Raw genomic sequence first — 72,089 nt, 5'->3', positions numbered from 1 at the left:
AATGTATTTACACGGGAGCTGCAGTACGGCAAAAATCCCACAAGATGGAATTCAACCCAAAAGTGCAACACCGTTAAATAGGTGCCAATTCATATGTATGGGAGCATTTGTATCAGAAAAGTCATTGCTTTGTCAGCCATAAAGAGACAATGTTTAAATTTAAAAAAAAAGTATTTTTATTTACATTGACTCATAAGGTTTTGTTTTTACTACTGCCTGAAGAACAGTTGAAACAGCCAAGTTTTGTCAAAAATTAAAGGCACAGTGAGTGAAAAAAACGTGAAACCCATTTAATGACTTTGGCTCAAAGCGTTTTTTCAAATATCAGGTTGCAGTGCCTCAGAAATGCCCCTGCTTGCCTCGGATTAAAGGGACAATGTGTATACAAAAAGAAGTAATTTTACGTAAATTGACTCCGAGCATTTTTAATTGCAGCCCTCAGATCCGTTGAAAACAGTCAAGTTTAGTCAGAACTTAAAGGGACAGTCCGAAAAAACTTGAGAAACATTCAACTCAATTTTCTTAAAGTGTTTCTGTGAGCTGCAGTACCGCAAAAACGCCACCGGAGGGAACTCGTTAAATAGACACCCATTCATTTCCAAAGGCTCAATGTAATTACAATAGGACCTGCAGTACGGGAAAAATCCCACAAGATGGCACTCAACCCGAAAGTACAACACCGTTAGGTGCCAATTCATTTCTATCGGGGGATTTTGAAAAAAAGTCACAACGGTTACAAAGTTATCGTCATTATTAAATGATGTTATTTTAAAACATTTCAGGCTGAGAAACGCATAATAAAGCAGTATTTAGGATGCCAGTCACATTTTTTTAAAATTTGCATAACTAAAAAGTTGAACTTTTTACACCATTCCTGCACAGAATATATAAAATTCACAAGTTTTCCAACCCGGGAAAGCAAGTTCAATGATTCTAGCTTGAACGGTAAAAAAGTTATCATCATTATTAAATGATGTTATTTTTGGAGTTTCAAGCTGAAAAACGCATTATAAAGAGGTATTTAGGATGCCAGTCACACATTATTAAAAGTTTGCATAACGAAAAAAGTTAAAATTTTCCACCATTCCTGCACTAAATATATACCATTTTCAGGTTTTCCTACCCAGGAAAGCAAGTTTTATGATTCTGGCATGTATGGTTACAAAGTTGTTGTCATTATTAAATGATGTTATTTTCGAAGTTTCAAGCTGAGAAACGCATAATAAAGCGGTATTTAGGATGCCAGACACACTTTTTTAAAAGTTTGCATAACGAAAAGAGTGGAAATTTTCCACCATCCCTGCACTAAATACATACAATTCACAAGTTTTCCGGGAAAGCAAGATTTATAATTTTAGTATGTATGGTTACAAAGTTATTGTCATTATTAAATGATTGTTTCTTTGAGCGTTTCAGGCTGAGAAATGCATAATAAAACATCCACAAGTGGCGGGCAAACACCAGCCCGGGGTTCGGCCCACTAGTCCCCAAACACGAGCCGGGAAAACATCCACTCGTGTCGGGCACCAGTCCCCAAACTCAAGACCCGGTGCTCGGCCCACTTGTCCCCAAACACAAGCCAGGTCTACATCCACTAGTGGCGGGCACAAGTCCCCAAACACAAACCCCGGAGTTCGGCCGACAAGTTCCCAAACACAAGCCGGGAACATCCACTATTGGCGGGCACAAGAGTGTTATCCATAAAGGGACACCGTGTGAACAAACCTGAGTCCCATGAAATTATATTGACTCAAATTGTATTTAATTTGTGCCCACAGAACCCTTAAAAGCAGCCAAGTTTTGACAGAATTTAAAGGGACATTGTGTGAAAAAACTTGAGACACATTCAACTCCATTGTCTCAAAGCATTTTTCTAATGTGAGCTGCAGTACCACGATATCGCCACCGGAGGGCCCTCGTTAAATAGGCGCAAATTCATTTACAATGACTCAATGTATTTACAACGGGAGCTGCAGTACGGCAAAAATCCCACAAGATGGCACTCAACCCAAAAGTGCAAAACCGTTAAATAGGTGCCAATTCATATGTATGGGAGCATTTGTATCAGAAAAGTCAATGCTTTGTCAGCCATAAAGAGACAATGTTTAAATTTTAAAAAAAGGCTTTTTATTTACATTGAATCATAAGGTTTTGTTTTTACTATTGCCTGAAGAACAGTTGAAACAGCCAAGTTTTGTCAAAAATTAAAGGCACAGTGAGTGAAAAAACGTGAAACCCATTTAATGACTTTGGCTCAAAGCGTTTTTTCAAATTTCAGGTTGCAGTGCCTCAGAAATGCCCCTGCTTGCCTCGGATTAAAGGGACAATGTGTATACAAAAAGAAGTAATTTTACGTAAATTGACTCCGAGCATTTTTAATTGCAGCCCTCAGATCCGTTGAAAACAGTCAAGTTTAGTCAGAACTTAAAGGGACAGTCCGAAAAAACTTGAGAAACATTCAACTCAATTTTCTTAAAGTGTTTCTGTGAGCTGCAGTACCGCAAAAACGCCACCGGAGGGAACTCTTTAAATAGACACCCATTCATTTCCAAAGGCTCAATGTATGTAAATACTATTGTAAAATAGAACCTGCAGTACGGGAAAAATCCCACAAGATGGCACTCAACCCGAAAGTACAACACCGTTAAGGTGCCAATTAATTTCTATCGGGGGATTTTGAAAAAAAGTCACAACGGTTACAAAGTTATCGTCATTATTAAATAATGATATTTTAAAACATTTTAGGCTGAGAAACGCATAATAAAGCAGTATTTAGTTTGCCAGTCACATTTTTTTTAAATTTGCATTACTAAAAAGTTGAACTTTTTACACGATTCCTGCACAGAATATATAAAATTCACAAGTTTTCCAACCCGGGAAAGCTAGTTCAATGATTCTAGCTTGTACGGTTACAAAGTTATCATCATTGTTAAATGATGTTATTTTTGGAGTTTCAAGCTGAAAAACGCATTATAAAGAGGTATTTTGGATGCCAGTAACACTTTTTTAAAACTTTGCATAACTAAGAAAGTTATAATTTTTCCACCATTTCTGCTCTAAATATATACCATTTTCAGGTTTTCCTACCCAAGAAAGCAAGTTTTATGATTCTGGCATGTATGGTTACAAAGTTGTTGTCATTATTAAATGATGTTATTTTTGAAGTTTCAAGCTGAGAAACGCATAATAAAGCGGTATTTAGGATGCCAGACACACTTTTTTAAAAGTTTGCATAACTAAAAGAGTAGAAATTTTCCACCATTCCTGCACTAAATATATACAATTCACAAGTTTTCTAACCCGGCAAAGCAAGATTTATGATTCTAGTATGTATGGTTACAAAGTTATTGTCATTATTAAATGATTGTTTCTGTGTGTGTTTCAGGCTGAGAAATGCATAATAAAACATCCACTGGTGGCAGGCACTAATCCCCAAACACAAGCCGGGAAAACATCCACTGGTGGCGGGCACCAGTCCCCAACCTCAAGACCCGGTGCTCGGCCCACTCGTCCCCAAACACAAGCCAGGTCTACATCCACTAGTGGCGGGCACAAGTCCCCAAACACAAGCCCCGGAGTTCGGCCGACAAGTTCCCAAACACAAGCCGGGAACATCCACTATTGGCGGGCACAAGGGTGTTATCCATAAAGGGACACCGTGTGAACAAACCTGAGTCCCATGAAATTATATTGACTCAAATTGTATTTAATTTGTGCCCACAGAACCCTTAAAAGCAGCCAAGTTTTGTCAGAATTTAAAGGGACAGTGTGTGAAAAAACTTGAGACACATTCAACTCTATAGTATTCTAATATTTAAAAATGGGGTCTTTGGAGTTTTTACCAAAATCAGCTATATTAAAATATTTCAAATACTTATATTCGGTTGATTTGTAACTAAACCAGAATATTTTACATTTCTTGTAAATTTGAATACGGAAAACAAAAGAGTTTATTACACTATTCGAATATTTTGTTTGTTTGTTTGTTTGTACATGATTCAATTGTTTGTTTGTTTGTACATGATTCAAATTGAATCTTTTCTTCGGCGCCGTCACGAATGGCAGCCACTCCAGCAGCTCCCGTGTTATTTTCAATTGTTCTCGATTGTTCTCAGCTCAGGGATGCTGCTGGAAATGTGAATTTCCCTTCGGGGATGAACAAAATATCTATCTATCTATCTATCTATCTATCTATCTATCTATCTATCTATCTATCTATCTATCTATCTATCTATCTATCTATCTATCTATCTATCTATCTATCTATCTATCTATCTATCTATCTATCTATCTATCTATCTATCTATCTATCTATCTATCTATCTATCTATCTATCTATCTATCTATCTATCTATCTATCTATCTATCTATCTATCTATCTATTGTCTCAAAGCATTTTTCTAATGTGAGCTTCAGCACTGCAATATCGCCACCGGAGGGCCCTCGTTAAATAGGCGCCCATTCATTTCCAACGTCTCAAAGTTATGCAAAAAAGGCCATCCAATCACTTCTTGCTCGTTTGAAAGCTGGTGTGGCATCTTTGTCATGGATTGAGTCCCCCAGGGTACGTCATATTTAATACATAATAGTATGCAATTATGTAGAATACTGCATCCCCTAGGTACCTTTTGGGTGATGGGATTGCTTCGGTTCCAAGGCAGAGAAAGGAGTCTAGATTTTCATCCACCAAAAGGAGTGGTGTGGTGAGTGGCCTTCTGTTCAGGAACGTCTCGGGGTCCTCTGTGGGCTTAACAGAAAAACACAACATCAGTAGGACAGCAATCACATCCCTCCATTCCCCGACTAAACATGACAATTTAGTATGAACAGAATAGAGGACCAACAAAAGGAGCAGCTTTATTTGAGAAAGTTTAGTATGCACTTATGTAAAAGTTTGTGACTTACCAGAAGAACATGAATGAGCGCTTCCGAAGTGGATATCATCTTCTTGGGCACAGCAACATGAGACGGGAACAGAGCTAGCAGCATGGTCAAGAGGTTTATAGCTTGCTCCTCTAAAAAAAAAAAAAATCAAATCAAATATTTGTCTCTCAGTATACAGAAACAAACAAGGATACAGATTCGATTAGTATTATGTTGGCTGTTCTTACCAGTTGAAAGTGACATTGGAGGTTTCATTGCCCTATTGTAAACCCCATAGAGGCATAATCTAGATTTGAATTCGAGCCACCGCTCCCTCAGCTCTTGCACGTAGTTGGAGTTGTTGTTGTCTATTATTCGTCTTAGTTCATCAAGAACCTTTGGTGGGGAAGACACACAGAAGTGTTGTATGGAAATATCCAACACATAGTAGTTAAAGCATCACTTGAAAACAACAATTATATGTAGAGAGGTATTCTGAAAAACTATGTTCCCCTTCCCCTCCTCCATTTGTGAAAATAATTCTATTCACACTGATGATAAAACGCTGACAGGTGTGTTGCAAATAACTTGCGAAACAGATGGACTATCAGATCTAAAGAAGGAAAAATCACACCACAATGCATAAATGCTGTTTTCCCTGTCTACATGCAGAAATAAAACCAGATTGCTAATTTTCATTTTTCAGAGAATATGCATGAAAGGTTTTCCTGCCTGTAAATGGGGTCTGAAACAGCTATTTAATGTATCAAAGCAGTATGCATCCAATGTTCAAAAGAACAATTTCACTGTTCAACTGAATCAAAGTGTGAATTGTGATCATACTTACATGATCAATATCTCGAAAGCATGGATATGCCTTCAATATTTTTGCCGGTCTGTCTTGTTCCCTTATTGTGTCCGAATCAATGAAGGCCCTCTTCCCCTCAAACTCAAGGTCAAGAAGTTGTGCCACATCAGCTCTGTTCTGTTTGGTATTGCGATATAGCTCCTGCAGAGTTGTGTAGTGTTTAGCCTGGGCCATGCGGCTGTCCTGCCTACATTCTAAAAAGGTAAAAGAAAATATCACAACACAATTGAGGTCAAAATTATTTGCTTCTTGCTAATGTTATTCATGCTATTGTTTCTACTGGAACAAAGACAAAATGTCCACTACAGCTAATGAAGACATTCATTAATATTACTTGATTAGAAACAGGAAAAGGCAAACATTACAAGGTCAACATTTTCACCCCCCTGTAAAACAATGGTGGGCAGGGGACACCCTGAACTGGTTGCCAGCCACCCGCAGGGCACACGGGGACAGACATCTCACTCGCTCTTTCACACCTAGGGACAATTTGGACCGTCCAATTCACATGATATGCATGTTTTTGGAATGTGGGAGGAAAACGGAGTCCCCGGAGGAAACCCACGCAAGCAGGGGGAGAACATACAAACTCCGCACAGGAAGTCTGGAGCTGGATTTGAACCCACGCAGGAGGTTCCCATGACTTGAATTGTGCCGCACATGCGCTAACCACTGCCCCACCGTGCTTTATATATATATATATATATATATATATATATATATATATATATATATATATATATATATATATATATATATATATATATATATATATATATATATATATATATATGTATATATATATATATATATATATATATATATTATATATATATATATATATATATATATATATATATATATATATATATATATATATATATATATATATATATATATATATGTATATATATATATATATATTATATATATATATATATATATACATATATATATATATATATATATATATATATATATATATATATATATATATATATATATATATATATATATATATATATATATATATATATATATATATATATATATATATATATATATATATATATATATATATATATATATGTACAGTGCATCCGGAAAGTATTCACAGTGCTTCACTTTTTCCACATTTTGTTATGTTACAGCCTCATTCCAAATTGTATTAATTTAATCTCTTATCTCAAAATTCTACACAAAATACTCCATTATGACAATGTGAAAAATGTTTTTTTTGAATTTATTAAAAATAGAAAAACTAAGAAATCATATTTACATAAGTATTCACAGCCTTTGCTTAATACTTTGTTGATCCACCTTTGGCAGCAAATACAGTCTCAAGCTCAGTCAGGTTGGATGGGAGACGTTTGTGCACAGCCATTTTCAGATCTCTCCAGAGATGTTCGATCGGATTCAAGTCTGGACTCTGGCTGGGCCACTCCAGGACATTCACGGAGTGGTTCTGAAGCCAATCTTTTGAGATCTTGGCTGTGTGCTTTGGGTCGTTGTCCTGCTGAAAAATGAACCTTCGCCCCAGCCTGAGATCAAGAGCGCTCTGGAGCAGGTTTTCATCCAGGATATCTCTATATGCATTCATTTTTCCTTCTACCTTGACTAGTCTGCCAGTTCCTGCTGCTGAAAAACATCCCCACAGCATGATGCTGCCACCACCATGCTTCACTGTAGGGATGGTATTGGCCTGGTGATGAGCGGTGCCTGGTTTCCTCCAAACATGGCGCCTGGCATTCACACCAAAGAGTTCAATCTTTGTCTCATCAGACCAGACAATTTTATTTCCCATGGTCTGAGAGTCATTCAGGTGCTTTTTGGCAAATTCCAGACGGGCTTCCATGTTTCTTTTACTAAGGAGTGGCTTTCGTCTGGACACTCTACCATACAGGCCTGATTGGTGGATTGCTGCAGAGATGGTTGTCCTTCTGGAAGGCTCTCCTCTCTCCACAGAGGAACGCTGGAGCTCTGACAGAGTGACCATCAGGTTCTTGGTCACCTCCCTGACTAAGGCCCTTCTTCCCCGATCGCTCAGTTTAGAAAGGCCGGCCAGCTCTAGGAAGAGTCCTGATGGTTCCAAATGTCTTTCATTTACAAAAAATGGAGGCCACTGTGCTCATTGGGACCTTCAAAGCATCAGAATTTTTTTTGTATCCCTCCCCAGATTTGTGCCTCAGGACAATTCTGTCTCGCAGGTCTACAGACAGTTCTTTTGACTTCATGCTTGGTGTTTGTGCTCTGACATGCACACTCAACTGTGGGACCTTATATAGACAGGTGTGTGCCTTTCCAAATCATGTCCAATCAACTGAATTTACTGTAGGTGGACTCCAATTAAGCTGTAAAAAGATCTCAAGGATGATCAGTCGAAAAAAGATGCACCTGAGCTCAATTTTGAGCTTCATGGCAAAGGCTGTGAATACTTATGTAAATGTGATTTCTGAGATTTCTATTTTTAAAAAATTCAAAAGAAGTTTTAAAAAAAAGTTTTTCACAATGTCATAATGAAGTCTTTTTGTGTAGAATTTTTAGATAAGAGATTAAATTAATACAATTTGGAATGAGGCTGTAACATAACAAAATGTGGAAAAAGTGAAGCGTTGTGAATACTTTCCGGATGCACTGTATTTACAGTATATATACCGTATTTTCCGCACTATAAGGCGCACCGGGTTATAGGGCGCACCCCGAAAAAATAGTTTTTGGTTCTATTTTTGACATACATAAGACGCACCCGATTATAAGGCGCTACAATGGGAACGTGGACAAAACAGTCAGATAGTTCAGTCCAACTTATTACCCCCTTAATATTCCCAAAGCTTGCAAAGACGCAAATACGTGTCGAGAACACGTGCGGATGCTGTGTCCATACGATGTCACTCAAATGCATCGTTCCATCATTCAGAAGGTTAAAGTCTTGGGATTCAAGAAATGCCAACCATTCCCTAGTTTATATTTTCTTTTTCGTTCGCAACTTTACTGTGCATATGACCATAAACACTTGGAATTGAGTTTAATTTAAAAATAGACACTCTATTCCATCCATTATCTGCACCGCTTATCACAGAAAAATCGAGTTCAGTCTGAAACAAGATATATAGCCGGAGTAGCTCACCGAAGTCGTTGTGTTCATGATAATGTGCAGCCGTGGTCCTCTTATATCCGTGAGTGTAGTAAATCCAGAATAAAATATTTACAAATACAGTATAGTAAAAAATGCTTTCTGTATGCCGTCAGCCACGTGCTATACAAATTCATTTTTTTCGGCCAATTGCAGGCTTTGTTTTGCCTGTAAATGATAAAAAGGATCCGCCTCTTGACCTCCGAATAACTTTAGCCAATAGTGATCGATTCAACTGATGATTGACACATCTTTTTTTGGCCAATTGCAGGCTTTGTTTTGCCGTTTAAGCCAATGCTAGCCTGTAAATGATAAAAATGATCCGCCCCTTGACCTCCGAATAACTTTAGCCAATAGTGATCGATTCAAATGATGATTGACACATTGGTTAGCCAATGAAACGCCGGTAAATAAATCTCAGCATACACCGCGGACTACTTGGTGTTCGGGGGAAAATCTAGTTGGCGGCTGCAAGTTAGTTGCAAGACTTTGCGAACTAATATTGATCCATAAATAAGGCACACTGTATTATAAGGCGCATGGTCAGCTTTTGAAAAAAATAAAGGCTTAAATGTCTATTCTTAACACATCGTACCTTATAGTGCGGAAAATACGGTATATATATATATATAAATATATATATATATATATATATATATATATATATATATATATATATATATATATATATATATGTGCGGCACAGTTCAAGTCATGGGAACCTCCTGCGTGGGTTCAAATCCAGCTCCAGACTTCCTGTGCGGAGTTTGTATATTCTCCCACTGCTTGCGTGGGTTTCCTCCGGGCACTCCGGTTTCCTCCCACATTCCAAAAACATGCATTTCAGGTGAATTGGCCGGTCCAAAATTGTCCCTATATTTTTTTTTTTTTTTTTTTTAAGCATTTCTGAAGGGGCGTCGCTACGTCGTCGCTACTTCGTCGCTACTTCGTCGCTACTTCGTCGCTACTTCGTCGCTACTTCGTCGCTACTTCGTCGCTACTTCGTCGCTACTTAGTGGTTCCACGTTCGCAGGTTCAGAGCTTTGCAGGTCTAAAAAATAATAATGAAATAAAATAATAAAAAATATATATATCATTTTATTTTATTTTTTTTCAAGCATTTTAGAAGGGGCGTCGCTACTTCGCGGATTTTCAATTTTTGCGGGTGGTTTTGGTCCCCATTAACCGCAATAACTAAATAATAAGACTTTCATCATCACGGATTCAAAAGACACGCTTCTTACTTTTGGATTGATAAATAATATTTTTGTTGTAGATTCATCTTTATTTTGTTGCGAATATCAAATATATATTCATTCGAGATTTACTGTCTTGTGAAATTGCTGTACCAAATGCTGCCCTGGCAACAGAGTTTGATTTGATTTGATTTGGAGAAATTAGCTGATTACACTGCATACCACTTTGTACCATTTAATGAAAAGATATATGTTTTTAGAAAATATGACTTAACTGGTGTGCTCTTGAATTCGAGTGTTTAAAATGACACATTATGAACGGCAGAAATTGTGCTCATTAATGCATGAGTTTACATTTTGACAAACACTAAATATATTTGATATTTGGACTGAGGCTTGTGGGGGCTATCTGTATGAGCAAGGCCTAGCTGGCTCCGGACTTTGGACGCAGAATTAAATGTGATTCTATGCAATTTTAACATGTTTGTTCTATGTTGCCACTTTGTGCATGCGATTGGCAAGATATTTGTGTGTGTTTAGCCCCTGCCAAGCGGATACAATGTAAATATGTGAACAAACCATGTGGTGAAATGCAGAGCTGGGGATTAAGATGGAAACTGCATGAGTGCTGTTGTGCCTACAAGCCAATCAAACTTAAGGACCTCTTACACAAATCTCCTGATTATTTATTTTTTTAACACTATATTGGTGTTTTGATGGGTATGTCATGTTGGATGAAGGCGTCTACCAAACATGTAACCATAGCTATAATTTAACGTAGTTGAGGTATTCCCCACAGTGTTTTGAGAAAAGTTCATGCTTTGTTATTGTTAATGGTCGACTAAATTGATAAAATCAGATTTAAGTTTAGTGACATTTACAGACTAGACATTGTTTCCCACAATGCTTTATAGTTAAGGCTACACCTGCTACCTTAACTGGCTAATGTCTATTCTTAAAACATCGTACCAAGAGTAAAAGGTTTAATATTGAACACTAAATTGTCCATCCATCCACCCATCTTCTACCGCTTTGTCCCTTTCGGGGTCACGGGTGGGAGGGCTGGAGCCTATCCCATTTACCTCGGGCGTAAGGCAGGGTACACCCTGGTTGAGTCGCCACCTCATCACATGGCCAACACAGACAGACAAACAACCATTCACACTGCCACACTGAATTGTACCTGAGTAAATGAATACATATAATGATTCATAAAATCAATTCTTACATTATCTCAATGAGTTGGGTTCCATTCTTAAAACAAGTTGATGTGAGTCTTGAAACAAGTAAAAAATATCCTTAAGCTGAGTTGTTAATATAAGCTATCTCTCGACAATTTAAGATACATTTGCTTACAATTACTTGAATAATCTAAGTTAGTTGGCACAATATTAATTTTCTTGAAACAAGTGATAGTATCTTAACTATCTTCAGCCTGAATAAGTAAATAAGTCCCAAAAAAATTGTGATCAGATAAATACACTGAATTCAAGTAAATTACACTAGTCCATACTTTCAATTTTTGCGGTGAACATGAGACCATTGGCATAATTTGTAAATATGAAGTCATTAAAATATTGCCTTTACCAAAAATTTTTAGCATGAAAAAGTTAGCATTTAGCCGTTAGCATCACTTTTTAAAATGTACCTGTTAGCATAACTCATTAACATGAGGCCATTAGCATAAGTTGTAAATATGAAGTCGTTAAAATGTAGCCAAAATTACCAAAAAATTTTACTATGAAGAAGTTAGCATCGCCGACAGTGTTTACAGCTAGCTTGCGCTAATACTTGGGCTGGCTTAGCCAGCCCAACTTGTCACCAACAGTTTTTACTGCTAGCATTAGTAAGCATAGCATCAACCTCTCATCGCTAATACTTGGGCTGGCAACTGATCACCAACAGTGTTTACAGCTAGCTTGCGCTAATGTTGTGGCTGGCTATGCCAGCCCAACACTTTGCTAGCGGCGCACATAGTTAGCATCCTCTCGCTAGCATCCACTCTTTGGAATTCACCATTTACCCATGGTTAAAGGAAATTTGGGTCGGGCCACCCTGGACAGTCCCTGCTTACTATGACTACCGTCTGGAAAAGCCCTCGTTTCCATGACTACCCATAGAAATGAATGGGCCCATGTATTACGGATGAGGACTCGTATCGCTGTGAATAGACACACAACAAGAGTCCCGGTCGGGCCGAAAATTTTGGTATATGAATCGATGGGGTATTCTAAAAGCTTTGGTAGGAGTTCCCCGTTAAAAGTCGGCGGAAGAAGATAGATATAATAATAATATCTCAGAGGATTATAATAGTTGCAAGCACAACTACATTGCCCTGTGCTTACAGCACTTGGCAATGTAGTCGTGCCTTGCTGAAGCAATCAAAACTAATTACCTGATCTTAAACCAACATGCGGGCAAGGAACAACTCAAAACCTCAGCGTGAGAAAAAGGGAAACCTTGAGATGGGACCTCACAAGTGGTAATCCCCCTTTCAGGATGACCAGGGTGAATTAGATTTAGCATTACAGTACACAAACATAGTAAACACTATGTAACATGTTGAAAATTTGTCCGGAAAGTGCATGACAGCAACAACGCCCCAGCCTGTAAATTAGTCCAGAAAGTCTATGACGGCCACGACGCAGCTTCCCATCTCTGCCAGCTGCTCAATGCAGGCGTTGACATGCTTCAGGTCAAACGCTGGTCCACTGACTCATCTCAAATCGTCCTTCTCCTTCGTATCACCACCAGCCAGGCAGTCGGAAAAAGACAGGACAGTACAGAATATGAGGTGGGCATCAATCATAAGCTTTGGAAAAGAAGTGAGTCTTAAGCCTTGATTTAAAAACTTCCATTGAGGTTGCAGATCTTATCTCCGGAGGCAGGGCATTCAATAGCACCGAGGCCCGGATGGAGAACGCTCTCAAGCCTGCAGACTTCTTGGCTCTCGGAGTCACAAGTAAACCGGCATTTTCCGAGCGGAGACTCCGTGCAGGAACATAGGGGGAAATCAAATCAGATAAGAGGGTGCAAGTCCATGCAAACATTTGTATGTTAATAAGAGAACCTTAAAGTCACATCTTAAGTGGACTGGGAGCCAGTGCAAGTTGGCCAATACAGGAGTAATATGCACAAACTTTTTCGTCTTAGTCAAAAGTGTAGCTGCCGCATTCTGAACCTAGACATGGGGAGACCAGAAAGCAATACATTACAGCAGGGGTCGGGAACCTATGGCTCGCGAGCCATATATGGCTCTTTCTATGAGTATCTGTGGCTCAGAGACAAATTTGATTGCATGCAAAATTTCTCCATCTTGCTTAAAACTTGAGTTGTCTATCCTATTCTGATACACGCAAAGCCAAACCAAAGCTAAATAACATGATATTACTTTGTAGTATATATAGGGCACGTTTTTCACTACAATTTACAGTCAAGGTGTCACACAAAAAAAGGGGGAAAAAAAACTCGTTTTGGTTGTACAACGCTAAAGAATCCTGTATATATATAATCTGTGTTCAGTGTTCAGATACCTTATGATGAATCCACAGAACTGTAAATACGCCAAAACACCGGAAGAGAACTTAGTCATTTGATTGGGTGAGTGGGAGGGATGGGTGGAGCTATGCAAAAAGTGCGAGCACTCCCTCCCATCTCTCGCCCTACGCTGTCTGCGCCAAAAGTGAGCTCATCAGGCTCCCTATTTGCAGAATGTTGTGACGTTTTTACATAATAACTGCTTGCATCTGGTTTTGAACCCAATATATATGAAAAAAAGGGTCAAAAGGAGTTTAACCGATCTTGAGTAATTGCAAGAAAGAGACAAGTTTAAAGTGGTATGTTTGTTGATTTTGGGACAGGGGCTCTGGCATTATTCTCTTTTCATAATTTTTATCAAATCATCAAAAATAAATGTGCTGAAGACTACGCTTTTGTCTGGGGCGCGGGTTTAGCAATTTAGTAAATTTGTCTCATAATATATGGCGTGGCTCTTTCCCAAAATAAAATTAATATTTTTTGCTTTTATGGCTCTTTGAGTCAAAAAGGTTCCCGACCCCTGCATTACAGTAATCAAGCCGAGAAGTAATAAACGCATGAATTAAAACCTCTGCATCTGATTTGGACAGCATCGAACGAATCTTCGCAATATTACGGAGGTGGTAGAAAACTATTCTAGTAATATTTTTCACGTGTGACTGAAACGACGGACTAGGATCAAATATAACACCTAGATTTTTGACCCGAGTCGCTATGGGTGATATTACATTTGTCTAGGTTCAGGGCAGTGTTTGAAAAAAAAACTCACAACAGTGAGCTGGACCAATAATCGACATTTCAGTTTTTTTCTCGGTTAAGGCGCAAAAAAATAAGTGACATCCATCTTTGAATCTCAGTAAGGCAAGCCTCCAGATTTTGAAAATTTAACTGTCCAGTTGTCTCCAGTGGCACATACAGTTGAGTGCCATCTGCATAGAAATGGAAACTAATATTATACTTGCAGATAATGTCACCAAGTGGTGTTCCACAGGGGACATCAGAGTGTTTAGAGGTCAGATTGCCATAGTTAACACGTTGCATCCTGTCTGACAGGTCGGACCTAAAACACGAGAGTACAGTTCCTGAGATACCAATGCATTCCAGACGAACAAGCAATATGTTGTGGTCGACAGTATCAAAAGCAGCACTGAGATCCAGTAGCAGTAACATTGATGAGGCACCGGAATATATTGCTAAAAGGAGATCATTGGTTACTTTAGCCAGGGCTGTCTCAGAAGAGTGATTTGCCCTAAATGCTGACTGGCCAGTTCAAAAGAGGGTATTTTCTGACACAAAGTCATTTAGCTGCTGTGCAACGACCTTTTCAAGTAAAAATGGCAGATTTGACACTGGCCTATAATTACCTAGGCTTTCTGGATCAAGGTTAGGTTGCTTATGCAGACTTGAAAGCTGAAGGAACAATACCCAAGGATAGCGATATATTAATAATATTTAAAACTGATTGTCCTAAGATCCCAAACAGATCCTTCACCAATGAAACTGGAAACGGATCAAGCAGGCAAGTAGTTTGTTTGGCCCTACTAACCATCTATGTTAGACTATCAAAGGACAAATCATTGAAACTGGAGAATGTTTCAGAACAACCGCCGACACAGTCCTTTCTTAACACCTCCACATTTTTGAGGTAGGACAAGGTTGTAGAGCGTACATTTAAAATTTCATTCCTAATGAGTTGAATATTTCTATTAAAACATTCCATAAAGTCATCAGCAGAATAAGTAGAGCTATTTGGGTTAAGTTGTTGTCTGGAAGGTTTCGCAATTGTGACAAACAAAAATTTCGGATTACTCTTATGTATAACGATAATCTTAGAGAAAAACGATGCTTTAGCTGAGGCAAGAGCTACTTTATATTTCAGCAAGCTGTAACACCAGGCCAGTTGGAAGACCTCCAGCTTTGTAGTGCGCCAATTTCGTGCAAGTTTCCTGCAACCTTGTTTGAGTGACCTGGTTTCTTCAGTAAACCAAGGTGTATGCTTCTTAGGTCGAAATGTATGCCTTAGGGGCGCCACAGAAACAAGAACATTAACCAAAGCAGTATTAAAGTTGTTTGTGAGTGAGTCAACAGACCCAGTGTACGAAGGGAAGGCTGCAGGTACCGTAGGTAATAGTTCTTTTAAAGTTAATCCCATTGCAGGGCGGATATTGCGACTGCTAAAACCTAAATTTTCCTTATCACTGTAAACATTGAACAGCACCTCTCACTTAACAAGATCGTGATCAGAGATGGTATTAGGATAAGGTAACACTGTAACATTTGAGGCTACTACGCCCTGGGTCAGAACAAGATCTAGAGTGTTCCCATCTTTTTGAGTGGGCACATAAACTATTTGATTGAAACCAAATGTATCAATCAGTGACTTAAAAGCATTTGCAAGTGAATTTGATTTTATGTGAACATTAAAATCACCAATAATTACAACATTGTCCGCATAAGTTACTAACAGTTCCGAAAATTAATCCAAAAAATTTAAGTATGGTCAAGGTGGGCAATACACAAACACTACATAAATTGGTGTTGACATTAAAGACCTCATAACAAGTGCTTAAAACGTTTTAATAACAGTAGGGGTACCAGGAGTAAATTTCAACTTACTTTCCGATAAAATAGCAACGCCGCCACCTTTTTTGCATGGTCATGCCAAATGCGAACTCACAAAGTTAGAGGGAGGAGCCTCATTTAACACTACAAACTCATTTGGTTTTAACCAGGTCTCACAAAGGCCAACAAGTTTAAGATTGTTTTCATTAATAAGGTCATTGACAAGTAAAGCTTTGGAGGCTAGTGATCTAATATTCAGAAGGCCAAGCTTCAGCACTGTGGACTGAGCTGAGCCCTTTCCCGAGTTTTGAACCTTATGGTTACCTTGGTGGTAACCTCCACAGGATTATACTGCCAGTCCTGCGTCTTGTGCTTTGCATGGCGGCAGATGCGGCCCGAATTCCATACCACAGGAATATTGTTGACAGGTGGAGTAGCAGGATGACTAGTGGTAGAAAATAATGTTATTTCTTCTCCCTCCTCACCTAACAAGGGAAAATCAGAGGTAAGAAGCACAGAAGAAGATGCTATTGAACACAGTACAGTTCAGGGTGTGTGGTGCAGGCAATGGAACGCTCTAAACTACAAAAACTATGTGAATCTAGCATAGCGCTAGTTAGCCCTAGCAATACAGACTCCACACCCGTGATCACAGGTTCACTCAGGTTCATCACCTGTGACCTGGCCTGCACTAGTGTACCCTGTCATGGAAGGCTTAAACAGTAATATATTTTTAGAAAGAGTGAGAGCACCTTCCCAGTTAGGGTGAAGGCCGTTTCTCCTAAACAGGTCAGGTCGGCCCCAGAAAGCAGGCCAGTTATCCACATACCTAAATCCCTGCTGACTACAGAAACTTGCCAGCCACCGGTTTAGCGAGACTAGTCTGCTAAACCTCTCATCATTGCCTCTCGCAGGCAAGGGGCCAGAGACAATTACAGATGCAGAGTCATCTTTCTGGCGAGATTACAGGTCCTAGCAATATTTTCCTTTGTAATCTCAGATTGCCTCATTTTAGTATCATTAGAGCCGACGTGAATGACTATATCGGTGTAGCTAGCCCTGTCCTGGTGTCTAGATTTGCATGTCAGCTCCCTCAAATTAGCCTCAATGTCGGGTGCTCTGGCCCCAGATATACACATAATCGTGGCTGGGGTGCTAATCTTTATGTTACGGGTGATGGAGTCACCTATAACTAGGGTGCGGGCTCCAGTAGACCGGGGTGGAGTGGGACTAGCTAGGGGGCTGAACTTATTATGTGTCTGGATTGGCTAACCGTGATTAGCATGCCGTTTAGGGCTAATGCTAACCGGACTAGCAGGTTCGCTACAACCCACGCTAGCAGTGGTGTCCGCGGCACCTAACATTTTCCTTTTAAACTGCTCTAGCTCAGGGACACGTCCCTCTAGAAGGGCTATTTTGTGTCTGTCTGTCTGTCAATCTTTGTGTCTGTCTGTCAATCTATGTGCCTGTCCATCCGTCCGTCCGTCTGTCCATCTGTCTTTCTATCTGTCTGTCTTTCTATCTGTCTGTCTAGCAGCCAGCCAGCCAGCCAGCCAGCCAGGCTATCCATCTATCTACATACACATATGGAGCACTTATAAACTTAAATAAAATATTTTGCCTCAAAAGTGCTAAATGTTGGTCTTTTTGGTCAAATATTTTTTCAGTACAAATTGCTTGGACAAAAAAAAAGGGAACATTTTGGACGTAACTCAGAAATGGAAAGGGAAATCTTTGTGTCGTTTTAAGCCCGAGACAAAATGATTGCGGAGTGTCTTTGCTGTGATAGTGTGATTCTTAGCTCCTACAGTTTTTTTAAACTATTTTAGGGGGTTGGCCTCAATGTGAGCGTATATGGTAATTTGTCATTTTTATTTTAATGGACTATTTTTGGGTGCCAGTAATCAGTAATCTTACTTTTTAAATGAAGTAAATAGTTACTGTAACAATTACTTTTTTCGGTAACACACCCAACATTGGATATAAATCCTCATTTATTGTATTCTTTTCAGGAATGCTTTTCATCATGGGCGTAACCAGCCCATTTTTTAGGGTGCTCAAGCACCCATAAAAAATACAGCCTTTTAAAACTCTTTTCTTAACATTTTCCCTCTGCTCTTCCCTCTGAGATTTAATCCTCTTTATTTATTTAATCCTCTTTAATTATTATAAATAAATAAATCACTCGGGTGACAAGGAGGCATACATCAACATGATATCTACCGGAAATCATTTCGTCACGCGAAGCTATCGACGTGACTCGCCGCCTTCGATCGACGCCGGGTTTTTAGACCCAACTGCTGTGTTGGGAGTCATTAGGTGACCAAACCCCCCAATTCCAACCCTTAATGCCAAGCGCCAAGCAGGGAGGCAATGGGTACCAATGTTGTAAGTCTTAGGTATGACTTGGCCGAGGCTTGAACCAGCGTCCTCCCAGTCTCGGAGCAGGCGCCCTACCATCTAGGCTACCGAGCTGGTCGGTAGCCTAGATGGTGTAACTGGCTCAGTGTAACTGTTTAAATCTAAGCTTAAAACACACTTCTATTCGATAGCTTATGAATGACCGGTATTTAATTTTGACATTTTCTGTGTATCGTTTGTTGATGCCCTTGTAACATCCATTTAATGGTGGCGCACATACAGAAGATGCAACGGCTTGGAGCTCCTGTTTTTTTGTTTTGGTTTTGTTATTATTTCTGACTGTACGAACCTTGAGCACAGTAATGATGACATCTTTAAACTGCCATTCCTGACTATCTTCTTTTTCAATGCACGGTCAATCCGCGACAAACTGGATGAGATACAACTACAAATGGCGACACGGAAAACACAAAACCATTGTTCGTGCGTGATTTTCACTGAAACCTGGCTAGAAAAATAATTTCCAGATGTGGTTATCAAGCTTGCTAGCCGCCACCGCATACCGCTTCGAAGGACGGCGGACTCTCATAAGAATATCAGTGGCGGACTATTCATCACCATAAACAACTCCTCGTGCACAAATATTAAGGTAAAGGGAAAACTTTGTTGCTGAGACTCAGAATTTTTACTATTAAATTGCTGTCCTTTTTATCCCCCAGGGGGACGTCCTCTTGTGTTTACATATGCACTGTATAAATTCCACCAGGCGCTAATGCTAAGCTAACATTAGCAAAAGTGAGCAGCTGCATCAATAACAGACTGATAGCACATTGGGACAGTGTTTTTATTGGTGCTGGGGACTTTAATCACCGGATTTAAAATCAGTGCTTCACAAATTCCACCAAAATGTGAAGTGTGCTACCAGAGGAGTTATAACTTTAGACCAAGTGTATACTGATATAGCAGGTGCATACAGAGCCCAGGCCTACCCCCACCTGTGTCTGTATGACCACCTATCTCTTTTGCTTCACCCATGGTACATACCAAAATTCAAGAATGTTGGGATTACAACAAAGACAGTGAGAATATGGCCACAGTTATCCTATGCTACAGGACTGTTTCCACCACACAGACTGGGATGCTTTAAAGGAACAGGACACTAATGATCGTGTCACACTGGACAGTTACACCTCTGCGGTGCTGGACTACATATGTTTCTGCATGGAAATCGTCACATTCCGGAAACAGTTCTGTGAGTTCACCAAAACACCACCATGGATGACACACGGTGTAACAACTTATAAAAGTAAAGGACCATGCTTTCCACTCGGGTGACAAGGAGGCATACAACATTGCTAGGGCTGACCTTAGAGAAGCATCCAAACCGCTGTTGGAATCCTAACTATAAGAATGTACCAAACGTTTACCAAAATGATCGAATTAGTTATCTGACTCCATTAACCAAACACGACCTACATTCATTCAACAATTAGAGAAAATAATCGGGACTACACTTCCCTCCATTCAGGACATTGGCCAGAAGCGCTGCCTATCCCATGCTAAGAACATTACCGGGGACCCCTCTCACCCCCATCATGGACTGTTCACTCTGCTAGCCTCTGGGAAGAGGTTCTGCAGTGTGCGGTGCAGGACCACCAGGCTCCGCAATAGTCTAGTCCCCCTGGCCATTAGACTGTTAAATGGTCAATCTAACATATAGTTAACTTAAATCTAAACGGCTGCTAATCTGACTTTTTGCACTACTGGCAGTTTTTTATAGCTTGCCACTCATTGCACATTGCTCTCTGCACTATGGTAATTACAGCGTTATTGTTACAGTGTTAATGTTACTGTGTACCTGACTTGTTAACCTGACTGCCCTTTTTGCACATCTGGTTAGCTACTCTTCTTGCACTATCGGCACTATGGTAAAATACTATACGTAGCCAATTACAATACAACTTTATTTATATCTGTACATTCAAGGAAACTGTGGGGGTCAGATGCATCGACATTTCGTTCTGTATACACGTGTACAAGAATGACAATAAAGTAGATCTGAATCTGAATCTGAATCTGAATCTGAATGCGCGCTCATTTTTTGAGAGGGACAAAAGACCAGGCAGTAGGCTGTTCCACACGGGGGCGGGTATAATCACAACAGCAGATCTAAGTGTGCCCACAGGAGACGACTACCCCCCGATTTGTCCAGGATCATTTATACATTTCAACAAACAAATCAAAGACATCCCACTATTCCCCAATTTGCTATGTGTCATCTGCAACTAACTTTAGCTTTCTCTTATTGGCTATTTTCTCCCCGCATGATGGCGTCTCGGCTCCTCCTATGGGCGGGCTCCACAATCTCACACACCAGCGGCGCCCCGAAGTCTGACCTTCTACGTCTGACCTTCTGTGTCAGCACTCCCAGGCATTCTGTTATCAGGAGTGTCCTAGACAAAATAACTGCCATTTATGCATTGTCCGACACGGGGATCATCATGTACTGGCCACCAGGTGGCAGCAGGCCCAAAGTGTGCTTGAGTGTTTTAACCGTAAGAGATATGATACAAGGTATACAACAACATCCGCAAAGCACCATGATAGCTGTATATACTGCCACTGAAATTAATATAGAGCTAATCAGACTTTTCCATTTACCAAAGACATTCAACCCCCCTGACCACATTTCCGAATCTACTCCTGAATGTTCTTTTATCTTTTCATGCAAAGTTTGCAAACCTTCCAATGTCTTGGTGAGACTCCCATCCGGTGCCGTGTTGTTTGGGACAAAACTACAACATTGATCTTGAAATATCCCGCACACTCCTTGTTTTTCAGCCAATAACATATCTAAAGTAAACCTATTTAGTTTATGTTAGTTATTGGTCCATCTAAGTTCCGTGACTTATTCTCTAAAACTGCTGTGTACATCGACAATTGCCACATCACACAGAGCAACTCACTTAAAAATTTAGGTGTCATATATGACCCCGATCTGTCCCTTCAAACACATGTGAAGAAAATTACTAGAACCGCTTTCTTTCATCTTCGTAACATTGCTAAAATTCGTCCTATACTTTCTCAGTCGGATGCGGAAATCATAATTCACGCGTTTGTTACCTCCCGTCTCGATTACTGTAATGCACTACTTCCCGGTCTTCCGATGACCAGACTCGGGAGTCTTCAGCTGGTACAAAATGCTGCAGCGAGGCTTTTAACTAGGACAAAAAAGTAAGATCACGTCACCCCAATTTTGGCTAACCTGCATTGGCTCCCTGTTAGCCTAAGATGCGATTTCAAGGTTCTCCTATTACTATACAAAATCATACATGGACTTTCCCCCTCATATCTTTCAGATCTGATTTCCCCCTATGTCCCGGCCCAAAGCCTTCGTTCTGAGAGCGCCGGTCTCCTGGTGATCCCAAGAGCCAAGAAGTTTTCCGCCTGGTTCGAGAGCGTTCTCCATCCGGGCACCGGTGTTGTGGAATGCTCTTCCTCTTGAGATCCGATCTGCTGCCTCAGTGGACATGTTTAAGTCTAAGCTTCTCACTTCTACTCTATAGCATATGAATAACCTAAACTTCTTATATGTAATAACTTGTGAAGACCTTTGAGACTATTTGTGATTAAGGGCTATACAAATAAAAATGACTTGACTTGACTTGACTATTTTGAAACGTCATTAATGAAGTTTTTGATAATTGTTCATGTACCGCCTCTAAAGCTTCTCAAACCATGATGCGATTTGGTCTGCCAATTTGTATTCGTCCGGGACCCCTCTTGGTTCACCTATTGCATCAATGTAGGTGGGGTCCCCCTGTTGTAACCAATCTCTCAGGCCTCTTTTTTGTCTATCCAAACCGGACATCGGGATGACTTGATTGAATTGATCCCAATTTAACTGGTCTAAATCTGCAGGTGTCACACTCACCGGCATAATTAACGTCACCAGGGCACACCTGCCAGAGGCATTGGTCGGCAGCCTGTCGTTCAGAATTTTTCCACCACACCACAACCAGACGTCTGCACGGCAAAGCGGGGGTCGTGCTGGAAGAGACACATTCGTTTCCCACCAATCCCACGGTATTTGTCCGATTGTGTGTCCTGCTCCATTCAACTTCAGACACATGAAATTTTGCTTGGCTACCTTATTATCAAAAATGGGTTTTTGTTTCTCGAGGGTTGTAAGCGGGAATATTCGGTCCAGATACGCACAATTTCCCTTTAAGGTTGTATTGTACATAAATGGTATTATACACGACCGCCCTACGATATCTGCCGCGACGACTTTCAAAAGAGGACGTGGTCCTAAACAAACGAAGCACGTCTCATTCACCGCTTTGGCAGCCTGCTTTGCCATCAATAGCCAATTATTTGTTATTGCGGTTACTCCTGTGTGGACTGAAAACCAATCATCCACTGAAACAACCGCTGTTACCTAGACTCTTTTTATTCGTGCATAATTGCCTAAACGTGGTTTGTCTTTATCTGCCATAGTTTTGTTTTTTTTTCGCAAATGACAACAGGAAAATATGGATCTGGGCCAGATGAATAAAGCCACAATAAAAAAGTCCAACAAGATGTATTATCGATCTGTATATCTTCATCTAGTGACACAATAGTCTTATTCCCCATTGCCACCTTCAAAAGCAGTACTTCCTTTTTTTCGCATTGTTACTTTATTATAACATTTTGCCACTTTACTTGTTCCCAGAGGCTAAAAATCACCCTGTTGAGTTCTTATCAACGTCTCCCATCCTGAATCTATAACGTGTCCCGTCATGTACCACCAATGCCCGGGATATGAAACACCGCTTACTGGTACCCTGTTTCGAAACCCCTGTGACGTTTCTACCGGAACCCTTAATTCTGTTGTTGTATTCGGAGCCACTGTGACTAGTACAGAATGATTGTAAGCCCATCGCACCAACCAGGGCTTGTCGTTTATCTGTTTATTGTTTTTTACTTCCCTTTTATTGCACTGGGGAGGCCATTTGGTTATTTCATATGGTTCAAAATTGTGCAATCGTTGCCTTAAATTCTCCTAATCAATTGTGTGATTGAATAATTTCGCATATATACCAACCTCTGGGTCTTGGTCACGAATTTTATAGAACAATATCACCTGTGCGTCCCTTAACCTGTCCGAGCTGTCCTCCCGTTCCTTGTACATGACCGTCTGGTTGCATTGGTTCTGTAACATCACAATCTTTGTCTCCACTCCGTCTGTCTGAAAAACAGTCTCAGTGTCGAGAAAGTACTCGCAAGTAGACGTAAGGCGTGAGTTGTGAATCCAAAGCGGGTCACCTGAGCAGACACACTGGAAACAAGTGCGTGTAAATATGACCAATATGATGCATGTGACAAGTCTGGCATAGGGACATCAATTGGAGGCATCAAGATAGAGGTGAGCCCTGGCATTAGTCGGCCCGTCAAAAGTTCGAATGGGGCAAATCCTGTAATTTTTTTTAACTGTTTGTCGCACAACTAATAGCGCCAATGGCAAAGCTTTTACCCACGTCATATTAGTTTGAGCCATAAGTTTGGCCAATTTTTCTTTTAAAGAGCGATTCATGCGTTCAACTTTTCCCTGAGTTTGTGGATGGTACACACAGCCAAAACGATGTTGGAGGCCTAAAAGGGCTTGAACTTTAGCCATTGCCCTGTTGTTAACATGTCTAGCATTGTCTGACCCTGGGGTCGGGAACCTTTTTTGCTGAAAGAGCCGGAAAAAAAACAAATTTTAAAATCTAATCCTAGGAGAGCCATATGTATATTTTAATACCAAAAACAGCTGAATGGAAGAGGAAAATCAACGAGTTTATAGTACAGTATAATAAGACAGAATTTGTTTTGAACAACATTGTAAGTTAATAACAAAATTTAACAATTATTTATAATTATAACAATCAACTGGTCTGCAGGCTGAGGTTTTATTCATATCTGTCCATGTTTACTTGCCCGCTCTGCTTGTTCACTGCTGTCTGAGGCCCTCAGGTCAGCAATTTCTTATCTAAATCGACCAACAATATATATATTATAATAAGACTTTGTTATAACATGTTGTTCAAAATACAATTAAAGGTATTTATTAATAAGAAAAGTACTTCTGACTTACTATTAATGGGACTTTTGGTGTTGCATGGTTTTGCTGATGGCTTTGTAGTCCGGTTGATAGGTGGTGAGGTTCAGCTTTATGCAGGCGTTTAGGCTTCTACTGTATCTTTTAAACGTGATCGCAGGTTGGTTTTGATGTGTTTTAGGTGTGAGAACGACTGTTCGCATGCATCCGTAGATCCAAACATGGTCAATACAGCAAGTGCCTCCTGATGTAGAATACAGTGGAAGCTGAGAATGGGTCTGTTCTGCTGCTCACGAAGCAGCGCTACAAATCCTGTTTTTCCCCACCATGCACGGAGCACCATCGGTACACACAGAAATAAGTTTATCCATTGGTAGATTCTTTTCATTTGCAAACTCCATGAAAGACTTGAATAAATCCTCTCCTCTCGTTGTCCCTTTTAGTGGCAAAACGGCAAGACTTTCCTCACGCAGCGAGTCACCGTCAACATAGCGTGCAATAATACTGAACTGGGATAAATGACTGACATCTGTTGATTCATCCAAAGCGAGGGAAAAAAACTCCGATGCATTTATGTCATTCACTTGTTTTTATCTCCTCTTGATTCGACATCACAGCACAGTTCTTGCTGAAAGAGGCATATCTTTTATCCGTTTGATTATTTTATCTTTATCCTTAACGTCGTCAAAAAACTCGTTGGCCACATCAAGCATGAATGATTTGGCATAATCGCCATCTGTAAACGGCGTCCCGCTCCTCACAATTGCTAAAGAACCAGCAAAGCTAGCAGAGTTAAAATCACCTTGTTTGGCCCATACACGGAGCTGCTGCTGACTATCCTGGACTGTGGAAAGTCGTTCTTGACAGGCCTTCTTTCTGTTGTCTCCCACTGGATATTTCGCTGAAAATGTGCCATGGCGTGTGTCGAAGTGTCTCTTTATATTTGACCGTTTCATCGAGGAAATTTTATCATTGCATATAAGACACACTGCATAACCTGCTCTCTTAATAAAGGCAAATTGCTCTGTCCATTCCTGCTGAAACGTACGGTAATCTTCATCTTTTTTCCTTTTCGTCATCTTCTTGATTAGAAGGGTTCACTCTGCATACAAAAAAGCTAACCAAAAACGAGGAAATATTTGCTTTGCTTCAAAATGACTTATGCAGATTGTTGTAAATTATCCATTAAAATTAGACTTTCCGGGTAGCGGACCCTCCCGCTCACCGGAGAACAGATTGGCTCTTAGCTGCGTGCCTGAACAAAAAGTTGCAGGTGAAAATATATATAAATTAAAATGTGTGTATTTATTTATTTTTTGACACGTTTTTTTTCTGACTTTATTATTATTATTTATTTTGCTAAAGTAACATTATTAGTAAAATTTGTTTCGTTCAGAAATTTTCAGAGAGCCAGATGCCGTCATCAAAAGAGCCATATATGGCTCCCGAGCCATAGGTTCCCGACCCCTGGTCTGACCGAATCAACGCAGGGAAATGAGTCGGGATGTAATGATTCACCTCTGGCCATCGTGAATATGAGTCAACGATCATCAGCAGGAAGCGTTTGCCATTGATTCTGTCAATCATGTCTGTGAAATCCAATACGATTTCGGCCCCTGGCCATGCCAATGGGGTAAAAACACCTGGTCTAGGCATCAAAGTGGGCCATGCGTTGAATATTTGACACAACTCACATGCTTCGACAAAATGCCAGATCACCTCCTGCAACCTGGGATGCCACCACTGTTTTAATTTTTGAAGCATCGACTGAGGGCCCACATGTGCCAATGTGTGCGCCTCACTCAATACTGATGTCATCGACTCACCTTCAGGAAGCAAGGTGCCTTTTGGACTGAAGGATTTTATGCATTTGTACTATAAAGGATATTATAAAATTAACTACAAAATAAGTACATGTACTCAGTTTGATGCAGTAGAGAGTTTCACTGACTGTTTTTCTTCAAGGTACATTGGAAGGTTAGGCTGTCTGGAATGCATCAGACGTATTTTGATAACGGAATTCCTGTGAGTGCTGACGGGAGAAGGCCAGACGTACAAGGACAAACATCGCGACACCCTTCGGCGAGGAGGTGGTGAAGCTGGCTCCTGGCGCGCCCATGGGAGGAGTCGGCACGCCCATGGGAGGAGTCAGAACACGCCCATGGGAGGAGCCGGCCCGCCAGCTTGTGAATAGACGTGGAAAGACCGGAGAAGATAGGAGAAGATCGAGGGAGAATGAGAGAGACACTAATTTGGCTAATTTCGCTAATTTGATGGAGTTCACTTAGTTAAATTATTTAAGAAAATAAATCTGCCCCCGTGTGGAAATGCCGGTCTCTTGTCCGTCTTGTCACAAAAAGAAACGAGCATGCATTGTTAGGTGAATGAAGTTTACGTTTGGTTAATGGAGTCAGATAACTAATTCAAAAATTTGGTAAACGATACAGTTTTTATATATTTATTTCCTAACAGGACCAACCCACAGCCCGTCAGAGCGCTGGGTGGCCTTTGAGGCTAACCACATCGAATTTGTTGTGGTGCTTCTAAAATGCTACTTAAACTTATGGCGGGCCCCACCGGCTGGCCTGGTGGCTCCCCTTCCCAAATGATGGGTTCAGAGGCCGCCGGCGGTATGTAACCTGCCAAATATTTTGCCAAGATATCAGCCTTGTCGTTCCCTCGTGCTACAAAAGTGTCGGCTTTGGAGTGTCCCAGGACTTTGACAATGGCCAATTCACAAGGGCCTTTGATAGCTTGATACAACCGCTCCATCAATGTTTTATCAGCGATTTCAGTCCCCTTTGTAGTCATCCAACCGTTCCAAAGCCAACCTTGCAAATCAATCAAAGCCGCTGCGATGGCATGGGCTGAATCCGAATATATAGTCAGTTTTTCACCCGGGCACTCTTCTAATGCCAAAATCAAAGCCAACACCTCAGCTGCGGGCCTGTGAGTCACTCTCAATGCTTTCACTGGAATAAAAGTAGAATCTCGCCATTCTGCTACTGAGGCGGCGGCATGCAAGGCGCCATCTTTGGCCCGCCAACAGCACCCCTTACAAGGGTTCCGAGGACAAATCTTGCCTTAAACGCTGATCGTTTTGAATCTTCAAAGCACATTCCTGTGCCCCCGTGAACAGTTGGTCTGCCATATTGACTCCATCATGCCCGTACAGTGCATCCGGAAAGTATTCACAGCGCTTCACTATTTCCACATTTTGTTATGTTCAACATGGCGGCGCGACTATACGCAGCGGCTTCACGTGTCTCTCCAGTAAATCTTTTTACTTTAAGCACCCGAGGAGGATGTGGCAGGGCCTTCAACACATCACCAACTTCAGAGGCCACAACCTGGCAACTGTTGAGGCTGAGGCTTCACTAGCTGAGGACCTTAATCAGTTCTTCGCTCGCTTTGAAGCTGGAAGGCCACAAACAGCCACATCACACCCACCAACAACCAGCAGCAACTCCCTCACATTTCAGGAGCACGAAGTTAGGCGTGCGCTGAATACCATAAACCCCAGGAAGGCAACTGGCCCGGATGGAGTACCAGGGAGGGTACTCAGGGACTGTTCCGATCCGCTGGCTGGGGTCTTCACCACCATCTTCAACCGGTTCCTGTCACAGGCGACCGTCCCACCTTGCCTCAAAACCTCCACCATCATTCCCATCCCCAAAAAGTCAGCAGTGGAAAGCCTCAACGACTACAGACCTGTAGCTCTTACGCCTGTGGTCATGAAGTGCTTCGAGAGGTTAGTGTCCCGGCACATCAAAAACTCCCTGCCACTCACACTGGACCCCCACCAGTTTGCCTACAGGGCAAACCGCTCCACTGACGACGCCATAAACACAGCACTTCACACCGTGCTGAAACACCTGGACCACCGGGGGAGCTACGTCAGAATGCTCTTTCTGGACTTCAGCTCAGCCTTCAACACCATTATCCCGGAGATCCTGGTGGAGAAACTTGCACACCTAGGACTCTCTCCCTCCATCTGCCACTGGATAATGGACTTCCTCTCCAACCGCCCAGTCGGTGAAACTCGGTACCCACGTCTCTCCCACCCTAACACTGAACAGTGGCTCCCCCCAAGGTTGTGCACTGAGCCCCCTGCTTTTCACCCTCTACAGCTCCGACTGCTCACCGACCCACCCCACAAACACTATAATTAAGTTCGCTGACGATACCACCTTGATCAGCCTCATCTCTGAAGGGGACGAGGCGGCATACAGGGATGAGGTGGAGTCACTTTCAACGTGGTGTTCGGAAAACCACCTCATATTGAACACCACAAAAACAAAAGAACTGATTCTGGATTTCAGAAGGAATGGCAGGAATCCAGCACCACTCACCATAAAAGGAGACTGTGTAGAGAGAGTCCACTCTTTCAAATTTCTGGGTGTGCACATCTCCGACGACCTCTCCTGGTCTGCAAACACCAGAGCGGTGGTAGGGAAGGCCCAGCAGCGACTGCACTTCCTGCGATTGCTCAGGAAAAATAACCTAAAACAGCAGCTGCAGGTGTCCTTCTACAAAGTCACAGTGGAGAGCATCCTAACATACTGCATCACGGTGTGGTATGCTGGGTGCACAGCAGCAGACAGGAAAAAGCTCCAGAGGATCATCAAAACAGCCCAAAGAATCGCCGGCTGCTCTCTGCCCAGTCTGGAGGACATTGCCTGCTCTCGCTACCTCAGCAGAGTAGAAAACATCATCAAGGACTTTTCTCACCCCGGCCACCACCTCTTCGACCTGCTGCCTTCCGGCAAGCGCTACAGGTCACACAAAGCAAAAACAAACAGACTCAGAGACAGTTTCTTCCCCACAGCCATTACCACCCTAAACAGACACCGCACAAAAAAAATGAAAACTGTTGCAAAAAACTACCTCACACGAATGTAAAATGGTACTCACGTACATGCTGTCTGCACTATGTTTGTTCACTGCTCAAAACAGACACCGCACAAAAAACCTGAAAACTTGTGCCAACACTACCTCATACGAATATAATGGTACTCATGTCTATGTTCTTGCACATGTCGACTGCACTACGTTTACTGCTCACCTTGCACAATGTCTGACCATTTCCTTTTTTCTGCACTATGATGTCTATGTTTGCACCAATGCCATATGCTGACTATTTTTTGCACTATGATGACTTTGCACCAAATGCAATATTGCACAACCCTTACGATACCAACGGTATCACGACAACACTGTATGTAACATCCCAAAAATTGTCGTTTGCAATGGCCTCAGGAGAGGCAGCGTCTGAGGTTGTCCCGAGAAGTCTACCAACGTTGTGTGTCGTTTTGACAATGCTGTCCTTGGCAGTGGCAAGTTAATGGATGAATGAGTCGCCCCTGTGTCCAACCAACATCTGGAGGGAATGGTCTGCCACTGTCAATAAGCATTGGCTCTGCCTGGCCAGTACTTCCCGAGCTTCTCAGGCCCCCCTATTCACTGGTGTCATACCTGCCTGGGGGGGCACCACAGCCATGGCCTCTGTATCCACCCCGAAACCGCCCCTGATCTCTCCCAACCCCCACCGGAGTCTGGTACATTTGATCAACTTTATTTTTTGTTTTTTCTTGTTTTGCCTCACCATGCAGCTTTGCCTACCGTAATCTTATCAAAATTTTAGCCAGATTGTCAGTTTCACTTTGTTCTTTAACTTGTTTATCACTATGAGCCCGGCAATAATGCAACAAATGCCTTTTGAATCTTGCTTGTGGGCAAACCAGCAAATCAGCTTTCTTTAAAGCTTGTACTTCATTTGGCAGTCCACCTACTATCGCCGTTCTCAACATCATTTCCGCCTCTGGGTTGCACCCTGGGTACTGTACTGTCAATCCACGAATCTATGCATTGTGCATAATGTTGTTCTGGCACTGTATCTGAATCATACACAAAAATGGTAGGCGCCAAATCAGTTGGGTGAGGAAATGCTTGCCGCAGTTCCCTGAACAAGGGCTCCGCCACCTCCACCAAGGAGACCTTTCTCCCCCTCTCCTTCCGAGAACTACGGAGCCTCCCACGAGCGAGTCTAGCGCTACTAAGGATACCTTAGGCGCCTTGAGTGACTCAACAACAACAACAACACCAGCGGTACATACCGCGGACCATGTGCGGTCTCTACCAAGGGTGCCATGTGTCGTGGTTTCTGCTGAACCATCTGCTACGCGTACCGTAGCCTTTTGTTTCCCCCTCGGGGTCTTTGCCCTCCCCCTCATCTTTTTTACCCACATCATTAAGCACTTTCTACATATACTTTTGTTCCCGCATCAACTCATCTTCACTTTCTTCTTCCTTATCACTGTCTACTTCTCTGTCACTTACTTATCTATTTATCTTTTTATCTATTTGTGACTTCCCTTCCTCACGCACCCTCTCACACTGACTCTCAAACCACTTCTTTCTCAATTCTTGTTTTCCTGTTTTTCTCTCTGTATTTATCTCTTGGCTCCCTATTACTCTGCCTACTGTCCCCGAGACTCCTGGTGTAGTCATTGGGGTGGCTTCCTGAGTTTGGACCACGCCTCGCACTCTCGCTCGTTCCTGATTTATTGGTTGCTTGATCAACTGGAGAGTGGCAAGTCCATTCGCGACTCACTTTCTTCCACATCCAAAAGCAAACATCCTCCTAAAGTCACCACCGGTGCCATAACCTGGTTTTGCAGGTACGGTGGTCGCTCCCCACTGAATACATGTAACCTGTAATCAATCGTATAAAATCCTTTCTAGTCAAATGTAAAAAATCCTTTACCGCCAAACTTCACCATCTGAGGCGTATTGAGGCCAGGTTTGAAAACACCAACCCGAGACAGGTCTGGGAAGGTATCGGGGCCATTACAGACCACAAGAAGAAGTTATTATCCACATCATCCACATAATTCCACTTGGGCTGAGGATCTTAACTTCTTTCATCCCCGCTTGGACAGGAAAAACGCTGCCCCCCTTACCCTCTACTGAGGTGAGATGTGCCTCCCGCTATATTAACATCAGGAAAGCAGCCAGTCCAGATAAAATACTAGAACTGGTGCTGAAAGATTGTTCTGCGGGGCTGGCTAACATCTTCACCTCCATGTACAACAACTCGCTTTCTTGGTCACTTGTCCCTGCCTCTTTTAAATCAGCACCCACAATTCCCGTCCCAAACCAGTAAAATGTCACTTGCCTTAACGATCTCCAGAACTCTGATGGCAAACTTCAACAACTCAATCAGGAGTGTACTAATGTACGGATGCTTAGTGTGGTTTTTCAACTGTCAAGCAGGCTTTCCAGCGGTTGGTGAAAGCTTCCGGGAAAATTATGGGAAAAACTCTCCCTGAGATCAGCACCACCAAGACCACTCGTTGTCTGAGAAAAGTCCTAAACATCTTGCGGGACCGTAACTATCCTGCTCACCACCTCTTCCACCTTCTGCCCTCAGGGAGCAGACTGGCCAACAGTCTATATCAGGGTTGGCGAGCATGCTTCTCTAGAGCCGCATGCGGCTCTTTGCCTCATCATATTTTCTATATACAGTGGAACCTCGGTTCTCGACCATAATCCGTTCCAGAATCCTGTTCGAAAACCGATTTGGTCGATCACCGAAAATCGTGTTTCCCATTAAAAGTAATGTAAAATTGTTTTAATCAGTTCCAACACCCTGAATGTTTACCATGAACGTAAACATGAAGCTAACCCAGGCAAATTGTACGTTTGTGTTAACGTAATCTTACGTACGAAAGATTACGCTAACATGAACGTGTGAAAATAAAAAAATCAGGTTGTTTACACGTCATTTAGCACCCAGGTCTCCACAACAAGTGGCTAGCGCTTCATTGGAAAGGGAGCTCCGTTCCAACACCCTGAATGTTTTACGTAAACAAAGCTAACCCAGGCTAATTGTACGTTCGCGTTACCGTAATCTTCCGTACGAAAGATTACACTAACATGAACGTGTAAAAATAAACAAAGGGTAAAGAAAAGAAATAGATAGATAGATAGATAGATAGATAGATAGATAGATAGATAGATAGATAGATAGATAGATAGATAGATAGATAGATAGATAGATAGATAGATAGATAGATAGATAGATAGATAGATAGATAGATAGATAGATAGATAGATAGATAGATAGATAGATAGATAGATAGATACTTTATTCATCCCCAAAGGGAAATTTACATTTCCAGCAGCATCCCTGAGCTGAGAACAATACAATAATAAAGCAAAAAAAATACAATATACAAATACCCAGTGTGACGTGCAAATGCCCACTGTAGCGTGTTATATAGAATAACTAAATAGTGCTACACAGAATACACATTGCAATAAGATTCGGTAATATGCAATGTAGGTGGTGTGGTTTACTGTGGGCTTTTACTCTGCCGGGTAGAGTTAAAGAGCCTCATGGCATGAGGAAGAAAAGATCTCTTCAGTCTGTCCGTAGTGCAAGACAGTGACAGCAGTCTGTCGCTGAAACTGCTCTTCTGTCTGGAGATAATGCTGTGTAGTGGATGCGATGGATTGTCCATGATTGACCGCAGCTTTTCCAGTGCCCGTCTCTCAGCTACTGTTGTTAGGCTGTCCGGCTCTTTGCCCACAACAGAGCTCGCTTTCCTAGCCAGTTTTTTGAGACGAGAGGCATCCTTCTTCTTGACACTGCCTCCCCAACACGCTTAGAAGAGGGCGCTTGCCACTAATAATAATAATAATAATAATTTCCTTGTATTGTCATTCTGTGTAACAATGTACACAGAACGAAATGTCGATTGCACCTGACCCGTTGTAGCGAGCCGATGCAGCCGCAGCCAACAGAGGGCGCCGCCGACCACTTTTTAAGTCTTAGGAATGACTCGGCCGGGGCGCGAACCACCGACCTCCCAGTCTCAAAGCGGGCGCCTTACCATCTAGGCTACTGAGCTGGTATACTGTCTCATAGAATGTTTTCAGGAGCTTTTTGCAGATTTTGAAGGAGGCCAGCCTTCTGAGGAAGTAAAGTCGGCTTTGCCCTTTCCTACATAGAGCTTCTGTGTTGGCAGTCCAGTCCAGTTTGTTGTCCAGCTGCACACCCAGGTATTTGTAGGTCTGGACAAATTCTACACATTTTCCTTTGATGGTTACAGGAACCGGGTGAGTTCTGGTTCTCCTGAAGTCCACCACCATCTCTCTGGTCTTGGTGGTGTTCAGGTGCAGGTGGTTTGCGTCGCTCCATCGGACAAAGTCCTGAATTAATTTCCTGTACTCCTCCTCCTGCCCATTTCTGATACATCCCACGATCGCAGTGTCGTCGGTAAACTTTTGCACATGGCAGGACTCAGAGTTGTACTTAAAGTCCGATGTACTGTATATAGAGTGAATAGGAACGGAGAGAGCACGGTCCCCTGCGGAGATCCTGTGCTGCTAACCACAGCGTCCGATGTACAGCCCCCCTGTTTCACATACTGGGGTCTGCCTGTCAGGTAGTCAGTAATCCATTCTATAAAGTGTGAGCTAACTCCCATCTCTGTCAGTTTCCTACTCAGTAGCAGAGGCTGTATGGTATTTAAGGCACTGGAGAAGTCCAAAAATGTAATCCTCACAGCCCCCTTAGCCCTATCCAGGTGAGAGAGGGATCGGTGTAACATGTATACTATAGCATTCTCCACTCCCACCTTCTCCTGGTAAGCAAATTGCAGTGGGTCGATGGCGTGACGGACCTGTAGCCTCAGGTGGTGCAGCAGCAACCGCTCCATGGTTTTCATCACATGTGATGTCAGGGCGACCGGCCTGAAGTCGTTGAGTTCCTCAGGTCTTGATCTCTTTGGGACTGGGATGATGCAGGATGTTTTCCACAGCTGAGGGACCCTCCCCTGTTCAAGGCTCACGTTGAAGATGCGCTGCAGAGGGTCTCCCAGCTCAGACGCACAGGCTTTCAGCAGTCGGGGGGATACTCCATCTGGAGCAGCTGCCTTGCTGGTTCGCAGCCTTCTCAGCTCTCCACACACCTGGGCTGCAGTTATTTTTAGTGGGGGGATGTCTTCAATGCTAGTGTCCAGAGGGGGAGGGGGAAGGGCAGCTGCAGTACTTAGGGGTGAGGATGAGGCGGAGTGGTCAAACCTGTTGAACAAGTTGTTCAACTGGTTGACTCGCCCCACATCTATATCCACAGCCACACCCTGCTTGGTGCTGCAGCATGAATAGGATTTCTTACCTTTGTGGTGCTCAGCAGAAGCCATGCTGTATGTATAGCAAGATCGGAAACTCGCACACCTTCTTCATATTTTGTAAATATTTCTTTCTTAAATGCAATAGTTGTACCGCTACTCTTCTTTTTTCACCTGTAGAAACTTTGCTGCCTGCACCGACTTTTTCGGAGGCATAATTAGGGGCTAAAGCACTTGGTACACCTATATTAAAAGCGAAAGCAAAACGAAACACGTCCGCACGTGATAACAGTTCTTCACGAGGGGTGGGGGCAATCTACACGATCTACACCCGTACGCTGTTCAGCATCGCACCCTAGCGTACCGGCGTTCGAACCGATTTGTTCGAACTGAGAGGCATTCGAAAACCGAGGTTCCATTGTACTGTGGCTCTTTGCATCGTTTTATGTTTATTTTTTTTTCCCTCTTCAAACACACTTGAATCCATCAGAGTTAATAACAAATAATAAATAATATTTTTAAATTAATTTGGCAGATGTGTTGTTTTTATGCTCCTCGGGACACAACTGACTGCCAATCATCTGCATAGGTTACGTCTAATGCGGATCAGTGCGTGGTGTGGCTCTTTGTCTCTCACGGTTAAAAATTTCGGCTCTTTGTGTAAAACTTGTTCGCCACTCCTGGTCTATATCCACAGGCTGTAAGTCTATTGAACTCTGTCCCCGCCCCTCTTTGCCTCCCACTCACACACACACTAAGGACATCAATCACACCCACCAACTGACAATAGCTTAACTGGTTGCACTACTGCAGAACTCGATCACTATTCACGACTTGTTTCCATCATGATTCCCGACGGTAATGACTGTCAGACTTGAAAGTTGACTGATTTAACTATACTGCTATTAAGTTTTCATGGTACCATGTCTGCACTTTTACTTTTAAGGTGTACAGTGGCTTGCAAAACTATTTGGCCCCCTTGAACTTTGTGACCTTTTGCCACATTTCAGACTTCAAACAGAAAGATATAAAACTGTAATTTCTTGGGAAGCATCAACAATAAGTGGGACACAACCATGAAGTGGAACACACTTTATTGGTTATCTTAAACTTTTTTAACAAATAAATATCAAAAAAGTTATTATTCAGCCCCATTGAGTTAATACTTTGTAGCACCACCTTTTGCTGCGATTACAGCTGCAAGTCCGTGGGGTATGTATCTATCAGTTTCGCACATCGGGAAACTGATTTTTTTATCCCATTCCTCTTTGCAAAACAGCTCAAGCTCAGTGAGGTTGGATGTAAAGTGTTTGTGAACACCAGTTTTCAGTTATTTCCACAGATTCTCAATTGAATTGAGGTCTGGACTTTGACTTGGTCATTCTAACACATTGATATGTTTTTGGTGAACCATTCCATTGTGGCTTTTGCTTTATGTTTTGGATCATTGTCTTGTAGGAAGACAAATCTCCGTCCCAGTCTCAGGTCTTTTGCGGACTCCATCAGGTTTTCTTCCAGAATGGTCCTGTATTTGGCTCCATCCAGCTTTCAATTTTAACAATCTTCCCTGTCCCTGCTGAAGAAAACCAGGCCCAAACCACGATGCTGCAACCACCATGTTTGACTGTGGGGATGGTGTATTGAGGGTGATGAACTGTGCTGCTTTTACGTCAAACATAACGTCTTGCATTGTTGCCAAAAAGTTCGATTTTGGTCTCATCTGACCAAAGCACCTTCTTCCACATGTTTGGTGGGCCTCCCAGGTGGCTTGTGGCAAACTTTAAACAACACTTTTTATGGATATCTTTAAAAAATGGCTTCTCTCTTGCCACTCTTCCATAAAGGCCATATTTGGGCAGAATACAACTGATTGTTGTCCTATTGACAGATTCTCCCACCTCACTTGTAAACCTCTGCAGTTCATCGAAAGTGATCAAGGGCCTATTGCCTGCATCACTGATCAGTTTTCTCCTTGTATGAGCTGAAAGTTTAAGGGGACGGCCAGATCTTGGTAGATTTGCAGTCGTCTGATACTCCTTCCATTTCAATATTATTGCTTGCACAGTGATCCTTGTGATGTTTAAAGCTTGGGAAATCTTTTTGTATCCAAATCCAGCCTTAAACTTCTCCACAACAGTATCTTGGGCCTGCCTGGTGTGTTCCTAGTTCTTCATGATGCTCTCTGCGCTTTAAACAGACCTGTGAGACTATTACAGTGCAGGTGCATTTATACAGAGACTTGATTACACACAGGTGGTTTCCATTTATCATTGTTAGTCATTTAGATCAGCGTTGAATCATTTGGAGATCCTCACTGAACTTTTGGACAGAGTTTGCTGCACTTAAAGTAAAGGGGCCGAATAATTTTGCACACCTACTTTTTGTTTTTTTATTTGTTAAAAAAGTTTAAAATATCCGATAAAGTGTGTTCTACTTCATGATTGTGTCCCACTTATTGTTGATGCTTTACAAGAAATTACAGTTTTATATCTTGATGTTTGAAGTCTTAAATGTGGCAAAAGGTCACAAAGTCTAAGGGGGGCAAATAGTTTTGCAAGCCACTGTATATTGGGTTATCTTTGGGTGAAGTGTTTTTATCTATGTTCTTGTCAAGACCGGAGCAAACAGTGGTCCCAAATAGGTAACGTTTCACACAACACTATTTTTTTTATAACTTTTTTTTTCTGGTACAAATGTTGACATAGGTTTGATTCCACCATCATACATCAACACAAACACAAAACATATACACTTAACACACCCCTAAATAACACAAGGAACAACAGGAAAAAAAATAAAAATGAAATAAAAAAATAAATGTTAATACAATACAATCAATACAATAAAAAATGAGGGGGAGGTGTTTAGACATCAAGTAAAATTTGTGTGATAGGCTTCCATCTTTTCTCGAATGGATCGAGTTTCAGTTGAAGTCTTGCAGTGATTTTTTCCATTATGTACAGTTCCTCCAGGTGTCCCTCCAGATAAAACGGGACACCAGAAATCGGCCATGTCACTCAGGTCAGGGTGACACAACACACTCTTTTGTGGGCCCGACAGCTTTCACTGGTTTACCCGTGCTTCATCATACGGGTGCCCACCCCATCCTTAAGAACGCGTCCACAATCCCACTATCCTTTCACAACACCTCTCCACTCCTTTCTATCACCAACAAGAGCTCTAGCTTCCATTATATTTAGACCTCTTTCCTGCAGTGCACTCATAACACCATCCATCCACGTCAATCGCGGCCTTCCTCTTTGTCTCCTTTGTCGACTTCTGCACTGTAGATCCTCTTCAACATTCGCTCCTCATCCATCCTCTCCATGTGTCCAAACCAACCGAGTACTCTCTTATCAACACGCTTGCTCAGTTCCACGAATACTCCAGTTCTCTCTCTCACAATTTCATTTCTCAGTCTATCCAATCTTGTCACTCCTAACATAGTCCTCAAACACTTCATCTTAAAAACATTCAACTTCCTTCTTAAATCTGCATTCAGGCTCCAAGTCTCTGCACCATACAACACAGTCGGCACAATCACACTCTCGTACAGTCCCCTCTTAACATCCATTCTCATACTCTTGTTGTTCATCACTCTCCTCAGAGCACCCAAAACCTTAGGGGCCGGTCACACAGACATTTGCGGCTGAATCACGGCTAAAATTTTGCGTTTTTTTTTTGCCCGTTGTTGCCCGCCATGGAAAATGCGCAAAATTGGCAAACCCGCTGTTCATCGGTGGTATGCCCGCAAAACACGCCGGCGACTGTTCCGCTTCCTCATCGCGTCATTTCTGCGTCATTTTCTCGTGTGGACCACGAGTATAAAAGCTCCCGAGCCGGTGTCGTGCCCAAATCCGACTCCTACGCAACACACCCACCCCCCCACACCCTCGCGTGAACGCGCATTCTGCTGCAATCGCTTTTGACCTTTTCATCCGCGTTAACAAACGCATTTTGTAAAATACGATCGCACTTTATTGTTTAAATAAACGCGTTATATAGACTAGGATCTCCCAATTATTATAATTAGCTCGCTTTATTGTTTTAACAAGCGTTTTATATAGAATACGATCGCTTTTGATGGAAGCGCAGCAGAATGTGCGTTCACGCGAGGGGGGGGAGGATTTACCGTTCGATTACGTTCACAATAAAAACAAAGACTGAATGGATTATGTTGTATTGCATTCTCAACGAATGCAAGACGAAGTGGATTTGGTTATATGTTCGCCATTACATTCCCTAAAAGTGAGATAATACGAGGTAAAAGTGGTTGGAGAAGCGAGGAGATGCAAATCTCTGCAGGGATGCATTTCTCGGGCTGTAGAAATCATAAACGCTCTAAACACAATCCCGTGAAAACCTAGATTTCAAGCTATGGCATCATTTTTACTTTTTTATCTTGAAAAGAAATGTCAAGAAATAAATATGGGTTGAGACGAGATTCACCACGCTGACGGGGAGGGGGGAGGGATTCGTTGAGGGTAATTGTTCTATCTTTTTTACTCATTATCCATTATCGATCAGATCATAATACGTTACAAAGCTTAGGAGCCGGAACTCCTACTCTCAGCCAAAAGGGGTTTTGGGGTTTTTTAAGGGTTATTGTTCTATCTTCGTTATTCATTATCCATTATCCGTTATCGGTCAGTTCATTATACGCTACAAAGCCTAGGAGCCGGGACACTTACTCTCAGCCAAAAGGCTAAGCTAAGGTCCTAGCCCTAAAGCCTTGTTGCGATCATTGCGAATGCACCGTTCCCGGAGGTACTGCAATACCGGGCCGATGCGTGGAGTGGACAGAGCAAGCTCTTATTCCATCTCCGGAATGCAAAAATCAAAAGGCCAAAAGGCCAAGCTAAGGACCTTGCACCAAAACTGTAAATTGCTAAATAATCTTTGTGAAGGCTTGCAGGAAGATAACTGACCCAGGCAAGAAGTAATGACTTTAATGTGATTGGTTAAATGCTTAAATAAGAGCACACATGCTTGATGTGGAGGTCCCTGATGCACAGTACGTGCTTTACGGGGTGAGTCGGTCGAGGAGGCCTCGGAACGACTTTGCCAGGGACTGGCTCACTCTCGCCGCCATCAAGGACGCCATCTGGACCTCCAGAAACCTGCTGGTATGGAGGTGCAGGCAGATCCCCCCCGTGGCTGTGCTCCAAATGGCTGCAGATACCATACAATCTGCGAGCGCTGGGCCTAGGACACAGCCATAAAGAAGACTCGTCTGCACCCACCCGGAGGGGGGAGCCGGAGCTACACTGTGGGAGTCCCGGCAGCAACGGCCTGGGTTGTGGAACCCAGAAGGGAGAGGACCCACGAAGAAGGGAGAGGACCCACACAGAGGACTGGAAGAATGCTGCTTGGGAGGGTGGGATGGCAGAGCTATGCCCTTGCACAATAGTATTGCCTTTTACACGCTGGTTAACTACTGTTAAAAGAAAATAACTCTGAAATTGTTTAATTGATGTTGAAAATGTCAGGAAAAAATGTTAAAACGTCATATCGTCACGTCATATTGTCAGATATTAAAAAAAATTGTGAATATGCTTGATGGCTGTTGAGATTGTCGTGTTTGTTTTGCTGCTGTTGGTGTCGGTGGATTTGTTCAGACCGAGGACAATCGACTTTGGCCTGGACGGATCTATTGACACTAACAAAGATGTTATATAATGAAATTGTGAATATGCTTGATTGCTAATAAGATTTTCGAGAAGGTTTGTTCAAACCTCCCTTTGTGTTTGCTGTTAAAAAGGCCGAGCTAAGGACCTAGCGTCAAAGCCTTGCTGAGACCATTGAGAATGCACCGAAAGATTTATTCGAAATGAAGAGAAACTACGGTGACGGTGATCCATGTTCACCCCCTTGACGTCACGAGCACAACTGTGTGCTCGGCAAATCGCGCTGTATATACGCGGAGAAAGGCGTTTGACTGTCACACGCGTAACACGCTAATTTCACGTAATAACACCGCGATACAGGCGCAGAACATGCTATTACCATGCTCCACCCACGATTACCCGCTGAAATTTCCCGTCCTACCCATGTGTAACCACGCCCTGGTCCGCGGCCAGAGCACGTCGTTCCGCGTCATTTCCGCGTCATTACCTCGTGTTGACCACATGTGCGGCACGCGGTTTAACACGTGCTCAAACTTTTGAGCAGCTCAAAAGTTTTGAACGCGGCCAACCACGTGAAAATTTCCGACCGCGAGTAAAGCACTGCTCTGTCTCGTCTATATGGCGGTCTCAAAACGTCCCACAGCGCCCAACGATATCTGCTTCACGGCCAGAAGTTTACGGCCGTGGTCCAGCCTCGATAAACTCGTGAAAGGCTGTGTACCCGCGCTCTCAAGAATTGAACAGCGCAAAATTTTCTCGCGCTGCCACCCGCGCGCGAATTTCCGACTTCGTGTTATGCACTGCCGTATCTCGTCTGAATGGCGATCTCAATGCGTCCTATAGCGTCCGCCTCAAAGGCAGAAATTTCTGGCCGTGATTCAGCCGCAAATGTCTGTGTGACCGGCCCCTTACTTCCTTGATTCACTCTGTGCAATACCTCACAATCCATTCCACCAACTGCAGCCACATCACAACCCAAGTACCTAAAGCTTTCAACTTCTTCCAGCACCTGTCCATGCAACCTGATTTCTAACGTCATGCCCGCTCCGTCACGTGAACACTTCATTACCTTACTCTTCCCAACATTGACACATAACTTACCCCTATCACATACTCTTCCAAACTCCATTACCAACCTTCTCAATGTTTCCTCAAAATTAGCCACAAGCGCTGTGTCATCTGCAAACAACAACTGACTTACCTGCCACACTGTTCCACTGTTGTCCATCATGTCTACCCCTCTGCCAAAAACTCTTGCATTCACCTCTCTCACCACACCATCCATGTACACATTAAACAGTCATGGTGACATCACACACCCATGTCTCACACCAGTCAACACAGGGAACCACTCACTTGTCTCACTCCCTACTCTTACACATGCTCTGCTGTTCATATAAAAACTCTTCAATGCTTCCAACAACTTTCCACCCACATACATTACCATCACTTGCCACAACGCCTCTCTATGAACTCTGTCATACGCCTTTTCCAAGTCCATGAAAGCCAAATAAACATCCTTACCTTTAGCAAAATATTTCTCACACACCTGTCGTACTGCTACCTGATCCACACATCCTCTTCCTTTCCTGAAACCACTCTGCTCCTCCATCACCACCTCATTCGTGCTTTCTCTCACTCTCTTAATCAAGACTCTTCCATACAGCTTACCCGGCACAGACAACAAACTGATACCTCTCGAATTGCTACATTCATACTTATCACCTTTACCCTTATACTATGGCACCACATATGCGCTACACCAATCAACAGGAACCACACCACTTAAAAAGCATACATTTAACAAGCGTACTAACCAGTCAATCATAGCTGTGCCACCTTTTTTCAGGCATTCAGCAGTACAACCAACCAGCCCAGGTGCCTTCCCCCCTTTCATTTCTTTCACTGCCTCTTGCACCTCCCATGTTTCCACAGGCTTCACATTTAAATCACCCAACACGGGCATTCTCTACATACAATCGATCGCCTCGACTCTCACTTCTCTCCCATCCTCCACATTTAGCAACTCCTCAAAATACTCTGCCCATCTCGTCCTGACTGCACTACCGCTAACCAGCAATCTACCATCCTCATCTTTCACTTTCTCTTCCTTTCCAGACTCACTGTTTCTTACTCTTTTCACTTCTTTCCAGAACACTTTTCTCCTTTCCTCAAAGTTCACTCCTATCTTTCGACACCATTCATCATATGCTTTCCTTTTCGCTGCTTCCACTGCCGCTTTTACCAACCTTTTCTTCACTTTATATCTTTCATACGCATCTTCACTCTTATCTTGCAGCCACTCCTCAAAGGCACGTCTCTTCTGTCACAGCCTCTGGTACCTCTTCATTCCACCATTCACTTCCTTTCCTAATACCTCGACCAACTTTTCTCATTCCACACACTTCTTTTGCACTCCTCAACACTGCCTCTTTAAACCACTTCCATTCAATTTCCACACTATCCATTTCTCTTCCACTAACCCGTTCATACTCTTCCCTTATCCTCTCTTTAAACTCTCTTTCCTTTTCTGCCCTATTAAACTCTGACATTTTTACCTCTTCCCTCACACTCTTCTTATAACTAGCCCTCCACGATCCATCTATTCTCAGTATTCCTTTCACATAAAAATGATCAGACATACCACTCATTTCACCTCTGTAAACATGCACATCCAACAATCTACTTAACATCCCTTTCTTAACCACTACATAATCCATCAGTGCTCTGTTGACCATCTTGCCACTATCCACTCTGACAAAGGTATACTTATTCATGTCCCTCTTTTTAAACAATGTGTTTCCAATCACCAACTCATTTTCCTTACATAACTAAATCAATTTCTTCCCACTCTCATTTCTTCCTGGTACTCCATATCTACCAATCACATTTTCAACCGTTTCATCACACACTCTAGCATTCAGGTCACCGGTATTACCACTTTCCACCCTTCTTTCGCACTTGCCACACATTCGGACAAGTCCTTCCAGAACTCCTCTCTCTCCTCAGCGCTTCTTTCTGAACCAGGTCCATATGCACTTATAAACATCCATACTTCTACACCCCACTTCAACCTCACCTACATCAATCTGGAAGATACCTCTTTCCACTCCACCAGTTTTTCCTTTGCTTTCTCACTCACAAGCACAGCCACTCCTTCTCTAGCATGTCCACCCGTAACTCCAGACCTTCTACCATACATACCCCCTTCCTTTCATCTTTGTTTCACTCAAGGCTAACACATCAAGCTTCCTTTTAGTCATCATCCTTCCGATCTCCTCTTTCTTCCACTCAGTCGCTTTACTTCCACATCCTGTCACATTTAAAGACCCTATAACTAGGGTTTGCGAGACCTTTCTGTCTCCCGCCCCCCTTTCTTTGCCTTGCTGTCTCTTAGGGAGTAGAGATAGAGAGGAGAGGATCCCCAGTCCCCTCGCTCCCTCCACTTTAGTCGCCTGTTACGACACACAGTGGACCATGGTCCAACCCCAACTCCCAGCCAATAATTAATTTTATTTCTGTCTGGATACTTCTCCAAAAATTTTATATTACAGGGCAATTCCAGGAAATATGCATGAAGTCTCCGACCCCCCCCCCCCCACAGTTACGCCAACATAGATTTGAGGTACCGTATTTTCCGCACTATAAGGCGCACCTAAAAGCCTTTATTTTCTTTTCAAAAACTGACCATGCGCCTTATAATATAGTGCGCCTTATATATGGATCAATATTAAGTCGCAAGGTCTCGCAACAAAGGCAAGCAGCCGCCGACTAGATTTTTCCTCGTAGGCGATGTGGTCCGCGGTGTATGCTGGGATACATATGCCGGCGTTTCATTTCCCAGCCAATGTGTCAATCATCATTTGAATCGATCACTATTGGCTAAAGTTATTCGGAGGTAAAGGGGGCGGATCCTTTTTATCATTTACAGGCTCGCATAGGCTAAAGGGGCAAAACAAAGCCTGCAATTGGCCGAAAAAGATGAATGTGAATAGCATGTTCGGTTGTCTACGGCATAGAGAAAACATGTTTCACCATTCTGTATTTGCAAATATTTTACTCTCCTGGATTTACTACACTCACGGATATAAGAGGACCATGGTTGCACATTATTATTGAACGCAACGACTTCGGTGAGCTACTCCGGCTATATATTTTCCCAGTATCTTGTTTCAGAGTTATCTCGATGTTTCTGTGATGGGTCTTTTTTAAATTAAACTCGATTCCAAGTGTTTATTGTCATATGCACAGTAAAGTTGCGAGCGAAAAAGAAAATAGAAACTAAGGAATGGTTGGCATTTCTTGAATCCCAAGTAATTAACCTTCCGAATGTTATTTGGAACGATGCATTTGAGTGACATCGTACGGACACCGCATCCGCACGTGTCTACGACACATATTTGCTTCTTTGCAAACTTTCGGAATGTTAAGGGGCTAATAAGTTTGACTGAACTATCTGACTGTTTTGTCGATGTTCCCATTGTAGCACCTTATAATCCGGTGCACCTTATGTATGGAAGATATAGGACCAAAAACTTTTTGGGGGTGCGCCCTATAACCCAGTGCGCCCTATAGTGCGGAAAATACGGTATTTTTATATTTTGAAGTGATAGAGGGAGTATAGAAGAATTGCATTTTTACTTTCCATTCAAACTCCCTCCATGTCGGGCTGTTGGTTATTTTGTGTCCCTCTTTCAATGTTTTTTCCCATTCGTTGTCTTTTATTACTACATTAGTTTCTTGTTCCCATTTTTCCTTTACCACCATGTCATCATTACTGAAATCCATTCTCAGGGCTTTATATAGTTTTGATATAACCCCCTTTATTGATTGTCCTTTTGAATATAATATTAATAATTCCTCAACTTTAGTTGGCTCCTTACATATTTTCCCCCATTCATCATGTTTCTGGAGGTAATGCCTTAGTTGCAAATATTTGTAAAAATCGTTTCTAGTAGGTCAAATTCTTGTTGGAGTTGTTCGAATGATTTCATTGCCTGTCCTTCGAATACTTGGGTAATCAACATCAATCCTTTTTGGGCCCATTTTTGAATTACTACCTCCATAACCCCAGGTTTAAAGTCTGGGTTTTTCGCTATTTTTGTAGCCCTATTCACAGATCTTGATATTTTTAATTTTTTTTTGTATTGTTGACCGAGTTTTAATAGTTCCCTTAATCCATTCATTCTGGATTTTTGATTTCTTCTACCTCGTGACTGATATGTATGGTAACGATTCCACAGGCATATTTGTACAAGATCGCTGCTCCATGTCCACCCATATCGTATCTTTGTCTGTAGTAATCCACAAAATAAGTGCTTTAATTTGAGCTGCCCAATAGTAATATTTAATACTGGGTAGGTCTAGGCCCCCTTTTTCTTTAGAAGCTAACAGGTATTTTATTCTAGGTTTCTTGTTTTGCCAAAGGAATTTTGTTATCAATTTATTTAACATTTTAAATGTGGATGCCGGGATCGGAATAGGAAGAGATTGAAACAGAAATAATAGTCAAGTCAAGTCAAGTCATTTTTATTTGTATAGCCCTGAATCACGAAGAGTCTCAAAGGGCTTCACAGATTGTTACACTATATTACACAAACTATTTTCAACCGACAAGAGGAGTAGGTTATTCGTATGCAATGGAGTAGAAGTGAGTTTTAAGTTTAGATTTAAACATTTCCACTGAGGTTGCAGATCGAATCTCAGGGGGAAGAGCATTCCACAGCACCAGTGCCCGGATGGAGAACGCTCTCGAACCAGCAGAAGACTTCTTTGCTCTCGGGATCATCAGAAGACCAGCACTCTCAGATCGTAGGCTTCGGACCGGGACATAGTGGCAGATCAGATCTGAAAGATAAGAGGGAGCAAGTCCATGTATGATTTTGTACAATACTAAGAGAACTTTGAAGTCACATCTTTGGCTAACTGGGAGCCAATGCAGGTTAGCCAAAATCGGTGTTATGTGATCGTACTTTTTTGTCCTGGTTAAAAGCCTCGCTGCGGCATTTTGTACTAGCTGAAGAGACTTGATTCTGGACTTCGGGAGACCGGAGAGTAAGTAGTGCATTGCAGTAATCGAGACGGGAGGTAACAAATGCATGAATTATTGTTTCCGCATCAGACTGAGACAGTATTGAACGGATTTTAGCAATGTTGCGAAGATGGAAGAAGGCAGTTCTAGTAATTTGCTTTACATGCATCTCAAAGGATAGATCAGGGTCAAATATGACACCTACATTTTTAACTGAGTCACTCTGTGTGATGTGACATTTGTCAATGTTCACAGCAGTTTTTGAGAATAAGTCCCGGCATTTAGAAGGACCAATGACTAACATTTCGGTCTTTTCAGAGTTAAGACGCAAGAAATTGAGTGACATCCACTCTTTTATCTCAGTGAGACAGGCCTCCAAATTTCCACAGTTTAGTGTGGAAGATTCCTCCAACGGGAGATATAGTTGAGTGTCGTCTGCGTAGCAATGGAAGCTGATATTGTACTTGCGAATAATATCACCTAATGGAAGCATGTAAATGTTGAAAAGTAGGGGGCCGAGCACTGAACCCTGCGGAACACCGCAGGTAACATTAAAGGGCTCAGATGTCGTTTCACCATATTTAACACAGTGCGTCCTATCTGAGAGATAGGATTTGAACCACGAGAGGACGGCTCCTGAGAGACCAATCCATTTTTCCAACCGTTCTAGTAGGATATTGTGGCGCACTGTGTCAAAAGCAGCACTAAGATCCAGCAGCAGCAAAAGTGATGAAGCGCCAGAATCCATTGACATTAGGAGATCATTTGTTACCTTGATCAGAGCTGTCTCAGTAGAGTGGTTAGCCCTGAATCCTGATTGCATGGATTCAAAAAGGTTATTCTCCGATATGAAAGCATTCAGCTGCTGTGCCACTACTCTTTCGAGTACTTTAGAGAGGAAAGGTAGGTTTGACACAGGTCTGTAATTACTTAATATTTCTGGATCAAGGTTGGGTCGTTTCAGTGTGGGTTTAATAACGGCGGACTTAAAAGCTGCTGGAACTACACCTGAGGAGAGTGATGTATTTATAATATTTAGAACTGAAGGCCCAAGGACGCTAAAAAGACTTTTAATAAGTGAACCTGGGAGCGGGTCGAACTGGCAAGTTGTCGGTTTGGCCGCATTCACCACTTGTTTGAGATCATCAAGTGACAGTTCACTAAAACCGGCCATTTTCCCAGGGCAGCCACCCTGTCGTGCATCTGTAAATTTCAGTCCTGTAATACGTGTGGTACTAACAATATCTTTTGCAATTTCTTCCTGTATGCATTGAATCTTCTTAGTGAAGAAGACCAACAACTCCTGAGCAGAGTGTGTCGAACTGTCTGCGATAGGCTGTTGCCTTGTAAGCGATGCTACAGTGTCAAAAAGGGCTTTGGGGTTGTTCTTTTGAGACGCAATCACCTTCGAAAGGTAGGCCGATTTTGCAGAGGCAAGGGCCGCTTTATACTTTAACAAGCTGTCACACCAGGTTTGATGGAAAACCTCAAGCTTGGTAGCGCGCCATTTTCTCTCCCATTTCCTGCATTCTTTTTTAAGGGTTCTAGTTTCATCAGTAAACCAAGGTGTGCGTCTTTTAGGACGTGATTTTAGTTTTATGGGCGCTATTGAATCCAGCACACTAGTCAGGGTGGTATTGAACTCATTCATGAGTGAGTCAATCGAGCCATTGTATTTAGGAAAGGACGCAACTGCTCCAGGAAGGAGTTCAAAGAGCTCAGAAACTGTGCCAGTGCTTATATTGCGTCCGCTAAATCCCTCAGCTTTATTAACTCTACATTTAGTTAGCACCTCAAATGTCACTAAATAATGATCAGAGATAACAGTAGTACACGGTAGCACCATAATGTTTGAGGTTAAAACTCCTCGAGTCAGAATCAAGTCTAGCGTGTTCCCATTTTTATGGGTTGGCAAGTCAACCAGTTGAGTAAAACCAAATGCATCAATTAGAGAACTAAACGCAATAGTAAGTGAACTGTGTGGGGAGTTCATATGAATGTTAAAGTCTCCCATAATTATAATTTTGTCTGCATAGGTTACTAGTTCAGACAAAAGTTCAGCAAATTCGTCTAAGAAAGTTGTGTATGGCCCAGGTGCACGATAGATAGTTATTACATCAATTGACAATTGAGGGGACCGCATCACAAGAGCCTCAAACGTTTTGTAATTATTAGAGGTACGTGTATTAAATTTGAGCGATTTTTCAGAGATTAGCGCAACACCACCACCCCTTTTCAGCGTGCGTGCTATATGACTACTACTACTACTCTACTCTCGTAGTCTGGGGGAGAGGCATAATTTAGCCTATAGTCTTGGTAATATATTCATTCTAATTGTTTCAATCCTTCCGGTAAGGCTTAAGGGCAAAAATTCCCATCTTTCCAAATCTTTCCTTATTTATTTTATCAACATTTCATAATTTGCATCAAACAGCTGTGTGGAATGTGGTGTAATGGTCAACAACAAGTATTTAAACCCTTTATTTGTCCATTTGAAATCAAATCTTTCAATCACATCTGTTGGACATTTTCCTGATATCATCATTGCTACTGATTTGCTCTCATTGTTTAAATACCCAGCTACTTCTCTATATATTTTAAGGCTCTCCAACTGTGGTGGTATTGATAACGAAGGACTTTCTGTGCGGAGTTTGTATGTTCTCCCCGTGCTTGCGTGGGTTTCCTCCGGGCACTCCGGTTTCCTCCCACATTCCAAAAACATGCATTTCAGGTGAATTGGCCGGTCCAAATTGTCCCTAGGTGTGAATGAGCGAATGAGTTGTCTGTCCCTGTGTGCCCTGCGATTGGCTGGCAACCAGTTCAGGGTGTCCCCTGCCCACTGCCCGAAGATGGCTGGGATGGGCTCCAGCCCCCCCGCGACCCTAATGAGGATAAGCGGTACGGCTAATGAGATGAGATGAGAGATGGGTCTACTCCATTGAGAATGCCACAATTTTTTTTTATAAAATTACCAAGAGCATCAGCTTGTTTTGCTGGAGTGCTGGTTATGACTTGGGGGTCCCCTTCACTTTCTGGGTTGCTGATGGTGCTACTGCAGCTTGGGGAGACAATGACAGTGGAAGTGCTGGAGTCAAAATCCCCCTCATCTTCTTTCTCTGTGGCGCTAAACATAAGGCGTCTCTTTTTTCCACTTGCTGGTGTAGCCCCCTGGGTTTTGCGTGGAGTCCTGATGTTTTGCAACCTCTTGTTCAGTTGCTTAAAGAGTTTGAACTGAAACATGAAATATAAAGACCATGAGTAAACAGAAACATTAAGGACAACACATGGACTAACAAAGACAAACAATCCATTTACTTGTGTTGTTTAGGAGTGTGCAAGGGTAAAGATGTTAATACAGAACCATTTTGTTCCAAGATATCAATACGTTTATCAAACTTAGTTACTTGTCTATAGATAAGATAGACAGCATACTATCTAAATCCCAATTCCCATATTGTCTGAGACTGGAAACAAATTCCCATCAGTCAAATTAAGTGGCTGACTATATCCATTTCATCAATTCATATAATAAATAATGACAACAAAGGATTCCAATCACCAAGTCATTGTACTCTTTCACTCATATTGTGATGAAATGATTACATGTTGAAATGCTTGCTTACCCATCGACGTTGTAGATCCAGTTTATCGGACAACATTGGGTAATACAAAACAAGTCTCCTTGCCATTGACTGCAGGTCTTCTTTGGTAGGGTATTTTATGAAGTCTTCGACGGTCGAGGCCCTCAATGTAGAGATCATGTTAGTCACTGTATTTCTAATGAGCCTACAAGACAGCTCTCTAGAGAGCACACATTCTCCTCCTCGTCCAATTTTTTTCATTTCAAAATAGTGTTTTCTAACATGCTCTAATTCACTATCTGTATAAATAACATATTGGAGGCTCGGAAGTTGTATGGTTTTGGCTGGACTTTCCTCTTTGTTGGTATCGTCGTTTGTTGGGTGTTGGTTGCTGGATGAGGCCTGCTCCTGTGAATAAATCCATGAAAAGAAGACAAATTTACCCTTGCTGAGATGGTGTTTTAAGAAAATCTCAAGGGACAATGAGACAAGTTTGTCATACCTCAGGATGCACAACATTCCAAATGGATTTTCTCCTAAGAAAATGTTCAGACCCTGGAAAAAGGTCTGAAAGTGTGTGCAGAGCATCTGCATCAATTTGTGCCACTGTGTGACAAATAGAGACAGAGGAAAATGAATTGAAGAATAATGACAACTGATTAAGAATAATCCAGAGATTATGTAGTTCTAGCACTGTTACGTTCTTTTACCTAAAACTCTTGTTCCAACATGCTTAGAGGTTAAGACATGCAGGTCATAATAGAGACAGCAGCACAATATCCCTTAATTTTGTAGTACTGAATAAACGCATATTTCATAAGAAACTATTACAGAAATATTATGAGTAGAGCAAAACGAACTGAGAAAAAGTTGAGCGGGGCAAAGACATACAATACCCGTGGAACCTATCCAGTAAACTTGAGTGTGGATGAGTGTTCAACATGCTGCAAAGATTACTATAATAATGCTGATATGTTTTTATCCAAACATTTGAAGTCTACATAAAATAAGATAAATCACCCAGTGTTGGTTTAAGACTAGTGCTATACAGTTAAGCTGTGTGTGATGTGCAAGTAGCGTGCTGTTGATATTGCTACAGTAAGAATTGTGTGCATTCAATTGTCAACATCTTGTCCAATTAATTCATAGTCTAAATATCCAGACCCATATCTACCTCTGGCCATCCAGGGTAATTGAATGATGTACCTTGCTGTGGCTAAAGCCAGACCACAACTCAATCTCCTCTAAGATTGAGAATTGGTTAGGAATTTTTGTGGTACACCCCTTGCCTGGCAAATGCCAGACCAAGCCCTTGTCATGCACAACTTTGAACAGGAATGATCAACAGGAGAAAAGCCTGTTTGTAGCTGGGGTAAGGCTAAAGTGCAAAACGGAATCCCTACCCAGGCTATGAGCCACCAATAGTTGTACCATGGATCATGTGACAACCAAACCTAATGTAATTTGTTAAATAGTAAAATATGACATCATTCTTACCTGCTAGAATGTCCTTTGCCACCTGGTCCAATTTTTCTTGGGCATTCATGCTTCTGTTAAAATTTAAACAATTAATTTGATGCATTATACCTTGTTTACAATTACCCAAATAGGTTCATTACTACTCTTACTTTAGCAAAATAGTTTAAGTTATCAACCTAATTAATAAATCAATCGACCCAATGTTAAGCTAAAGCAGGATATGCATGTGTGGATATATGAATTTATATTTATGCTGAACAAAGAGAGAAACTGTGTAACATGTAATCCTGGTCGCTTAGATTGGTACAGGGCTCTTGTCGTAATGTTGAATAGTTTTAGCGTTATATATTATAGTTAACGGTTTAAATCAACGACCTCAACGAGCTCAAGGCTCAGGCTAACGCCTTACAAAACGTTCGTTGATTTAAAACGTTAACTACGCATAAATACCGTTGAGAATAATATTTTATTCTTAATCACATTGTTTCTTGTTAAATGTTAAGACAATACAAACCTTTTAATTGTAAAAGTATTTCACTTCTCTTGAAGTCAAATTACCAAATGGAGTTCGTCGAACGTTGGGGTTGTATGAGCGAGTCCAAGTAGGTCCGAATAAATGGGCGGAACCATATAAAGGAACGCACTATACAATTATTAAACAAAATCTATGAACTATCTCAAGGAAAAAATATAGTGTTCTCATTTATACATATTAAATTTGTGTTTCGAAGTAAAGACTATCCAATTTTAGTAAGGACACCGTACGGGCCAGTCACTTGCATTGTAAATGGCATCCCTCTTGTTTTGATATGGAATTATCGAGCGCGAAAAAAGGCGGAAACTAGCACCTAACGTATGCAACACCATTATCACGACCACACTCGATTTTATTACAGTAATGCTGTAGCAGACATGGGTGGATGGCGCTGCCTTATTTGTTTTGCATTTATTGCATTGACTTTGAAGGCACTCCTAAGTCACATTAATATAGCCCTTGGACGTAATAGGAACTTTCGTGCAATTTGTGGAATTGATGAATGCAGAGAACAGTACCGAGTATTCAATTCGTTTTACTATCACATCAAACGGAGGCATGCTTCATATATGGCCAATGGACGCCCACCCATGCAGTGCGTGCCGTTTCGCACAGGCTGGGTTGGAGGTGAGAGGTTCGATACAGCAATATTTTCAAACTGTATTACACCCACCGGCAACCAAATTGAAGAGTCGACCTCAAGTACTGTGACTTGCGATGATGCAAATTGCAATCAGGCCGCCTTCTCGCAAAAAGATGCTTTCCATTGTGAGTGCGCCAGAATGCCAAACCAAGAGCGAGACCACGATACTCAGCCAACTATCAAGGAACATGTAAGCTCTCAAATTGAAAGCGACGAAGTACAACAATTTGGCTTTTTTTTGATGCAGTTCAATTAGTGTGACATGTTCTGACATGTTAAGCTAAATCCAGGCTCCCACAGCTAGTTCTGTTTATTGCTAAACAATAAGTTGAACTTAGCTGCTAAAATATGACCATAGGCTATTTTGTTCATGTCATTTGTACTTTTGACATGATTTGCATGTTTGTTGGAACATGACAATATCCTACATAACTTATGTTCTCGTCAGATATAGGCCTATTCTGATGCACCCGAAAACAATATTTAAAAAGTCCACTGCACGGAAATCATATAGTGTTAAGTTATGGAGAGATGTGGGTAAATGTTCATTTTGGAATGAAGAATATATCATTAACGTCAAGACTAATAGTTTGATGTTTTGAAGGGCAAAATACAGTGGGACCTCGCTACTTCTCGCTTCGACGTTCGCGGATTCAGAGCTTTGCGGGCCTAAAAAATAATTATGATAAAATAAAATATTATTTTATTTTTTTCTCAAGCATTTTTGAAGGGGCGTCGCAACTTCGCAGATTTTCACTTTTCACGGGTGGTTTTGGTCCCCATTAACCGGGATAACCGAGGTCCCACTGTAGTTATCATAAGGCTGAATATATTTATTTTAACAGGACTTGTCCAGACGTGCAGCTGCCTTCACTGTGGATATTCGTGAAAGATGTTGTCTGTCTCGGGTAGGCTATATGCATTTAGTAGACACTTTCTAGAGTGAGGAGAAAGCATATTGTCACAATAATATCAAAAATATTTGTGACCATACAAAAATACTTACTACTTGAAATTGAATTGTTCTTCAGGGGCTAATAAAGTATTCTGATTCTGATACTACTGCCGTCATATTTTGCACTTTTCTTGAGAATTTACTGATTAAAGGACAAGGTTGTGTTTTTAGACATTAAGCCTGGTTTGCAGATTAAAATGGTTCTTATTAAAATATTGACAAATGCTTCTGTTTCGTGACCCCTCTACCCAATCACATTACTTGTGCTGTAGTTGATTGATTTTATCAAATGAGATCTCTCTCACTCTCTCTCTCTACAGAGGAATATAAACAGCAATGTGTCAGAAGTAAAACAATTTCAATTTCATCTTGTAGAAACCTTGAAAGAAAGAGTAAAGTACATTTTTGACACTCATGGCCATTCAGACAACATAGAACATCTACGGCATGAGGCTCTGGCAACATTTGATGACTTTCCAGATCCATTCTCCATGTTGACCACAACATTCATGCAAGACCAAACCATTAAGGAACATTTTACCCCAGTTGAAGCGGAGGTTGTAATATCCCTAAGACTGTGTAAAGTTAAGAGAGGTTCTTCACGGGTTCTTAAACTTAAAAACAAGGTTTTTTTCTATGTTCCCCTCATCAAGAGCCTAGAGCAGCTGTTGTCCAACCCAAGAATACACGGTATGGCCAGTACTCCTCCAGAGAATTGTAACAAAGATGGATTTCTCTGTAACATAGTGGATGGTAGCCTTTTCAAAAGTCATCCGTTATTTTCATCGAAGCCCACTGCTTTACAGTTGATATTGTACTCTGATGAGATAGACTTATGTAATCCTCTTGGACCGCATACTTCTGTGAACAAGTTACTCATGTTTTATTATACACATATCTTTGGCTCGAAACGTTTTTCAAATTTGAGGTTGCAGTGCCTCAGAAATGCCCCTGCTTGCCTCGGACATAAAGGGACGTTGTATAATTAATAATAAGTCATTTTAGGTCCGTTGTCTTAGGGCGTTTTTAATTTCCGCCCACAGAAACGTTGAAGGAGCCAAATTTGTCTGAACTTAAAGGAACAGTGAGTGAAAAAACGTAAAATCCATTGAATAACTTTGGCTCGAAACGTTTTTCCGAATTTGAGGTTGCAGTGCCTCAGAAACGCCCTTGCTTGCCTCGGACATAAAGGGACAGTGTGTAAATAATAATAAGTCATTTTAGGTCCATTGACCCAGAGCGTTTTTAATGTCCGCCCACGGAAACGTTGAAATAGCCAAATTTGTCTGAACTTAAAGATTCAGATTCAGATCTACTTTATTGTCATTCTAGTACACGTGTATACAGAACGAAATGTCGATATATCTGACCGGCACAGTTTCCTTGAATGTACAGATATAAATAAAATGTTGTATTGAGTACTATCCATCCATCCATCCATCCATTGTCTTCCGCTTATCCGAGGTCGGGTCGCGGGGGCAGCAGCGTTAAAAGGGAAGCCCAGACGTTCCTATCCCCAGCCACTTCCTCCAGCTCATCCGACGGGACCCCGAGGCGTTCCCAAGCCAGCCGAGAGACATAGTCTCTCCAATGTGTCCTGGGCCGCCCCCGGGGCCTCCTGCCGGTGGGACATGCCCGGAACACCTCCCGAGGGAGGCGTCCAGGAGGCATCCTTATTAGATGCCCGAGCCACCTCAACTGGCTCCTCTCAACGCGGAGGAGCAGTGGCTCTACTCCGAGTCCCTCCCAGATGACTGAGCTTCTCACCCTATCTCTAAGGGAGAACCCAGCCACCCTGCGGAGGAAACTCATTTCGGCCGCTTGTATCCGGGATCGAGTTCTTTCGGTCATGACCCAAAGTTCATGACCATAAGTGAGGGTAGGAACGTAGATCGACTGGTAGATCGAGAGCTTTGCCTTTCGGCTCAGCTCCCTCTTCACCACGACAGACCGGTACAGGGTCCGAATGACGGCAGACGCTGCACCGACCCGTCTGTCGATCTCCCGTTCCATCCTACCCTCACTCGTGAACAAGACCCCAAGATACTTGAACTCCTCCACTTGGGGCAAGACCTCCTCCCCGACACGGAGGGAGCATACCACCCTTTTCCGACTGAGAACCATGGTCTCGGACTTGGAGGTGCTGATCCCCATCCCGGCTGCTTCACACTCGGTTGCGAATCGCTCCAGCGAGAGCTGAAAATCACGGGCTGAGGAAGCCAACAGCACCACGTCATCTGCAAAAAGCAGTGACGCAATGCTGAGGCCCCCAAACCGGACTCCATCCCCGCCAAGGCTGCGCCTAGAAATTCTGTCCATAAAAGTTATGAACAGAATCGGTGACAAAGGGCAGCCCTGGCGGAGCCCAACCCTCACCGGGAAAGAATCCGACTTATTGCCGGCAATGCGGACCAGACTCTGGCACCGGGCATACAGGGACCGCACAGCCCGGATAAGACTGTGCGGTACCCCATACTCCCGAAGCACCCCCCACAGGGCCTCCCGAGGAACACGGTCGAATGCCTTCTCCAAGTCCACAAAACACATGTAGACCGGACAGGCAAACTCCCATGCACCCTCAAAGACCCTGAAGAGTGTATAGAGGTGGTCCAGTGTTCCACGGCCAGGACGAAAACCACACTGTTCCTCCTGAATCCGAGATTCGACTTCCTGGCGGACCCTCCTCTCCAGTACCCCTGAATAGACCTTACCAGGGAGGCTGAGAAGTGTGATTCCCCTGTAGTTGGAACACACTCTCCGGTCCCCCTTCTTAAAGACGGGAACCACAACCCCAGTCTGCCAGTCCAGAGGCACTGTCCCCGATGTCCACGCGATGTTGCAGAGGCGCGTCAACCATGACACGCCCACAACATCCAGAGCCTTAATGAAGTCTGGGCGGATCTCATCGACCCCCGGGGCCCTGCCACCGGGGAGTTTTTTGACAACCTCTGTGACTTCAACCCCAGTGATACGAGAGCCCAACCCAGAGTCCTCAGGCTCTGCTTCCCCAGAGGAAGACGTGCCGGTGGAATTGAGGAGGTCTTCGAAGTACTCCGCCCACCGATTCACAACGTCCCGGGTCGAGGTCAGCAGCGCCCCATCGGCACTATACACGGTGTCGATGGCACACCGCTTCCTCCCCCTAAGACGTTTGATGGTGGACCAGAATTTCCTCGAAGCCGTTCGGAAGTCGGCTTCCATGGCCTCGCCAAACTCCTCCCATGCCCGAGTTTTTGCCTCGGCAACCGCCAAAGCCGCATTCCGCTTGGCCAGCCGATACCTGCCAGCTGCTTCCAGAGTCCCACAGGCCAGGAAGGCCCGATAAGACTCCTTCTTCACCTTGACGGCATCCCTCACCGCCGGTGACCACCAACGGGTCTGAGGGTTGCCACCGCGGCAGGCACCGACTACCTTGCGGCCACAGCTCCGATCAGCCGCCTCGACAATGGAGGCGCGGAACATGGTCCACTCGGACTCAATGTCCCCCGCCTCCCTCGGGACATGGGCGAAGTTCTGCCGGAGGTGTGAATTGAAACTTCTTCTGACAGGAGATTCTGCCAGCCGTTCCCAACAGACCCTCACAACACGCTTGGGTCTGCCGGGTCGGGCCGGCATCTTCCCCCACCATCGAAGCCAACTCACCACCAGGTGGTGATCAGTTGACAGCTCCGCCCCTCTCTTCACCCGAGTGTCCAGAACATGCGGCCGCAGGTCCGATGAAACGATGACAAAGTCGATCATCGAACTACGGCCTAGGGTGTCCTGGTGCCAAGTGCACATATGGACACCCTTATGTCTGAAAATGGTGTTCATTATGGACAGACCATGACGAGCACAGAAGTCCAATAACGAAACACCACTCGGGTTCAGGTCAGGGGGGCCGTTCTTCCCAATCACGCCCTTCCAGGTCTCACTGTCATTGCCCACGTGAGCGTTGAAGTCTCCCAGCAGTACGAGGGAGTCCCCAGGGGGCGCGCTCTCAAGCACACCCTCTAAGGACCCCAAGAAGGGTGGGTACTCCGAACTGCTATTTGGTGCATAAGCACAAACAACAGTCAGGACCCGTCCCCCCACCCGAAGGCGGAGGGAGGCTACCCTCTCGTCTACCGGGGTGAACCCCAACGTACAGGCGCCGAGCCGTGGAGCAATTAATATGCCCACACCGGCTCTGCGCCTCTCACCACGGGCAACTCCAGAGTGGAAGAGAGTCCAACCCCTCTTGAGAGGACTGGTACCAGAGCCCAAGCCGTGCGTAGAGGTGAGTCCGACTATATCTAGTCGGAATTTCTCAACCTCACGCACCAACTCGGACTCCTTCCCTGCCAGAGAGGTAACGTTACATGTCCCAAAAGCCAGTTTCTGTAGCCGGGGATCGTCGCGCCAAGGACCCCTCCCTTGGCTGCTACCCAGCTCTCTGCGCACCCGACCCCTTTGGCCCCTCCTACAGGTGGTGAGCCCATGGGAAGAGGGTCCCACGTCGTCCCTTCGGGCTGTGCCCGGCCGGCCCCCGTGGGTAAGGGTCCGGCCACCAGGCGCTCGCCAGCGGACCCCACCTCCAGGCCTGGCTTCAGAAGGGGGCCCCGGTAACCCGCGCCCGGGCGAGGGAAATCGAGGACCAAAGTTTTCTTTCATCATTAGGGGTCTTCTGATCTGCGTTTTGTCTGGCCACTCACCTAGGACCTGTTTGCCATGGGTGACCCTACCAGGGGCTTAAAGCCCCCGACAACATAGCTCCTAGGATCATTGGGACACACAAACTCCTCCACCACAATAAGGTAGCAGATCAAGGAGGAGTATTGAGTACTAATAATATACTAAATAATTATGGCTATATATAGTATTTTTTAGTAGTGCAAACAGTGCAAGAGGAGCAGCTAACCAGATGTGCAAAATGGGCAGTCAGGTAAACAAGTCAGGTAAACAGTAACAATAACCCTGTAGTACGAATAGTGCAGAGGAGAACAGATGTGCAAGGAGTGGCTAGCTATAAAGAACTGCCAGTAGTTCAATAAAGTCAATTAAAACCAACAGATGTACAGATTAGCTGCAGTTTAGATTTACTATGTGTTTGATTTACCATTTAACAGTCTAATGGCCAGGGGGACAAGACAATTGTGGAACCTGGTGGTCCTGCACCACACACTGCAGTATCTCTTCCCAGAGGCTAGCAGAGTGAACAGTCCATGATGGGGGTGAGAGGGGTCCCTGCTAATGTTCTTGGCTTGGGATAGGCAGCGCCTCTGGCCAATGTCCTGAGTGGAGGGGAGAGAAGTCCCGATGATTTTCTCTGCTGTCCTTGTCACCCTCCTCACACTACCCCAGTCGGAAGCGCTGCAGCTTCCACACCACACAGAGATACAGCTGGTCAGGATACGCTCTATGGTGCCCCTGTAGAATGTGATGAGGGAGGGTGGGGGCAGGTGGGCTCTCCTCATCCTCCGCAGGAGGTACAGGCGCTGCTGTGCCCTCTTCACCAGTGATGCAGTGTTCACAGACCAGGTGAGTTTGTTTGTGATGTGCACCCCTAGAAACTTGATGCTACTGACAACCTCCACAGCCTTGTTGTTGATGAGAAGTGGGGCATGGTTGGGCTGTTTTTTCCTGAAGTCGATAATGATCTCTTTAGTTTTGTCAACATTCAGGACCAGGCTGTTGTCCCTGCACCAGCCCACCAACTGCTCCACCTCCTCTCTGTAGGCCAAGTCGTTCTCGTCCCTGATGAGGCCCACTACTGTTGTGTTGTCCGCAAACTTCACGATATGGTTTGTGGCTGACCTAGGGAAGCAGTCGTGTGTCATCAGGGTGAACAGCAAGGGGCTCAGGACACAGCCTTGGGGGGAGCCCGTGCTGAGGGTGATGACATCGGAGATGTTCTGACCAATCCGCACTGACTGGGGTCTGTCATTGAGGAAGTCCAGCAGCCAGTTCCGCAGGGGGGTGTTGAAACCCAGGAGTCTCATTTTGTCTACCAGGTGTTGTGGGATGATGGTGTTGAATGCTGAACTGAAGTCCAGGAACAGCATCTGCACATGGGTGTTCTTCTCCTCTAGGTGTGTCAGGCTCAGGTGAAAAGCATAGGAGATGGCATCCCTGGTGGAGCGATTTGTCCTGTAGGCAAACTGAAAGGGGTCGAGTGAGGAGGGGAGACTGGAGGTTATGTGCTCTTTAACCAGTCTCTCAAAACACTTCATTATGATGGGAGTCAGTGCAACGGGCCGGTAATCGTTCAAAAATAAGATCTGGGGGTTCTTAGGCACTGGGATGATGGTGGCAATCTTGAGGCATGATGGTACCATGGCTTGGTCTAGCGAGGTGTTGAAAATGTCTGTTAGTACACAAGCCAGCTGATCGGCGCACTCCCTAAACTTTGGCTCAAAGAGTTTTTCAAATTTGAGGTTGCAGTGCCTCAGAAATGCCCCTGCTTGCCTCGGACATAATGGGACAGTGTGGAAATAATATTAAGTCATTTTAGGTCCATTGACTCAGAGTGTTTTAATATCTGCCCACAGATTCGTTGAAAGAACCAAATTTGTCTGGACTTAAAGGAACAGTGAGTGAAAAAACGTGAAACCCATTGAATAACTTTGGTTGAAGCGTTTTTCAAATTTGAGGTTGCAGTGCCTCAGAAATGCCCCTGCTTGCCTTGGACATAAAGGGACAGTGTGTGAATAATTATGAGTGATTTTACATCCATTGACAGAGGGCGTTTTTAATTTCCGCCCGGACAAACGCTGAAACAGCCAAATTTGTCTGAACTTAAAGGAACAGTGAGTGAAAAAATGTGAAACCCATTGAATAAGTTTGGCTCGAAGCGTTTTTCCGAATTTGAGGTTGCAGTGCTTCAGAAATGCCCCTGCTTGCCTTGGACATAAAGGGACAGTGTTGAATAATAATAACTCTCTTTACGTCCATTAACTTAGGGCGTTTTTAATTTCCGCCCACAGGAACGCTGAAACAGCCAAATTTGTCTAAACTTAAAGGAACAGTAAGTGAAAAAAACGTAAAAACCATTGAATGACTTTGGATCGAAGCCTTTTTCAAATATGAGGTTGCAGTGCCTCAGAAATACCCCTGCTTGCCTTGGACATAAAGGGACAGTGTGTAAATAATAATAAGTCATTTTAGGTCCATTGACCCAGAGCGTTTTTAATATCCTTCCACAGAAACTTTGAAAGAGCCAAATTTGTCCGAACTTAAATTAACAGTGAGTGAAAAAACGTGAAACCCATTGAATAACTTTGGCTTGAAGCGTTTTTCCGAATTTGATGTTGCAGTGCCTCAGAAATGCCCCTGCTTGCCTTCGACATAGAGGGACAGTGTGTGAATAATATTAAATCATTTTTGGTTCGTTGACTTAGGGCGTTTTTAATCTCCACCCACAAAAACGCTGAAACAGCCAAATGTGTCTAAACTTAAAGGAACAGTGAGTAAAAAAAACGTGAAAACCATTGAATGACTTTGGATCGAAGCCTTTTCAAATTTGAGGTAGCAGTGCCTCAGAAATGCCCCTGCTTGCCTCTGAGATAAAGGGACAGTGTGTAATCAACAATTAGTCATTTTAGGTCCATTGACCCAGAGCGTTTTTAATATCCACCCACAGAAACTTTGAAAGAGCCAAATTTGTGTGACTTTTAGGGAACAGTGAGTGGAAAAACGTGAAACCGATTGAATACCTTTGGTTTTAAGCGTTTTTCAAATTTGAGGTTGCGGTGCCTCAGAAATGCCCCTGCTTGCCTCGGACATAAAGGGACAGTGTTTTAATAATAATAAATCATTTTTGGTTCGTTGACTTAGGGCGTTTTTAATTTCCGCCCACAGAAACGTTGAAGGAGCCAAATTTGTCTAAACTTAAAGGAACAGTGAGTGAAAAAACGTGAAACCCATTGAATAACTTTGGCTCGAAGCGTTTTTCCGAATTTGAGGTTGCAGTGCCTCAGAAATGCCACTGCTTGCCTTGGACATAGAGAGACAGTGTGTGAATAATTATAAGTGATTTTACATCCATTGACTTAGGGCGTTTTTAGTTTCCGCCCACAGAAACGCTGAAACAGCCAAATTTGTCCAAACTTAAGGAACAGTGAGTGAAAAAAACGTGAAAACCATTGAATGACTTTGGATCGAAGCCTTTTTCAAATATGAGGTTGCAGTGTCTCAGATATACCCCTGCTTACCTTGGACATAAGGGGACAGGTTGTAAATAATGATAAGTTATTTTATGTCCGTTGACTTATAGCGTTTTAAATTTCTGCCTTCAGAAACGTTGAAAGAGCCAAATTGGTCTGAACTTACAGGAACAGTGAGTGAAAAAAACATGAAACCCATTGAATAAGTTTGGGTCGAAGCATTTTTCCGAATTTGAGGTTGCAGTGCCTCAGAAATTCGCCTGCTTGCCTCTGAGATAAAGGAACAGTGTGTAATTAATAATAAGTCATTTTAGGTCCATTGACCCAGAGCGTTTTTAATATCCGCCCACAGAAACGTTGAAAGAGCGAAATATGTCTGAAGTTAAAGGAACAGTGAGTGAAAAAACGTGAAACCCATTGAATAACTTTGGCTCGAAGCGTTTTTCCGAATTTGACGTTGCAGTGCCTCAGAAATGCCCCTGCTTGCCTTGGACATAAAGGGACAGTTTGTGGATAATTATAAGTAATTTTACGTCCATTGACTTAGGGCATTTTTAATATCCACCCACAGAAACGTTGAAAGAGCCAAATTTGTCCGAATTTAAAGGAACATTGAGTGAAAAAAAACGTGAAAACAATTGAATGACTTTGGTTGAAAGCCTTTTTCAAATTTGAGGTTGCAGTGCCTCAGAAATGCCCCTGCTTGCCTCGGACATAAAGGGACAGTGTGTAAATAGATATACCGTATTTTCCGCACTATAAGGCGCACCGGGCTATATGGCGCACCCTGAAAAAATAGTTTTTGGTCCTATTTTTGACATACATAAGACGCACCGGATTATAAGGCGCTACAATGGGAACGTGGACAAAACAGTCAGATAGTTCAGTCCAACTAATTAGCCCCATAACATTCCGAAAGCTTGCAAAGACGCAAATACGTGTCGAGAACACGTGCGGATGCGGTGTCCGTAAGATGTCACTCAAATGCATCGTTCCATCATTCGGAAGGTTAAAGTCTTGGGATTCAAGAAATGCTAACCATTCCTTAGTATCTATTTTTTTTTCGCTCGCAACTTTACTGTGCATATGACAATAAACACTTGGAATTGAGTTTAATTTAAAAATAGACACTCCATTCCATCCATTATCTGCACCGCTGTTAGGATTGTATAATTATATTTATCCTAGAGTTGACATTTAGTATGTTATATGTGTTCTCAGCCATTTTGAAGAGTTCTCAGCCTGTAAACTACTCTCCAAGGCCATGAGTTGTGTTTTGATGTACAGACTGTGTTTTGTTCTCACATACCAACGGATGTACCCTGACCTGGAATGACCTCTTCATGCCATAACTCAAGATTGTTTTTCACCAAAGAGCGTGAGAAGAAGGAAAGGAAGTCTTACCCAGGACAAAAGGAAGCCTTCCATCATCGGCCGGAAAGCAGGCTTTCAAAAGAAGACTGATTAACTCTACGTAGCAAAAGTTAGAATACAGTCTCCTTTGTTAGATAGAATCCCCGCCCCTCAGTAAAGAGGCATGTATTACAGGGCAAAAACTAAATATTAGGAGGGTTCGGGGACGTCTTGAGATCAGAGCCCAGCTAGCGAGCAAGCGAGGAGGAGATTCGTAACAGCTCGATCTCCGGGGCTCTCAAAATGATGATTAATAAAGTAACTAATTCTAAATAACCGATTCTCTATGTCTTCTTTTATTTCAGAGCGTTTTATTAAAAATGTTGGGGACATGAACCTAACATTTAATTGGTCCTTCGAGCCGGATTCCAAGATACCAGATGATTCCAGGACGCGAGAGGAAAATCCAGGAAAGACTGTGGCCACAGCATAAAGACCCTTTTTCCGGGACTGGACCTTCCCTCGCGGGCTGGGATCTGACGGTTGACGGAAAGCCAAGGACTTAGAGAATCGTGAGTAAAATTTATTCATAACATTGTGTGCATACCGGTAAAAGTAAATGTCTCGAGCGGGGGGTAGATTCTTAAGGTTTAAGGATCCTCCGTCGAAAAGATTAAGAATCCTTTGTAGAAAAGGAAAATCTTAACAGATACAAAGATTAAGAATCCTCAGTTGAAAAGCAAGATCTACGGGGGTACATTCTTAACAGAAAAACCCTGACAATTCTAGACTCTATCAGGAAAATAGTTTTCAGACAGTTAAAATTCCGCGGGAGGCGTGGACTCCCCTAACCCAGCGCTTTAAAGTTAGTTAAATTTCACAAGGATGTGCGGAGTCCTCTGTCAACTGAAAATAAGTGGAAAGAAAAAAAAATAAGAACAAGCGATGTAAGAGCGTGATCACGATAAAAAACAAGACGTCTGTGTGATTGAGAGAGAGCGAATGAAAATAAAGTTGCCACTAGGCAATTGTATTTAATAAAAAAATAAAAAAAATAAAAAACACCGACAAAAACAACAGTGAGCTTCTGTGGAGACTTGTAGGCAAGAAAGCTCCACTTGAAAAGGTAGGAGCGAGCCTTACCACATGAGTAATTAATCGTTGTCTTGTTGAAAATAACCCGGTGTTAGAATACCCTATGTATTAACACCCACCAAGACTAAATTGCAGACTTAAAATGGGGAAAGGACAGAGTAAGGAGAGACAAAAATACTCGATGAGCTCCAATGTAAAGACTGAAGAGTAATTTATAGGGAAGACCCGACCGCAATCGAGCCTCTGTGTTACTGGATAAAAGTGAGAAATTTGGGAAAAATATAAATGAGCTATTTAGATGCGTTAAATCAAAATAATGCCAGAATAATACCGAAAAAGATAAAATATTCCTGTTTTCAGTTCAAAAAATTGGTAAAAAAGGACTGGGAAGAATAGGAAAAATCTAATTGAGTGAATTGAAATACACTAATTTGAGATAAGGGCATTTTTATACCAAAAAATATTGAAAAAATTGTTTATAAATACTTTTTTTTCTCTTTCAATTAAAATGGAAAAAATGGATTGAGTGAAATTCAAATGAGTAAGATAACTCATAAATAAATAGATGCCATTTTCACATTAAATAGGTGAAGCTAAAATAGTAGATTTAATTGGTTTAAAGAAAAAAAAAAAAAAAAAAAAAGAGAGAGAAACATAAAGGGGAAAGTTAATTAAATATTAAGAGAGATAATTTGGTGAAAATTAAGTGAGACTAACCTTAATACAATAGATTGGAAAAAAACCCTTACTTTTTCAACATTGAACTGTTTTAAATCTAGAGTAAGTAAATGGGTAGAGTGGAGCACATTATAGAGTGCTTTTGAAGATCTTCATTGACTTGAAATGCGTTGTTTAGATGCAAACCATTTGCGATTTATGGCATTACCTTTGTGGAAATACCGTAATGTATCCTAAAAAGGAGGATAACGAATATGCAGGGCCATATAGTGAACCGCGTCGATTAATGGCTGCTGCCTCTTTACTGAGGGAGGAAGAGCAGGCACACAGTAATACGCCTCGCTCCACGCCACCCCCACAATATGCCAAATATCATTCACATGCGCTAACACCCCCCAGGCCATTTACCCGCTTCCGAGGAGAAGCCGGAGCCTGGTCACATAGCATGTCAGGAGAACTAGGCAAAATACTGTCCCCCTCACCACAAGTACGGTCACTGGACCCGGAAAGGGAAGGTACAGAAATATAGACGAATGCGTTAGACAAATGGAGCTATTAATGGGTACATATCATTTAAATGGTTTTGAAGTTCAGAAAGTCTGGATGTGCCTCCTAGAGGGGGGGGGGGACTGGCAGCTCGTCAAAGGAAATTATTCACCTATAGGTGAAGAGGGTAGGGTTTTACCGCCCGATTCTCAATGGCTAAAAGGCCAAGTGGACCCCCTTATTGACAGAGTAAAAAATAGATATAGATAACAGGAAACTGATTAATCCTGAGTAGGTCAGATCATGGGTCATAGCACGGCCTTGGCAGTGATTAATTAAAAAGGGATGACGTGATAGGAGTGAAAGAAGAAAAAAGGGAGTTATTTTTCTGGGTTGAATAATGGTTTTAAATCTAGAAGGGGGATTCACACGTGACACCGAGTAAGCTGTGAATAATAAAAAAAAGAGGTGAATATGAGGACGCAGGAATTAAGTGGACACTAAATTAAGGAGAAGATAAGGTTAAAGTTATAATTGATACAATATTTACACAAAAATATTTGCATGTAAGATGTTACATACAGTTGAGATTTGTGTAAATATGCATTTGGTGAGAAACAGCCACTGTAGTAGTAAAAAAAAGAAAAAAAAAAAGGGTTGTCAGCATTGTGCAAAACATGTGACAGTAATTTTATAGATAAGCTATAAAAATAAAAGAGAACTATATAAAGGATGAAAATCTATTTGAAGGCAAATGAACATAGACATAACATATTGTTTTGCTTTAGAACAAGAAATGAGAGAATTGCAAAGTATTGCAATAATATAAATTCGACTACAAAAATACTGTAGTGATACAAAAACTACACTATTTTGTTGCCATAATGAGAAATATTATAGACTAAATATATATATATATATATATATATATATATATATATATATATATATATATATATATTAGTGAACTATCGTGAAAACACTGCAAAGGAAGGAAAAGTTTGATTTTACAGCAAAAGTGTTGCTCTAACGATGTTTTTGAGTTTCAGAATTTTGGTTCTTGTCTCATTTGGACTCAACAATCCGCTGAGGAGAAAATGGAAGAACGGTGAGGAAAAAAAGTAGCATTACTAACGATGATGAAGTTATTTGAATGGGATGAACGATGGTAAGTGAAAAACCAATTTTTATGATATTAAAGGAATATGTCAACAATAAAGGCGTTACAGGTGAGAACCAGAAAAGTTTTGTGTTCATATTTGGCCGGTATGAACCATAACTATGATAAGTAGATCTCATCTTGTTGGAATCCATCACAGCGATCATCGAGCAGTGATTGGAGGACACCCTGAACTGGTTGCAAGCCAATTGCAGGGCACACAAAGATAGACAATTCACTAGCTCATTCACACATAGGGACAATTTGGACCAGTCAGTCCACTTGAAATGCATGTTTTTTGAAAGAGGTAAGTAAACCTGATAGCCGGAGGAAACTAACGTGAACAATGAGAGCATGCAGGCTTCGCACAGGAGCCAGTGGCTGGTTGTGAACACACACACCTGTTCCCAGGTCCTTAGTAATGCCGCACACGTGCTGGCCACTGCGCCACCGTGCTGCACACACATATATAATATATATCTCATCTCATCTCAGCAGCTGCACCGCTTATCCTCAGTAGGGTCGCGGGGGTGCTGGAGCCCATCCCAGCAATCATCAGGCAGTGGGCAGGGGACACCCTGATATATATGATTTTTTTAAACTGAACTATCAATAATGATAATATGATAGGAATTTTGAATTCCATGTACTAGCTTGCTAAAAGATTTATAGATCTTGGCAGAACCCCTGAAATTTAGTGATACAAAGATCGAACTTATAAATCGGTGACAAATATAGTAGATATCTGCGTATTCATTCAGTTTTGATCATCGAATTATTAATTTATTTTCTGCATTTGTTGATGGTAATTGCGAATAACAGGCTTGTCTTTTTCCATTTTTCTACTTACTGTACTTTTCTTTAACATCTTAGTACAACATAATTCGTGATATCAATCATCAAAGCAAATGAGCCGTTGGAAAGCAAGCTCTCTTTGATGAATTGAACAAGGAAAAAAGCCGTTTGTCTAATAAAAAGACTGACCTTCGCTCGACAAGAATTACCAACAACAATGACGTAATCTCGAAGCGACGAGATCTCATTAGCTAAGATCGGCGTGCAGGAAAATAAAAACTCGTACAGCAAATTCAAAATAACGACAAGGCTTGTAATGCGTTAAATCTTTGTTAAAGAGTAAACTAAATGATAATGAAAATTTAAAGGAAAAAAAGAAAAAAAGGTTGCGTACCCAGCATAAATGATGCGTTTAAGACAGGTAAGTGAAAAAAATGAAAACACTGAGAGTATAATACAAGATAATTATACAGAATAGTATAAAAAGAAAGAATATTTGAGTGAACAACTAATCATTTTTCGTTGAAAATGCAAATAGCAAAGGGTAATAACTTTAAGACGTGTAGTTTTGCTCTTAATAAAGAAAGGACGATTAAAGCAATGAAGCTGACTAAAAATGGTCCATAATTTTAGTGTCAATCTTCTTGTTCGTAAATGGACAAATTCAAAAGAGGCGTAAGACGTAAAAAGATTATTTCCTTAGTTGTTCTCGTATTACAGAAAAGAAAATTCGAGACTAGAAATAATTAATAACGTAGATGAAGCTATTTCAGTCACTGAATGATTTTTTTTCCTTTTAAACAGGAAAGAAACTAGTATTAATAGTCAGACCAGATTTGTTTAGCTTTAATCACAAGGGATCTCGAAAGGATGCTTAGAACAAAGACTAGTGCGTAGAAACAAAGATTGTTGCGCAGAATAAAAGATAATGAATAAACAAAATAGATACACTCAACAAGATAATTCATAAGTGACAAGTATGTATTGTTCTATATTGAATCAATAACAAAAGATTGATTATGATTCCAGAGATAAGAAAATACATAAGAAAAGTTATGACATGAGTTTGATTTGGCATTTTTTGAGAATTTTTTGTTGATCTTTTCAGAATTTAGATGTTTAGTGTGAGGGTTTGGAATTTTGACAAATTTAGCCCAAAGGACAATGATTACACACTGATTTTTTTTTTTTTTTAGAATGAGTGTTACGATTGACAAGTGATAAGCAAATGTGTAACAAATACTGACTTATGGTTTGGTTAAGTTAAAAAGGGAACGGTTTCTATGGAAGAGAATTTTTAGAAGACAATGAGAAATAGATTGAACAATCTTGTAGAGAGTCATAAGAAATAAAAATAACGGATTAGTTGATTTCGAGACATATCATGCTAATTTAAAAATAATTGCATGGGAAATAAATGGATAGAAATTAATTAAACTAAGATAATGTCTACTAGTACTTAAATTGAGAAAAATTTGAATAATCCGGTTAATTTACTAAAAATCCCAGTACGAAAAGCACATAAATTAACGGGACTCTTAAGTGCCAGTGAATTCCATAAAAAGACTCTTTCCTTTCTTTTTGAAAGTCGGTGCACTCTCCAAAGGACATGTAAAAAAGAAGTCATGGACAGAGATTTGCTGAAAGAGACAAAGACATCAGTCATCCATTATCTGCGCCGCTTATCAACAGCGAGGCCAAGGGAGTGTTGGAGCACATCCCAGCTGCGCTCATCAACAACGAAATCAAGGGGGTGATGGGGCACATCCCAGCTGCTTTTCAGACAGCTAACAGGAGATTCCTGCAGTCGTTGCCAGTGGAATTGACAGAAAAGTAAATAAAGTCATTTTGTGTTTGACATGGACACATTTTGAAAAAGTATTTTTGATGGGCCAAAAGCAACATTCAAATGGTGAATGTAATGTGGAATAAGCAAATCAAAGACTGAAAGACAACAACATTCAAGAATACGTCTGCTTGAAGTTATATAGAGTCTTGTTAATACAAAGTGTAAATGTACTGAGGAAGATTGTTTAATTAATCTTGCAAATTTATAAATGCTGTCTTATTTCACTCGTATTCATAGATAGTGAACTTAGGTTTTAACTCAGGGGGGAAGTTTTGAGACATTCAGTAAAATAAAAGTTAAAACCTAGTTATGTCTGCAATTGATGAAAAATTGTCTTCTGAATAAGCTCTCCATATAACTTTTTTGAGATTCAAATTACGAAATTTGGACGGATAGAAAAAATATTACACAAAAGAAATGTTGTAATATAACAAAATTATAATGTTTGTCAAATTGATTTAGAAAAATCAATTAAAATAACCATTCACCATTAGAAAATTGCCCACGTTGAGAACATTTTTGAATAGTATTTTTTCATTTTTGGCAAAATCATTCACTTTGAGCGTGAATTACCTGCTTTCTTTGCAAAATACTGTTATTTTGAACAAATTTACTTACTGAAAAGATAATATATAGGTTATGATTTTCACAAAAGGCAAAACAAAGAGTGAATCATAACAATAAGAACGATTTTTTTGCTAAATTGATAATTTAACAATCTATCATCTGCCTCGAGGGGAATGGCCAGCAGCAAAATAGCACATTGAAAATCAAAAGAAAATGCAAATAAAAAGTGCATACCATTTTTTTTTCGAATATGATCAATCTGCAAAAGAGAAAACACTCAATCACTCAAATCAGGGTAAACGATTCTGACAAGGATAATGGTTAAACTGATTCAGTGACTGAATTTAGTGAAAAAGCAAAATTTGAGATTTAGAACTAACAATTTAAAAAATAAATTGTTTATCTTCGAGTTGGAGTTTTGGGATAGAATGCTCAAAATTGATAGGGCAACTTATAGTGGGGATTTTGATTTTCACGTATAATAAATATAAAGACAACTTAAGAAAATATACAAATCTATAAATGAATTTATTGTTTTGTTTTTTAATTTGTTTTGAGCCATGAAAGTCTCAATAGGGGGGAAAGAAGGCATAGAATAAACTATTAAAAAAATATATATATTTTTAAGTCTGTTCTTTTTTCCCTCTATAGCTTTCCCTGCTGATCAGATGACGGAGTTCTGTCAGCCCAGGGAGCGTCAAACTTAACTTTTCTTTAGCTTTTCTCATCCATACAGGAGATGGTGACCCCTGCTGAACAGATAACGGACTTCTGTCAGCCCAGGGAGCTTCAAATTTAACTTTTCTTCGCAAGGGCAGCGGTCAGGACTCTGGGGAGGCTGCTATCTCATGGAAGAAGTTAGCTTGCCACATCCGAAAAGAGGTGCAGTCCAATGTGGACAACTGGATGGTGTCACCTCATCTACAAGCAACACATCATCACGCCAGGAGGCGTCGGGGTGCCTAACGGTGGCCATGCTCATGAAAAACGGCATCAAAGACGCCAATGATGTCCTAATCTATTCTCCCGAAAGAATAGGAAAGCCAGTTAGTTGAACCAGGAGATTGGGTCTTGATAAAAAGCATAAAGAAGAAAAACTGGCATTCACCTAAGTGGGAAGAGCCCTACCAGGTGTTGTTAACCACAGGCACAGCAGTAAAGATTGCAGAACGAAGCATATGGGTTCATTTGACACATTGTAAGAAAGTAATTAAATACGACTAAAATAACTATTTCTATCTTAGCATACGCCGTAACCGTTCTCATTTGCGTCATTGTAATAGCATTGTGGTACTTGCTGTAGAGCTGTAGTTCCTCAACGAAACTTTCAGAGGAAGTCTGGCTACAAAGGGGGCTGTAATTATAGTTTGCAGTCATCTCAAACCAGTAAAGATTGTCCACAACTCTGGAAGTATTAGGAGGAATTGCAGATCTACAGGTAGAATGCTCATTTTAACGCATATACAGCTGTCTTAACCATAAAAATGACATGGTGAAAATAGTAATGACACAAATGTTGATGATGATTGCCTGTCTCTGCATTTTTCCTGATTTTTACTCAGATCCTGGTGATTATGACGGCAACCTCTGTTGTTTTATTCATGAATTCTCTGTTGAAAATCTTAATGCAAAGTGACAGTTGAATGAAGTATTAATATCACCAGTTGGGTAAACAGGAGGGAATGTTAGGATTGTATAATTATATTTATCCTACAGTTGACATTTAATATGTTATATGTGTTCTCAGCCATTTTGAAGAGTTCTCAGCCTGTAAACTACTCTCCAAGGCCATGAGTTGTGTTTTGATGTACAGACTGTGTTTTGTTCTCACATACCAACGGATGTACCCTGACCTGGAATGACCTCTTCATGCCATAACTCAAGATTGTTTTTCACCAAAGAGCGTGAGAAGAAGGAAAGGAAGTCTTACCCAGGACAAAAGGAAGCCTTCCATCATCGGCCGGAAAGCAGGCTTTCAAAAGAAGACTGATTAACTCTACGTAGCAAAAGTTAGAATACAGTCTCCTTTGTTAGATAGAATCCCCGCCCCTCAGTAAAGAGGCATGTATTACAGGGCAAAAACTAAATATTAGGAGGGTTCGGGGACGTCTTGAGATCAGAACCCAGCTAGCGAGCAAGCGAGGAGGAGATTCGTAACAGCTCGATCTCCGGGGCTCTCAAAATGATGATTAATAAAGTAACTAATTCTAAATAACCGATTCTCTATGTCTTCTTTTATTTCAGAGCGTTTTATTAAAAATGTTGGGGACATGAACCTAACAACCGCTTATAACAGAAACATCGAGTTCAGTCTGAAACAAGATACAGGGACAATATAAAACTCACCGAAGTTGTTTTGTTCATAATAATGTGCAGGCAATGTGCTCTTATA

General features: G+C 42.0%; 1 protein-coding gene and 2 pseudogenes across 1 annotated transcript; all 3 read right to left on the bottom strand.

Moving 5' to 3' along the window:
• Nucleotides 1-15,151: 15,151 nt before the first annotated feature.
• On the bottom strand, nucleotides 15,152-48,536 carry LOC148353436 (uncharacterized). The gene is made up of 3 exons (XM_088352412.1): nucleotides 47,743-48,536; nucleotides 15,203-15,363; nucleotides 15,152-15,156 (listed from the first exon to the last, which is right to left on the bottom strand). Exons 1-3 carry the CDS (start codon nucleotides 48,411-48,413, stop codon nucleotides 15,152-15,154), a joined length of 837 nt encoding a protein of 278 aa, XP_088208538.1. The 5' UTR covers nucleotides 48,414-48,536.
• On the bottom strand, nucleotides 15,445-25,521 carry LOC148353438 (uncharacterized; annotated as a pseudogene).
• LOC148353437 (U2 spliceosomal RNA) lies at nucleotides 39,487-39,603 on the bottom strand (annotated as a pseudogene).
• Nucleotides 48,537-72,089: the final 23,553 nt, after the last annotated feature.

The sequence above is a fragment of the Urocampus carinirostris genome, chromosome 14 (assembly GCF_059441175.1).
Source record: "Urocampus carinirostris isolate Australia breed hairy pipefish chromosome 14, RoL_Ucar_1.0, whole genome shotgun sequence".
Taxonomy (NCBI): domain Eukaryota; kingdom Metazoa; phylum Chordata; class Actinopteri; order Syngnathiformes; family Syngnathidae; genus Urocampus; species Urocampus carinirostris.
Note: the sequence above shows the minus strand (reverse complement) of the source record. Positions and strands in the feature narration are given on the sequence as shown.

What these genes read in the sequence shown, in the direction of transcription:
- LOC148353436 (XM_088352412.1), bottom strand. Translation starts at nt 48,413, where the DNA reads ATGGGAGACTTTAACATTCATATGAACTCCCCACACAGTTCACTTACT. An exon ending in ACTGTAGCATCGCTTACAAG is followed by an intron (nt 15,364 to 47,742) that starts GCAACAGCCTAT and finishes GAAACCTTCCAG; the next exon opens with ACAACAACTTAACCCAAATA.